Here is a 71,648-nt window from a genome sequence, read left to right on the forward strand (position 1 = left end):
AAAAGTGACAAGAAGTGAACTTTCCTAAGCATCAGTATCACCTCATGACTGGTTTTGGAAAAGCCCTCTCCCCTGCCCATCCACCTTCATTAGTATCCGTTTATGAACAATAAGGCCCAAACTAGGCCTCAGCTCTCAGTGAACTCAATAAACCTGTTTGGGCTGTACCTAGGGTTGCCAACCTCCAGGTGGTGGCTGGAGTTCTCCCGCTATTACAACGGATCTCCAGGCAACAGAGATCAGTTCCCCTGGAGTCAGTGGCCCCTTTGGAAGGTGGACTCTATGACATTATACCCTACTGAAGTCCCTCCCCAAACCCCACCCTCCTCAGGCTCCACCACCCAAATCTCCAGGGATTTCCCAACCCAGCTGGCAACCCTAGCTACACATCAGGCTGCTGGTGGGCATGTGCATAATTGATCCCTCTTCCATATAACCCCCTGCCCCCTCTGCATACAGCAAACTATAGTGTTAAGGACTTCTCCCTGATATGCTAGTTTTCTATGTGAAAGTATTTCTGTTGTACAAAAATATAACATTGTGTTATGTGATTTCCCCCACCTGCAGTCTCAAGTGGTACAGCCCAGACACCAGGTTGACCACTGCAGTGAGAACAAGACCCCTCATGCGCTCCTGTCCTGTTGGCTGCTTGTGCCAGCGGTGATTCCGAGCCAAAGACCAGTACCTGCAATGGGATCTGGCATCAGCCATCATCCCTTGGTTGGACTTTCGCGCCATCATCCCTTTGTTGGACTTTCGCTTTTAGCGGCCAGGTACAGCACTCTGATTATTATTTCAAAACACTCCCCAATTGGTTCCTGTCAGGCTCGGCCATCTGCCCCTAGCACCCCAAAGCAAACTCATCCAGGCAATCAACTCTGAAGCAGTAAGACTTTATTAGGAGCAAAAAGGCAAATAAAAGACCTAACTGTCAAAAGACAGAGCAAGGCTGCTAATGACATGACATGGGTAGAATACATGGTTAAAAGCCGGAAAAAGTAAAACAAAGTGGAACAATTCCAAGATAACAGTTCCCAGGGCAAGGTAGACAACACAACAGCTGTGGATAGCAGGATGAGCGAACAACAGGATAACAGGACGAGAAACTATACACAGAGTTTATGACATGTGAACCAAGAACTTGACCTGAAGCCAGAGCCTGGCCTGGTCCTGCCAAGAGCCCTTCTTCAGGTGACTGTAGTCAGGACCTGGCAGTTCCTTTAGAACTGATGGAGGCTGGCATTGCATGTTCCTTGCCTAAAGAATCGCTCTCCCCTTCATGACCATCAGTTACACCCAACCTTGGGGAACCAGGAGATCCAAACTCAGCGGGTTGCAATCAGTATCATAACTGTGTGTGTGTGTGGGGGGGGGAGGGATACAGCACCTTCTCAAGGTTAATTCCAGCCAAGAGCAGAGAATGAACAAGACAGACGCAAGATATTGTAGAGGAAGACCAAAACCATGAAAAGCCTGGAGCATCTGCTCTTCAAATAAGTCCAAAGAGGCATTTCAATCTAGAAAAGATGCGGGGGAGATGGGGATACGAGGGTTTAAAATTTGGTTTGGAGAAAGCACGTAGAACGTTTTCTCCATTTCCCATAATACTAGAATTTGGGGGCATCCAATGAAGATCAGGATAATGAGGACCCTCCACATCCCATAGATCAGCAGTTCCCAACCTTTTCAGTATGGTGAGCCACAAGTCCAAATTTTCTTGATATGGTGACCCAACCAGGGCTGGCCCAAGGATTTTTTAGGTGCCCTGGGCAACCTATGACCTCAGCATCCTATTTTCTACACTGGCCAACCAGATGTTTTTGAGAAACCAACAAACATCGCACAGAGGGCACAGCTGCCTCCACTATGAACTCCAAGCAGGTGGCATTCTGACAGGCACGGTCTTTGCATACGGAGGTTACATTCCAGCCTTTGACCACCCTTCTCCATTACTCCCTCTAAACCAGGGGTGGGGAACCTTTTTTCTGCCAAGGGCCATTTGGATATTTATAACATCATTTGCGGGCCATACAAAATTATCAACTTAAAAATTAGCCTGCTATATTTGGTCAGACATTTAGCCAAGAGGCACGACCGGAGACGGCTCCGAGTGTCTGCCACATGGAGCTACTCACTTTTGAGCTCTGCTGGCCCCAGCTGGGCCCAAGAGATTCAGGCAGGCAGCATCCTTCTGAGCTAGAGATCTGCCAGGATTCATGAAGGGCCAGACCAAATGATTTTGCGGGCCTTATAAGGCCCCCGGGCCTGACGTTCCCCACCCCTGCTCTAAACCCCCCCCCCCAAAAAAAAAGATTCCAACCAAAGATTCTAAGAAACTCACTCTGGTAGCCATCAGGACACATTTTACTTGATCAACATGTACATGCAGTGAAGAAAATATACCAACGTATGGATGACATGGAAGATCAAGTTTCCAAAATACAAAAGAGAGCTGAGGAAAGGGGAGGGTGGCCATTAGGGGGAGTTGGCCCCTGATCCAGTTTCAGAGGCTCTGCAACCCACTTTTGGGTCCTGACCCACAGGTTGGGAAGCATTGCCCTAGAGAAGACCCTGGGGTTGGGGGTATAGAATCATTTGCTCATCCTGAACATGGGAATGGTTTATTACTGTAGGCCATGAGAAGGATGCTATGGAACCATTCTGCCAGGCCTGATGCCCTTACTAATCCTCTGAGCTGTTGAAAATACTGGGTCTTCAATGTGCAGGATTGTGCCATAATTTCCCCCTTAAATGTAGTATTACTTTGGTGAAGAAGTCAACCTGTTTTCATGAAACCTCTCATTTGGATTCATGGCGAAGTTTTAGACATCAGAGCTCCAGAAGAATGTCGACGAAACAGGTGGAAATGTTGAAACATCCTCTTCTCCCCCCGCACGAGACATTTTGCTGGTTGTGTCAAAATACTTTTCATCCTTCCCTGGCAATGTCCAAGAAAGTTTTGTCTGGACAGGAACCAAATTGGCCTTAAATGTTGGCTTCAGGCAATGGGATTAAAATCCAGAGGTCCTCATGGTGAGCGAACCAGAAGGCCCAGGGCTGTTGGAGACTCACTGGAGATACCCAAGGAAACAGGACACAAAATCTTCAGAAGGGTTTCTTGCAATCTCAGTGGGTAGCCGTGTTAGTCTGTCTGCACTAGTAGAAAAGAGCAAGAGTCCAGTAGCACCTTAAAGACTAACAAAAATATTTTCTGGCAGGGTATGAGCTTTCGTGAGCCACAGCTGAAGAAGTGAGCTATGGCTCACGAAAGCTCATACCCTGCCAGAAAATATTTTTGTTAGTCTTTAAGGTGCTACTGGACTCTTGCTCTTTTCTACTATTGCAATCTCAGCTGGGCTTGCCATAAACCATTTTGGGGCTCACGAGTAGGATAACCAGAGCCAGCCTGGTGTAATAGTTCAAGAGCAGTGGTTTGGAGCGGTGGACTCTGATCTGGAGAACCAGGTTCAATTCCCCACCCCTCCACATGAGCAGCAGAGGCTACTCTGGTGAACGGGGTTGGTTTCCCCACTCCTACACATGAAGCCTGCTGGGTGACCTTGGGCTACTCACAGCTCTTAGAGCTCTTTCAGCCCCACCTACCTCACAGGGTGTCTGTTGCGGGGAAAGGAAGGTGAATGTAAGCCGGTTTGATTCTTCCTTAAGTGGTAGAGAAAGTCGGCATATAAAAACCAACTCTTCTTCTTCATAACATAATGGTGGGCTGCTGGCATGCATGATCAGGAGGGGGCACGATTCAATCCAGGGTGATATTCTGGATGAATGCGAACTATAAAGGTGTAGTTGTGTTATGATGACCCAAGAGACTGGGGGGTAGGGGAATGCCACAATTGTTTTCTTGGGCAGCAATGATACAATAAAGTGAAGCTTTAGTCTAAGTTGTTTTATTTACTTTATTTCTCCTCTGCTTTTCTTGCTGATATTCAAGGTAGATTATAGAGTTGTAAAAAAAAAAAAAAACAATGCACAAGGCAGTAAAACTCGATTACACAAATTACAGAGCAATGAAACAAAAACATTGCAATTCGCTCTAGGATCTTCATTGAGCCCAGATCGCTCCCTTCCTTGACCCAGCTGATCTGTCCAAGTGAAGCCATACGATAGTAACTTCAAGGCTAGACGACTCTAATGCACTCCATGTGGGTGTGCCCTAGAAGACTATCTATAAACTCCACACTCCAGCTGGTACAGAACACTGCAGCTTGATTACTTTGGGGAGCTAGACGGAGGACATATTACTCAATTAGAGATTACTGTAATGTGATCTACATAGGGTTGCCAGCTCTAGGTTGGGAAATACCTGGAGATTTTGGGGGTGGAGCCTGAAGAAGATGGGGTTTGGAGAGGGGAGGGACTTCAATACCATAGAGTCCAATTGCCAAAGCAGCCATTTTCTCCAGGGGAACTGATCTCTGTTGCCTGGAGATCACTTGTAATAGCAGTTCTCCAGCCACCACCTGGAGGTTGGAGCAACCCAAAACAGCACTATAACACTATAAAGCAAATAAGTGAATTTTATAAAGTGCAAAGTGAATAAATATATACAGCATATACAAAGATAGTACAAACAGATACAAAATTTACAATAACAATCCAATAAACATGACTTATCAAGAGGATGCCAAAGATCCTGATTCAACAGGTAAGTTCAAGTAATCAACCAATTAAGTTCAAGTAATCAACCAATTAAGGTATCACTTTGCGGTCCCTATGAGACAACACCTACTAAGGCAATGTATAAGTGCCTTAGTAGGTGTTGTCTCATAGGGACCGCAAAGATTTCTGTCCTTTTGGAGACCTGGATACAAATCTTTGCGGTCCCTATGAGACAACACCTACTAAGGCACTTATACATTATTTATTATTGATACAGGTCACCGAAGAAGCCATATGTGAAACGTGGTCCCGATCTAGACAACACGTCTGACATCTTTTTTCCTGTGGCTTTGTTCCAATAACTGCAACCTAAAAAGAATTTGAAAGATTCAAAAAAATTCTAATATCAAATGATACCTTAATTGGTTGATTACTTGAACTTACCTGTTGAATCAGGATCGTTGGCATCCTCTTGATAAGTCATGTTTATTGGATTGTTATTGTAAATTTTGTATCTGTTGGTACTATCTTTGTATATGCTGTATATATTTATTCACTTTGCACTTTATAAAATTCACTTATTTGCTTTATAGTGTTATAGTGCTGTTTTGGGTTGCTCCAATTATCCTTACAGCACTGAGCCTTCTTTTCTTGTGGTGGACCACCTGGAGGTTAGCAACCCTAGCTCTACATGAGGCTGCCTTTGAAAATGGTGCAGAAACTTTGATTAGTCCAAAATGTGGCAGCCAGGCTACTGTCAGAGGTTGGTTACAGGGATCATATCACTTGTGCGGAAAGATCTGCGCTGGCTACCCATATTTTCCCAGGTACAATTCCAAGAGTTCATTCTTACCTTTAAGGCCCAAAATGGCTTGGGGCCAGAATCCCTATTCGACCATCTCCTTCCATACTATCCAGCCGCTAGTTAAGATCTACCTCTGAAGCCTGGTGCCCGCACCTTCAGAGGTGGCAACCAGAGACAGGGCATTTCTGTGGTGGCACCTCCCCTTTAGAATTCCCTCCCCCTAGAAACTTGCCTGGTGCCTACTCTACTTTTTTTATGTGCCAGACAGAAACACGTCTTTTTAACCAGGCTTTTTGTCTTACCAGCTTTTTAATGGTCTGCTGCCGTTTATGGATGGTTTTTATGCGACTTATGTTCAGTGGCTTGTTTTTTTAATAGTTTGGGTTTTTATACTGTGGTTTTTAATTGCAATTTATTTTTATTTTTTATTATTTCCACTTACTACCCTGCTCTCCCTGGCCAAGAACCAGGCTCAGAGCGGCTTAAAAGCATATAGACATCCTATTAAATCAGTAAAAGCATTAAAACATTTAAAATAGCCCTGTGAAATCATATAAACATTATCCTAGTTTACCTAAGGCACCTCTAGAATGTAAAGCACAAAAGTGGCCTCAAGTAGGATTCTGAAGAAATGGCACAGAAATATTCTACATAAATAACATTTCCTCTGCAGGTGCTCTACCAGTTACCAATTAGCTATGGGCTCACTTCAAAATATTGACTATCCCCTACAAAGCACTCCATGGCCTATGGCCCACATATCTATAGGGTGCCACCTCTCCTGATATGCCCCACTACACTCACCTGAGCAACATCTGCCGAAGGTGCCGTCCTGCAGGGTCAGCAGCTGTCCAGACCTGAGCATTTGTGGTTGGGGACCCCACCTTGTGGGACAGCTGGCCTGAAGCGGTCAGGAAGGCTCCCACGCTTCTCCCATTGTGCAGAATGTGCAAAACAGAATTGTTCAGGGGGGCATTTTTATAAAGGGAGTAGGGACAAGGGCTGTAGTTTATGGCACTGTGCTGTAGTGGGAGCCAGTGTGGTGTAGTGGCTAAGAGCGGTGGTTTGGAGTAGTGGACTCTAATCTGGAGAGCCGGGGTTGATTCCCCACTCCTCTACGTGAAGCCAGCTGGGTGACCTTGGGCTAGTCACAGCACTCTTAGAGCGCTCAACCCCACCTACCTCACAGGGTGTCTGTTGTGGGGAGGGGAAGGTGATGATAAGCAGGTCTGATTCTTCCTTCAGTGGTAGAGAAAGTCGGCATATAAAAACCAACTCTTCTTCTTTCTGTATGCCTCACCTTGTTACTGCATTATCTAATTTCTGTAATCCGTTTTTTTGCATGTCTTGTATGTCCCGTCTGCAGGGCGAGCTGGGGCCAGTCACAGCTCTCTCAGAACTCTCTCAGCCCACGCGGAGGCAGGCCATGGCAAACCACCTCCCAACATCTCTTGCCTTGAAAACCCTACGGGGTCACCATAAGTCAGCTGTGACCTGACGGCACTTTCCACCATGTCTTGAAACTGTTTTACTGCACTGCTTTCTGACTTTGATATCCAGCCCCATTACAGAGTTTTACATGTTTCACACTGTTCCTTCTGTACTGTTTTAAATTTTGTAATCCGTCTTGAGTTTCAGCGAGAAAGGCAGACTATAAATAAAAAAAAGGATTCTACACTTAAAGAACAGTGAAGTACAGACAGTATAATGTATCCAAAAAACAACGAGGGGCAAAAGTTATATAGTACAGAGAGCTGGGAGGCAGGTGGCATTTAAAAAAAATTCGTGTGGCTTGACTTGATTATGCTGTGACCTGGATAGCCCAGGCTAGCCTGATCTCACCAGATCTTGGAAGCTAAGCAGGGTTGGCTCTGGTTAGGACTTTGCTGGAAGACCACCAAGGAAGGCCAGGGTCGCTATGCGGAGGCAGGCAGTGGCAAACCATCTCTGAACATCTCTTGCCTTGAAAATCCTACCAGGTCACCATAAGTCAGCTGCGACTCAACGGCACTTTTCACCCCCAGCTTGATTATGCATCGCCCACAGAGAGAACTCCAGTGGGCGCTGTGGCATCCGTGCTCTTACCAACCACAGCTGAGCACATTTGGAAGAAGTCATCCTTGAAAAGTTACTCCCGTTTTACTGAGCACTTAAAATTGTTCTAAACTGCACATACTTTGCTCATGCACAGTCAAGCAGTATTTCCCTGCAGCTGTCCTTAACCTGCCACCTATCTGCCCAGCCCATCTGACAGAAAAATACTAACTTTTTAAAAAAGGGTTTTTTCTTCTTTGCTTCCATCCTACCTGTGGGAAAAACACAGCTGGACTCTCTCATCTGCCAGCCTTGGCCATTTGCCCAGCCCCTGCCGACTCCAAAAAGCCCAGCATGATTGTGTTTATAGTGCGCTGTAAACTAGACTGCAAATCCTCTGTCTGTTCTCACACTGCCATCTGGGAAATGTAGTTTGATCGGGGCAGTTCCCAGCATGAACGCCACCAACTGTGCAACACAAAAACAACGCATACACTTGAAATGTAGCTGATTTTAAAGGATGCATAAACTGGCCATGAGGCACAGGGCAACCCAACAAACCATGAACCTGAGCCAGCACAGGCGACCCAGATGAACTCTGCAAACACAGCCTTGCAAAATATTGCTCTGAATTGCCCGTCAGTATGGCTTTGCGCACTGGCATGTCATGTGCAAGCAAGCTGAGTTTTGATAATCTTCTTTGCAAACATTGAAGCATCGCTGACTACGGAGAGAGGCATTATAAACATAAAGAACATAAGAAAGGCCATGTTGGATCAGACCCAGGCCCATCAAGTCCAGCAGTCTGTTCACACAGTGGCCAACCAGGTGCCTCTAGGAAGCCCACAAGCAAGACGACTGCAGCAGCACCAACCTGCCTGTGTTCCACAGCACCTAAGATAATAGGCATTCTCCTCTGATCCTGGAGAGAATAGGTATGCATCATGACTAGTAACCATTTTGACTAGTAGCCATGAATACCCCTCTCCTCCATGCACATGTCCACTCCCCTCTTAAAGCCTTCCAAGTTGGCAGCCATCCCCACATCCTGGGGCAGGGAGTTCCACGACTGAACTATGCATTGTGTGAAGAAACACTTCCTTTCATCTGTTTTGATTCTCTCACCATCCAGCTTCGGCAGATGACCCCGTGTTCTGGTATTAAAATTGGCTCTTCCAAAAATCTGGGTTGGCTAGTCAATCACCTGGAAGGGAAATCTTATGAAAACCTCAGCAGTGGGAAAGAAATGGTTCACAGAGACCTGCATTAAGCAGGGGGTTGGGCAAGATGGCCCGTATGGCCCCTTCCAACTCTAGAGTCTGTGGCCGACAAAACCTAACTGCCCCTTTCCCAAAGTCGTTTTAATTCCACTTAGGGTGTAATCCTAAAAACTCGTCCCCCCATACTAAAGAAAACGGGGCTTACTCCCAAGTAGACTGGCTGGGATCACACCAGTAGACTATCAGGCAGTTCTTAGCAAAGCAGGGACAAGCTGGCTGTTTCTTGGGAAGCCAAACCAACCCCCGTGATTGCTTTCCCAGGCAGTTGGCCGCGCGTCTTTGCAGACCCCCGCCCCAGAACAAGTCCCAGTGGGGATCAAGGGCGATCTCCGTCTGAGTAAGCACGCACTGGATCAGGCCCCGAGCGCTCTTGGGCTCGCTCAGAAGCCGGCCCCGCCGTGTTCCGCAACCTTACTCTCGAGTAAAGCACGCGCGGCCTCTGCATCGTGGCCCTGCAGCCTCCCCCCCCCCCACTTCAGAAGAGTAAGTCAGCATGTTCATCCGGTGGGGCTTGTTGCAAAGGTCCAGCGAGGCTTACTTCCGAGTAAACACGCCCCGGGACCGAACTCCGTCCCGTCGAACGCCAAGGGACGACTTAGGCAGCGGATCGAGCGACAAGGGAGGCCTCCCTTCCCCCCCCCGGCGAGCCTTACTCGGGAGTAAGTCGCACTGCATTAAGCGGGACTGAGCTGGACTCCGCCTTCCAAGGTCGGTGAAACGAGGACCCGGCTTGCTGCGGGGGGGGGGGCTGGGAAACCCGCCCCGCAAACACGGGGTGTGACGTCACCCCATGGGTCAATCAATCAGCCTTCATTTAAGGGTCATTTGACCGAAAATAGAACACAACTGATCAAGAGTAACGTAAGTTTGTAATAAAACAGCAGCAGTCAAACGAAAAGGCCACACAATAAAATGTCTCCATAAAATCCCGTATCTAATAATTCACAGTGGGTCGCCGTGTTGGTCTGTCTGCAGTAGTACAAAAGGGCCAGAATCCAGGAGCACCTTCAAGATTAACAAAAATATATTTTCTGGCAGGGTAGGAGCTTTCGTGAGCCACAGCTCACTTCTTCAGATACAGCTAGAATGTGAATCCATCTGCCTTTAAGTAAAGGAGAGTGAATTCAGACATGCATTAGTATGTAAATATGAATAGCAGGCGTGATGGGATTGGGTGTGGTCTGCAGAAGAGCCTGTGATGTCCAGGGGAGAGATGGGTGTGGAGAAATCAGCATTGGTCATGGGCCATGAATGCAAGGTCTTTATTCAGCCCAGGTCAATGCATTGACTTTAGTTTGAATATCAACTGTAATTCAGCAGTTTCTCTTTCCAGTCTCCCTTTGCAATTCCTTTGTAAGAGAACTGCTACTCTTAAATCTGCAACAGGATGTCCTGGAAGGCGGAAATGTTCTTCAGATCTGGAGAAGTGAGCTGTGGCTCAGGAAAGCTCCTACCCTGCCAGAAAACATTCTTAAAGGGCCAGAGTCCAGCAGCACCTCAAAAACTAACAAAAATATTTTCTGGCAGGGTGTGAGCTGTCGTGAGCCACAGCTCACTTCTTCAGATACAGCTAGACAGATGGATTCCCATTCTAGCTGTATCTGAAGAAGTGAGCTGTGGCTCACAAAAGCTCACACCCTGCCAGAAAATATTTGTGTTAGTCTTTAAGGTGCTGCTGGACTCTGGCCCTTTTTGACTACTGCAAACAGGCTAACCCGGCGACCCACTGTGAATTATCTTCACAGAAAATATTCGTGTTAGTCTTTAAGGGGCTGCTGGACTCTCGTATCGAATCGGGTCAGCCAGGCAGCTTCTGCAACAATGTATCCAATTGTATTTATTTGTACATCGCATCCTTCCGGGCCTCCTATGTAGCAGCACCACCCCCCCCCCTCCCAGGGGTCAGGAATGGCCCGGCGCTGGCCCAGGGGGCTGCCCCCCACCCCCCCACCCACGGAGCCAGGCCACAGGCTGGGGGCTGCGAGCCCGAGCGCGATCCCGGCGCGCCCGAGACACGCCTCGGGCCGGCCTGCAAGACGCGGGTCCCGGCGTCACGTGCGGATGCGCACGGTGGACCCCGAGACGCGCGTCCGCCGCTCTCCCCCCTGCAACCGCGTGGCCTCTGCTCCGGGACAATGGCGTGCCGGGGCGGAGCCTCCTCCTCCTCCTCCTCCGCCCAATGCGCAGCGCAGCGGAGGCCGGACCCGGAGCTGGCGCGGGGGGCGGAGGCTCCCCGGGCCGGAGGGGGCGAGAGGAGGCCGCCCAGCCCCCCCCCCAGGTGGGACACGTTGCTGCGAGGAGCCCCCGCCGCCCTCGGAGGTGAGTGCGCACGAGCCAAGGAGCCAAAGCGGAGTCACTCTGAATTCACCGGGGGGGGGGAGGAGAGAGAGGGTGGGAGCAGCTGAGAACCACGTGCTGCAAGGAGGTGATGGACATGCGGGAGGGGGGGTCGCTCCCTAGGGCCAGGTGCCCCCCCCAACCTGACCGTTCCTTCTTCCGAGTTTTGTGATCCCCCCCCCCAGTCATTCCTGCACCCATATCATGCACAGAGAGCCCTTTGCCTAAGCTGTTCCCGGGCTTTGGCTGTATCATCCTTCTCGTTATGCACAGAGAGCCTCGCATCAATGTTGCTTCCCTTCTCCCCCCCCCCATCCCCCCAAGACATTTAAGCCGACCAGAGACGTGGGCAGTAATAACTGAGTGGAGTGTACGTCTGAGCATGTGCAGAGCGGTCCTCCCTGGGTGCAGCCGCTGGCCCTGGGGTGTTTGGGATAAAGAGGGCGAGTCCTTTTTCTCTCAAGTCAGGAGAGAATGCCTCTTCTCAGAGATCGGCAATTGACATCCTCTGGTAGAGCACCCCCCCCCCCCGCTAGGGTTGCCAACCTCCAGGCAGTGGCGGCACGGAGGCTCAACAATTAAATAGAAAACCACACTGAATAACTCAAGATTATATGTAATATAAATATATAAGCATTACATCATGCAATGAAAACGTCAAATAATATGTAGTCCAACCCGATGTTGGACTACATATTATTTGACGTTTTCATTGCATGATGTAATGCTTATATATTTATATTACATATAATCTTGAGTTATTCAGTGTGGTTTTCTATTTAATTGTTGAGCCTCCGTGCCGCCATTTTCTATAACGTAGTTATTTCAGGCACAGGTGTTTCCTATTATTGTAACCTCCAGGTAGTAGCAGGAGATCTCCTGCCTAATCTCCAGCCAATAGAGATTAGTTCCCCTGGAGAACATGGCCGCCTTTGGCAATTGGGCTCTATGGCATTGAAGTCTCTCCCCTCCCAAACTCCGCCCTCCTCAGGCTCTGCCCCAAAAACCTCCTGCTGGTGGCAAAGAGGGACCTGGCAATCCTACCCCCAACAAGGGGCAGCCATCATGAGTCGGCAGCAACTTGACGGCACAACACCCAAGGATGTTGACCAAAGTTATATAGGAATAATAAAATATAACAATGGCAAAAAAGTAGCCAATGCATGGCATTTCAGTTGGTTTATTCATTCATTTAAACGTTTACTGCTTTCATCGATACCCTACCATTCTTCCCAACGGGGACCCCAAGTGGCTTGTGTCATTTTCCTCGACTCCGTTTTATCCTCACAACAACCCTTTAAAGTAGGTTAGGCTGAGCGTGAGTGACTGGGTCAAGGTCACCCAGCAGGCTTCCATGGCAGAGCAGGGATTTGAACCTGGGTCTCCCAAATCCTAGTCTGAAAATGTGACCACTACACCATACTGGATCTGTGACTATGCATTGATTTGCACATGGAAAAAAAAAGTTTTTAATGAGAAAAGATAATTTTAGATGTGCACAGAAATTGTGTGGTGGAGGCATACTGTCTGGGATGTGAGAGAGAAGTTGGAATGCATCTTCCAGCATTCCACAGGAAACTACTAGGAGAGGGATGCCTCTTCTGTGATGCCTCCTCATCTACAGTTTTTTTTAATTTATTTTTGCCCGTCAGATCACAGCTGACTTATGGCAACCTCGTAGGGTTTTCAAGGCAAGAGACGCTCAGAGCTCATTTGCCATGGCTTGCCTCCGTGTCACAGCAACATTACAAGCTCGGCTGGCCAATGAATCAAGTGCATGTTGTTAGTCATTTGAAATGTAATCAGTTTAATCTGACTCGGATGGGAGACCATCAGCCCAGGGTCATTGTGCCGAGAGAGGCAATGGCAAACCACCCTTGTTCGTCTCTTGCCTTGAAAACCCTACAGGGTTGCCATAAGTCAGCTGTGACAGGAGGGCAGAAATCCTCCAAAACTCATATGTCCTGACCTGGATAGCCCAGGCTGGGCCAGTCTTGTCAGATCTAGTAAGCTAAGCAGGATTTGGATGGGGGACCACTAAGGAATGCCAGGGGTGCTATGCAGAGGCAGGCAATAGCCAAACCACCTCTGTTCTTCTCTTGCCTTGAAAACCCTACTGGGTTGCCGTAAGTCGGCTGTGCCTTGACGGCACTTTGCATACATGTTAATTTAATCAGTGTATGTACTGTTTGTCTCCAGGTCATCTTGAGAGACGTGATGTGGAAATTCTGTGCTGATTTGGGTCAGGACCGGGGCGTGTGCAGAAAGAGGGATTAAGCATCCCTGCAGTATTTCCCTAACTTGAAGCAGCCCCAGAGAGACAGTTTGTCCCAATGGGCACCTTTTACTTTGGCTGGTGTGTTGGGTGCGTCCCTCTTTGGAATGGAGTGACTGCTTCCGTCTTCCATGCTCTGCCCACATACCTCAATGTACTCTGTGCAAGGCCTGCATTTGAAGTTCTCTTGGGAACTGCTGTTGGCCCAGAATGGTTGTGAGGAGATTGGTGGTGGGTGAAATGTGTAATCCTTGACCTGCAAGAGCCATAGCGACTTTCTGTTTGCAGTTTGAAACACTGATTTATTTATTTTTTTCTACCTACAAGCCATAAACCATCGCCTGCTCCTGTATGAATCTCCCTGGACCACCTCAGATGCTTCTGTGAGTTTCTCTGCTGTCTGTAGCACAGTGCATGATGACCAGGAACAGTGACTTTCTGGTGGCGGCCACAAACCTTTGGAACAATGTGCCCCAGACAGCTTGCCTGGTGCCTTCACAAACACAGGCACCAAGCCAAAAAAATCTCTTTATTTTGTCCAGCAAGTTGGTTGACTTTGATTCTGCTCTGGTTTGTTTGGGTTTAAATCAGTTAGATTTTTTTTCTTTTGCCATCGACTTGCACTTTGGGGGGAATTTCAGTTTTGGTTGTTTCGCGAGATATCTCAGTGGAACCCTTAGCCTCTATGAGTACCTTTCATTTAGAAAAGGAGGGCTGGAATGATTTGAATAAATGAAATACTCTGTTTTGGCTGAAGAACCTGCAGCCCTGTTTTCCAGGGGCAGTCTTTGCATATTGTGACCAGCCTCTGTTTATTTGTGATGGCTTGTTCTTGGGGGTGACACCTTCCTTCCCTTCTGTGCAAGAACACAGTTGGATGCTTCCAGCATGGCAGAAGAGTCGCCCTCCAGTTTGCTGCCATAGGAAGTAGCAATGGACTACTGGGTTAGATAAGTTTAAAAGGAAGTTGGAAAAAATCTGTGGCAAAGAGGTTTGTCGGTGGCTGTTAGCCACTAGCTGAATAGAGCCTCCATGATCGGAGGCAGTTACTTCTGAATAAAAGATACTTGGGAAGTTCACTGTCCCGGCAGGGTGGGAGCCTCGTATCGTGTGCTCCCAGGATGCATCTGGCTGGCTTTTGTTAGGACAGGAAGCTGGACTTGATGGATTTTGGCGTAATGCAGCAGGGCTGTTGTTTAGATACTTCAGTTGATTGCTCAGGCTGGATTGAGAGCCAGCGTGGTGCAGTTGAGAGCCAGCATGGTGGTGTGGTTAAGAGCGGTGGTTTGGAGCAGTGGACTCTGATCCGGAGAACCTGGTTTGATTCCCCACTCCTCCACATGAGTGGCAGAGTCTAATCTGGTGAACTGGATTTGTTTCCCCACTCCTACACATGAAGCCAGCTGGGTGATTTTGGGCCAATCACACTCTCTCAGTCCCACCTACCTCACAGGGTGTCTGTTGTGGGAAGGGAAGGTGAACGTAAGCAGTTTGATTCTTCCTTAAGTGGTAGAGAAAGCTGGCATATAAAAACCAACTCTTCTTCTTAATTGTTTAACTACATGGGGAGACATATGTCTCTCACCATAGACTGGTACTTGAGCCCATGTCAATGAAGCTGTTCTGAGCAAGGAAACTTGGCCAGCTGTGTCTCCCAATTCCATGTTTGGAATCAAGAAGGCACACCCTCGTAAACAATGTATATTTAGCTCCTATGCTAATCATGCGCAGTTGCACATACTTCTGGGCTTAGCACACTGGCTGCTTCTCCTAAATCCCTTGTCTCCTTCCTGCCTCTGTATGTGTTTAGTGCAAACCATGTGAGAAGCTTTGGACACACCGACCACGTGCAAGAATGCTCCTTTTTACTTTAGGTATAAACAGTGTATTTCCTGGTGGAGCTCCAGAGCCAGCAACTGGAGCAGGGGGCTGGTGTTTTTCTCATCAAATGCAACATCCCCTTTGGTTTGCGATGTCACTCTCTGTTCATGTTTGAACTGGTATATCCCTGCTTGCTTCCTTGGTGGCATTTTCATAAACTCTTACAAGGAATGTGTCTTTTTTTTTATTATTGAATTTTACAATACAAAAAGAACAAAAAAAGAACAAAAAAAAGATACAATAATATTGATAAGAAAAAAATATGAAAGGGTATTCGCATAGCATAATCAATACATTTCAGTTTTTAATACATTCATCAAAAAGTACCCTTTCCCCCCACCCACCAGAATAAACAAGTGACCCATCACCAAGACTTCCGAAGAAGTGTCCGGTAGTTTTATTTATTAGTTATCTAAAATTTGATTTTACTTAGAACATAATTTTCTATAACTCACTAAATAACAAAGTAAAATCCATTTTTGCCATCTTGTCCCAATATGAGGTGGCCTTAGACCATGTTTGTTTAAACTCTTCCAAATCATTTCCATGCAGAAATTCCGTTAATCTGGCCATCCTCATATATACCCACAATATACCCACAAGCAATGTGTCTTGACCTGTATTACCTATTCCATGTTGTAGAAGAGAGATGCCATCTTGCGTGAGAGACAGGGGAGGGGGAATGCCTCTTCTAAGATAGCTCATGCCATTTTGCAGTTTTTTTAAGCTGTTGTTTTTTAAAAAAACAAACCACTAGCTGACCGGTTAATCAAGGGCACATTGCTTATTGATCAAAATATTGAATCTGTTTCCAGTGCAATCCTGTACAATCAGACTTAGACTGGAGTAACTCTGTATACACATGAACACATGAAGCTGCCTTATACTAAATCAGACCCCTGGTCCATCTAAGTCAGTATTGTCTGCTCAGACCACCAGTGGCTCTCCAGGGTCTCAGGCTGAGGTCTTTCACATCACCTACTTGCCTATTCCCTTAAACTGGATATGCCGGGGATTGAACCTGGGACCTTCTGCATGCCAAGCAGATGCTCTACCACTGAGCCACAGCCCCTCCCCTATATATGTGTGTGTGTAGGATTGCACAGTTCATCTAGCTGATTAAATGGCTGATATGTGCATAATGATTTTTAAGTTTACAAAATCTTTTGCCCAGGTCATATTTGAAGGGAAGTGAGCGGGTGGGTGGGGCCTTGGCACAAAGTTTATAGGCTCTGTGTCCAGGTGAGCTGATTGTAGAGATGCAAAAGGAAGCACACTTGATTCTGTTTCTCCTTGCATGTGTTACCGCAGTATGCACGTGTCATGTCTATATGGCTATAGGATTACCAGGCAGCAGTGGAAGTCAGGGTTACTTTTCACCAGCTTCGGCTGGTGAACCAGCTGCAGTCCTTCCTTGCTGGAAAGATCTTGCCACTGTGGTGCATACCGGTAACACTGACATTAGATTACTGCCATGTGCTGTACGTGGAGCTGCCCTTGAGGACTGTCCAGAAGTTACAGTAGGTACAGAATGCAGCAGCCAGAAATTTGACTGTAGGGACCATATCACTCCAGTCTTGTTATGTCTACACTGGGTCCTAATTTGCTTCCAGGCTCAATTCAAGGTTCTGGTATTGACCTTTAAAACTCTATGGCTTGTGGGGCCAGCCTACCCAAAGAATGGCCTTCTCCTATATGAACCACTGTCCATTCCAGTCATCTTTGCAGGCCCTGCTTTGGGTGCCCCTATTATCTGAACTAGACCGGTGACAACCCAAGAAAGGGCCTTCTTGGATGTGGCACCAAAATTTGCAATTCTCTCCCCAGGGAGATTCATCTGTCTCCCTCTATTGTTGCCTTCTGACAGCAGGTGAAGACAGCAGACGATAATTTGAGAGGCTCACTGCGGTTTTTAAAGGAGACTTTTCTTTTTTCCGCCTTTTTTCTTCAGTGTTTTTTTTTTGCCCTTTTTTTTTCCGTGTCCCAGAACGTTGCAATATAGCTATTTTGATATATGCGTGGCCTCTCTCTCCCCTTGCCTTCTAGCCGCTCTGCAATCCTGGCTGCGATTTCTTTGTACATCTTCCCTTCAGAAAATTGTCATTCATTGAATGGCTGCAGTTTGTCTATTTAACTGGTATAGTCCTCTTAAAATTGGGTCACCCTCCCCCCCAGGTGCATGGGTTTGGTTTCTTTTAACCAAGTGGAAGTGTGCAGGGCACCCAGGCCCAAAAAACCCGAAACAAAACATGGAGTGGAAACTTGCTATGTACAATACTGGTACAGCAGAAAAGCGTTAGCAAAACCAACAAAAAGGCTTGGGGGAGTGCAGAAAAATGGGGACTCTTTCTGAAAAGACAGGGTTTTAAGGGTGCTTCACAAGCAGATTTCACTGCTACCTGAAAAGAAACATTCCCACTTGGCTTAAAGAACAGGCAGTGCGGAAACAGAAAAACCGGGGTAAAGTCACCGTGGGAAAGGCATCCCGGACTGTGATTAGGCCCAAAATCAAAATGGCGTAGTAGCTGTCGCAGTGTATTTTTTTTGGTGCCACACACCTGCCAGAAGCCTGCTGGTCCAGTTCTGTCTGTTGCAGCAGTCAGAGCGACAGACGAGGCTCTCGAGATCCAGGTTCGAATCCCTGCTCTGCCATGAAAGCTTGCTGCGGGGCATACGCCTGCTCTCAGCCTGACCTACCACTCAGGGTTGTGCGGACAAAATGGAAGAGAGGAGGAGCCACTTTTGGTTCCCGTTGAGGAGAAAGGCAGGGTGTAAGTGAGGTCAATAAATGCACAAACCATAAACCCTGGCTCTTTGGTACAGTTGGCTGTTTGCCCTAAGACTGTGGAGCCTCTGAGGCAGAAGTCGACTTATTTTTGTTTTCCTTCAGCGCCTGCTAAGAACCAAGAAAAGGGCAGGTTGCATGCCCAGTGACGGCTGGGATCTTCTAAGGCTTGGGAGAAGACTACTGCCAGGGCTTGAGGCGATGACTGGTATGCAAAGGGGGGAAAGGTGGCCAGGAGAGAGGCCAGCCTGAAATTATGGGAGAGGAGAGTGGCCCCAGTATCCTTTCTGTTTTACTGTGCTGACCGCCTGGCATTTTCTTCCCTTGGGTTTTACTGACCACTGGAAGCGGCCTTATAGATCCAGTGGGGTGTAGTGGTGAGTGCCACACTGGGAGATGCAGGCTGGCACCCTCCCCCGCACTCTGCCATGGACGCTTGCTGGGTGACCTCGGTCCACTCATGCATTCTCAGCCCAGCCTACCGCACAGGGTTGCTGTGAGGATAAAATGGAGGAGAGGCCAAAGCTGTAAGCTGTTTTGGGACCCAGGAAGGCAGGGTATAAATGAAGTCAACAAATAAAATACAGAGTCAGACCATTGCTCCGTCATACCTGGGATTGCTTGTTCTGACTAATTGCTCCATCATACCTGGGATTGCTTGTTCTGACTAATTGCAGCTCTCCAGCATCCCAGGTAGAGAGAGTGGACTTTATTATATTAAATGCAGATACTGGGAGGGTCTGCTTGTCAAACCCCTGCTCTGTCGAGAAGTTAGGGTCCTTTCCACAAACGTGCCATGAGCCTGTCTAGCTCCGACTTGTCTGGTCTGTCGGCTGGGTCTCTGCAGAGAAAGCCGGCATCTGCGACCCAAGATCCTTTTTAACAGCAGGTGCCAGGGATCGAACCCAAGAACTTCTGCATGCAAAGCAGGCGCTGTGCCACTGATCCACAATCCCCTTCTTCAGTCACGATTTCTGCCGCTTCCCTTCCCCCAAGATATGAGATCGTCTTAACTGTCTCATGTCTGGTTCCCCCCCACACACACATCTGCTATTGTATTGTGAAGACTCCCCCCCCCCAACCATTCAGGAGCTGAAAAACTGAGACTTGGCAAGGATATGAATATTTCAACTAAACAAATGAAATAAATTTAAGTGATTGCACAATACTGCTATTAAAAATTTCAGAGTGTAGCTGTGTTGGGGATGGACTGTGGCTCAGTGGTAGAGCATCTGCTTGGCATGGAGAAGGTCCCAGGTTCAATCCCCGGCATCTCCAGCTAAAGGGACCAGGCAAGTAGGTGATGTGAAAGACCTCAGCCTGAGACCCTGGAGAGCCGCTGCCCTTCTGAGTAGACAATACTGCGCTGCCCGTCTGAGTAGACAATACTGACTTTGATGGACCAAAGGGGGTCTGATTCAGTAGAAGGCAGCTTCATGTGTTCATGTGGTCTGCAATAGTCCAGCAGCACCTTAGTGACCAACATGATTTTCGGGGTATAAGCTTTTGAGAGTCAAGCTCCCTTTGTCAGATACAAATAGGAATGGAGATCCCTGAGGCCTTATATCCCAGTCTGACGAAGGGAACTTTGACTCTCAAAAGCATCTACCCCAAAAATCGTTTTGGTCTCAAAAGTGTTGCTGGGCTATTAATAATGGCATTCTTCACTAGTCCAGTCAGTGGGTATGACACTTTTTACAGAAAGAGATGAAAAATAGAAAGCGGCCCTGCCTCAAGTTGCCAGCAGTTTAAATTTTAGCAATTCAAAATACAAGCACCAGCTAATGTTATGCAATTAAGATGACAACATTGCTATTGCTATTAGAAGAATTTATATTCAAAAGTAGTTCTAATAAGCACAACCCAAGTTGAGCAGTTTAAATTTAGCAGACTTTTTGTCCTATTGTAAGAGGGCTGCCAGGCCATTCCGGAGGCGGCCCCTCATGTTCCCGGAAGTCCTTGTGTGAAGAGGCAGCAGAGAGGCTGAATGGGAGGACCTTGGAGTGCATGAGGGATGTGAGACGAGCTGATGAATCCTGCAGCCGTGCTGGTCATTGTCTTCCGTTTATTCAAATGCATCCGTGGGGAAAGGCAGGTCACAGCATAAAGCACATGAGCAAAAGTTGAGTTTCACATTGGAAATGCCGTAGCCTTCTGCATTTCCCTGCTCGCGCACCCCTGGACTGCTGATAAGGGTGGGGAAGGAACATAGGGCATTGTGATGTCACAACCCAAGGGATTCCACAATGACACGCGCACCGGCCCAAGTCAGTCGCCAGGGATGGGGAGTGGACGCAGGGAGGTGCTGTAGTCTATGATCTCACAAAGAAGAATTCTGCTGGATGTTATCAGGAGAGAGCCCTGCACACCTGGCTGCCAATTTGAGCAGCCACCATGTGACCACCGTTAACACCTTGTGCGGCCCCAAGTTAGAAGTTCCTGTGTGTGAGTGTGTGTGTGTCATTATTTTAGGACTGAGCTATGTAGATCCTTGGGCTGACAGCCCTGTGTTGTCCCCTCCTTGTCACCCTGTCTTCTCCCCGCCACCTCCCCTCTCAGAAAAAGGCGCAGCCTTGAACCTGGATTACTTTGCCCAAGGAGGACAGCCATCATGACCAGCAAAGTGGTGGAGGATGAACTGGAATTCTACTCCAAGGCCGAGAAGTACTGGAAGGACATCCCTGCCACAGTGGATGGCATGTTGGGGGGCTACGGGCACATCTCCAACATCGACATCAACAGCTCCAGAAAGTTCTTGCTCCGGTTCATACGGGTAAGCGAAAACCCCGGAACACTTGAAGGACCACCTGTCCCTCTAGGAACATGTCTGGATAGTTAAGATGTTCCTCAGAGGCCTTGCTTTGTGTACCACCATATTTGGCCGTTGGCCTCCAGAGACGCTCCATCCTCTGTTGCAGTGCCTCAGGGGAGAGCCGGAAGGTCCGCATACTCTTTCCTCAGGGGCGATCTTCAGCGTGGTGCAGTGGTTAAGAGCAGTGGTTTGGAGCGGTGGACTCTGATCTGGAGAACTGGGTTCGATTCCTCACTCCTGCACGTGAGCAGCGGAGGCTAATCTGGTAACTGGATTTGTTTCCCCACTCCTGCACACAAAGCCAGCTGGGTGACCTTGGGCTAGTCACACTTTCTCAGCCCCACCTACCTCACAGGGTGTCTGTTGTGGGGAGGGGAAGGGAAGGTGATTGTATGCCAGTTTGATTCTTCCTTAAGTGGTAGAGAAAGTCAGCATATAAAAACCAACTCTTCTTCTTCACTGAGCATCTGTTGAAAATGTCTTTGTTTACCTGGGCTTTGAGGAACACACAGAGTTGTGTCACATGGGTCTGTTCCACTAGTGGGGGTGTTTTTCTCAAGGGGTTGGTGCCTCCTGCTCTGACCTGGATGGCCCAGCCTAGCCTGATCTCAGAAGCAAAGCAGATCAGCCCTGGTTAGTACTTGGAAGGGAGACCACCAAGAAAGTTCAGGATCATTATGCAGAGGCAAGCAATTGTAAACCACCTCTGTTGGTCTCTTGCCTTGAAAACCCTGCATGGTTGCTATATGCCAGCTGCCACTTGATGGCATTTCCCCTGGTGCAAGTCTTTCTGAGCATCAGAGGAAGGTTCAGCTTTGTGCCAGAAAAGCAGGAATGGATCCGGTCCATCCTGTCATGGGACGCCCATGTAAAAGCATAGTGAGGCCATTGTTTTTTAAATAGATCCAGTAACGCCACAGACAACGAAAGCTGTATTTGGAGGTCTCTTCAAGGTTCTGTCCCTCACTGATCGTTTCTGCTTCAGGATGGCCCTACCAAGACCGGGACTGCCCATGCCTTGGACTGCGGGGCTGGCATCGGCAGGATCACCAAGAGACTCCTGTTGCCTCTTTTCAAAACGGTGGACATGGTGGACGTAACCGAAGACTTCCTGAACAAGGCAAAGACCTACCTTGGCGAGGAGGGACGGCGCGTGAGGAACTACTTCTGCTGCGGCTTGCAAGACTTTAGTCCGGAGCCCGGTGCTTACGATGTCATCTGGATCCAGTGGGTCATAGGTGAGCTCTGTCACTTGGGGGAACTGAGATTTGGGGTACTGATTTGGTCCCACAAACAAAGTTTGTTTGTTTGTTTGTTTGTTTTTTGCTAAGGAGGGCTAAGCTGACTGTGGTTAATTTGGCAGTAAAACCTGGAAGGCTGACCCATCAGCTGACAAAATGAAGGATGCCACTTTGTGTCATCCTTCCTGGGTGGCCTTGAGTCAGTCACTCTTTCTCAGCCAACAGGGTGGTTGTAAGGATAAAACAGAGGAAAAGAGAACAATGTTGTACGTTTCTTTGGGCCTCCGCTGGAGAGAAAAGTAGAGTATAAATTATCTAAATAAACAGGTTGAGCCTGGAGTTCAGGGTGAAAAGAGCTGTTCAGAGACTCATCCACAATTGTCGAAACTTTACTTAATTTTGTCCAAAGCAATAGCAATTCACTGTGTTTAAAAACACACACACACACACTCTCATTGGTTCACAGTATCAATTAACTTATTCAGTTCTGTAACTGTAACAAGTATCAAACCCATTGATGGTAGAAGTACCTGCTGTAGTTCTAATCGAAGGAAAGTTTTTTTAAAGTATTCTCAGCATCTGACTGCATTTGGGTAGTCAGTCGACCAGCGTGCCAATCCTACCTCATTGTATTTAGGCAGAGTGTACCAATATACAGGAAGGACTTGGGCTGTGGCTCAATTTGTAGAGCATCTTCTTGGCATGCAGGAGGTCCCAGGTTCAATCCCCGGCATCTCCAATTAAAGGACTAGGCGAGTAGGTGATGTGAAAGACTTCAGCCTGAGACCCTGGAGAGCTGCTGCCGGTCTGAGTAGATGATACTGACTTTGATGGACTAAGGGTCTGATTCAGTGTAAGGCAACTTCATATGTTGATGTGTTCAAGGACTGCCTTCTCCCATATGAACCTACACATCCATTCTGGTCACCTTCAGAGGCCCTGCTTCAGTTGCCCCTGCCATATAAAGCTAATTCACAGTGGGTAGCCGTGTTAGTCTGTCTGCAGTAGTAGAAAAGGGCAAGAGGCTAGTAGCACCTTAAAGACTAACAAAAATATTTTCTGGTAGGGTATGAGCTTTCGTGAGCCACAGCTCACTTCTTCAGATACAGCTAGAATGTGAATCCATCTGTCTTTAAGTAGAGGAGAGTGAATGCAGACAAGCATTAGTATGTAAATGTTAACTGTATGTAAATGTGAATAGCAGGCGTGATGGGATTGGGTGTGGTATGCAGAAGAGTCTGTGATGTCCAGGGGAGAGATGGGTGTGGAGAAATCAGCATTGGTAATGAGCCATGAATGCAAGGTCTTTATTCAGCCCAGGTAAATGCATTGACTTTAGCATTGAAAACAGCAACGCTGCGCCAACAAAAAGCTGGAAGGGGTGAGGAAGCTGACAAAAGTCTGCTCCGCCCCGGGAATGCCCCCCTATGCCGGCGCCACAGTTCTATTCTGGGATTTAGGTCCTGGAGAGGCTGCGGTGGCGGCGGAGCTCCATGCAGCTCCGCGGTGCCCTGACGGTGATGGAAATGCCCCCTGCACCAGCGTAAGTGCCCCTTATTCAGTTATAAGAGGGCACTTATGCTGGCGCAGGTGTCACGCTGCCTCCACACCACTGTCAGCCCCAAGATCAGGAATGGGCTGTTAGTGAATTAATTTATAATTTTAAACGTTCTTTTTAATTGTTCACGTATTTTAATGGTTTTTATGTTCACCACCCTGGAGACCCTGATCGGGTGGAAAGACAGCATAGAAATGTTTTAAAATAAATAATAAATATAGAATATAATCACACTAAAGCCGACTGAAGAAATCAAAATGAATTTAATATTGCAAACAGCAAATATATGGAAATATTCAGTGAAAACTCTTTAGGTAGCAGGTTAAAAGCTAGCATTGAAAAGCACCAAATTGAGGCTTCTGGGCCTGGTCCACACAAGGAGATTTAAATGGTGCGGTTCATTCTCACTTCAGGGAGAGAGGATCACCTTTCAGAATGTTCTTCCATGTCAAAAATGAAAAAGAATGCCGGAAATAGAAAGCCAGCACGGCAAGCAGTTGTCTCTAACCTTCAATCTTTCTCTCTGTTCTGCTACTTTTCTACTTGTGGGGGATTTTTGTTGTGGTGGTAAACACTCAAAAGCTAGAACCTGTTGCCTGCACCCTGAAGTGGTGGCATCTTTTTCTCTTGTATGTGTGAACCAACCCTTAAAAGCCTAACCTTCCTGTAAACGGGGAGTCTCCAGCCTTTTCTAATGTCCAGGCAGCAACATGGGGCTCCCCAGACCGCAAACACGTAAGAGGCCACGGCGCATGACGGGGAGAAGAGGCACCAGAGCTGTGGGAATGCAGTGCTGTAAGCACGCATGGAGCATCGATGGGCCCTGGGGTTAGCTGTGCTGGGTTGAGCTGGGAGGAAGAGGGAGAAGGCGAGGAAGAACTTTTTGAGGGGCGGTCGGTCTCTGAACCCCCCCTGTGCTGAAAAGAATCCTCTCCTCTGCAGTGGCGCCTCGCCTCACCATCCTAGGCACTGTTCTCATTCTGCATGTGTGCATGCCGAGAGAGGCGTGGCATGCTAGCAGAATGGACCTTCTGGAAAACAGCAATAAAGAAGTGGCTCGATAGGATCTTGTGACCCACCCGACGGCCGTGCGTGACCCGTGGCTTGAAGAGTGCTGCCTTAAAAATCAGTAGGGCAGCATGTGATGCGTGGTAGGGATGGCAGCACCCCGACCTCAATGGCCTGGGCTAGCCTGATCTCATCAGATCTTGGAAGCTCAGCAGGGCTGGTGGTACAGGTGTATATCTGACAAGGGCTGGAAGTAGGGTTACCAACCTCCAATTGATAGCTGGAGATCTCCAGCTATTACAACTCATCGCCAGGCAACAGAGATCAATTCGCCTGGAGAAAATGGCTGCTTTGGAAGGTGGACTCTGTGGCATTATATTCCATTGAAGCCCCTCCCCTCCTCAAACCCTGCCCTTCTCAGGCTTCACCCTCAAAATCTCCTGGAATTGGCAACCCTAGTTGGAGCCCATGGTTGCTACACAGAAGTAGGCAATGGCAAACCCATGAACGTCTGTTGCGGGCAACTTGACAGTATGTAAAGCACACACACACAGAGAGGGTTGGCAGTAACTGCTTCCATGGGAGGTTCCCAGAGGCCTGTGACGGACCAGGAAGTTGGTCTCCTGGGTCTGACCCGCCAGGGCTTTCCTTACCACCTCTGTTCCTCCTCCCAACTAGGACACCTGACAGACGACGACCTCTCCAGCTTCCTGAAGAGGTGTCGGCTTGGCTTGCAGCCCAACGGCCTCATCGTCATTAAGGACAACATGGCCCAGGAAGGCGTCATCATGGACGACGTGGACAGCAGCGTCTGCCGCGACCTGGACGTTGTCTGCAAGATCATCCGCCGGGCCGGGCTCAACCTCTTGGCCCAAGAAAAGCAGGAGAACTTCCCCGATGAAATCTACCACGTCTATACTTTGGCCATGAGATGAGGGCTCTGGAGGCCGGGAGAGAACTCTTTCCCAGAAGCCCCACGGGGCCACGGCTGAGTGAGGAACCTCCTCCAGAGAGCCCCTTAAGGATGGGCAGGGGGCTGAGACCACCAACCCTAGGAGCCGGTCCAAACATCTCGGGGTGCGTCTTGACTGTTTGCCGAGACTGGTTTTGGTGGGGAAGAATTCGAGCCTCTTGTCCTCCAGTAAAGCAGCGGCTTGGAAGAAAATATATTTGTGCTCTTGGCAGCTTTTTGTTGTCTTGTGGATTGTGGGTGGTTGAGGGGTAAGCGTGTCCTTTTCCTTACCAACCTGACCCAGGATAGGAGAGTTCTGTCACGGTTTTGATACCTCAGGAACCTGGGCTGTCTTACATAAAGCCAAATCACTTTATACGGTCAGCTGACCTTGCTCAGACATGCAAAATTTAATAAATCAAAATGCCTTCAACAGCCAGGATCTAAAGCCCTAGTAGGCTGATGTACATGGCTCAGAACATCAGAAGAGCCCTGCTGGATCAGACCAGTGGTCCGTCTAGTCCACCATCCTGTCTCACACAGCAGCCAACCAGTTCCTCTGGAGGGCCATCAATAGGGCATAGAGGCCGAGGCCTTCCTCTGATGTCGCTGCCTTGGCATTGGTATCCAGAGGTTGACTGCATCGGAATGTGGAGGTTCCCTTTAATCACCATGGCTAGTAGCCAATGATAGTCCTATATGCATCTGTCTGATCCCCTTTTAAGGCTGTGCCTGTGGCCGTCACTATATCCCCCTGGCAGCAAACTCCACATTTTAATCACTTGTCCACTTTGTCCTCTCAGCAGCTGTGAGGTAAGAGGCAGAGGGAGCCACTGGGTTTTACTGGCAGGGGGCAGATCTGAACCCTCCTGTCTTGAGAGAGCTTCAACTATCCAGGTTTGCCTTTCTTTGTTGGCTTTCTGAGGCTACAGCAGATGGACCACTGCTTCAACCTAGCCCCCCCACCTCAAAAAAAAACCTTTCATGCTGTAATACAATATCTCTGTCAATTCCAGTAGTTGCTGGAGGAGCGGGGGAAGCAAACTGAAAAGCACAGCAAACACCACACATGTAACCTTTGGCAGGAGAGGCAGTGTGGTGTAGTGGTTAAGAGCAGTGGACTCGGATCTGGCGAATGGGGTTTGTTTCCCCACTCCTCCACATGAGCAGCGGATACTAATCTGGTGAACCTGGTTGGTTTCCCCACTCCTACACATGAAGCCTACTGGGTGACCTTGGGCTAGTCACAGTTCTCTCCAAATTCTCAGCCCCACCTACCTCACAAGGTGTCTGTTGTAGGGAGAGGGAAGATTTTAAGCCGCTTTGATTTTTCCTTAAATGATAAAGTTGGCATATAAAAACCAACTCTTCTTCTTTATCTGGCCTTAGACAGACTGAATGCTAACCCAGTACAGCTGCATCACAGGTGTCTCAGTTTCCCACCACTGGTACGGGGGGGTTGACACTGAATTATGAATGTGCAGATGAGACAATTCAAAGTGCCCCGGCATAATTTTTTTGCTGAATTAAATTGTGGTGCGTTCTTCTATCTAGCAAGGGTTGTTAATAGGCTTTGTGTCTCACACACACCGTGCTTCTTTGAGTCAGCATTCTGTGCTTGGAAGGAAGCTGGTCCAGAGCTGTGCCTCAGACGGAAACATCTGGCACCATCAACTCAAAATAGATAAAAGGAAGTATTTCTTCACACAACGCATTGTTAAACTGTGGAACTCCCTGCCCCAGGATGTAGTGAGGGCTGCCAACTTGGAAGGCTTTAAGAAGGGAGTGGATATGTTCATGGAAGATAGGGCCATCCATGGCTACTAGTCAAAATGAATACTAGTCATGATGCATACCTATTCTCTCCAGGATCAGAGGACCATGCCTATTATATTAGGTGCTGTGGAAGACAGGCAGGATAATGCTGCTGCAGTCTTATTTGTGGGCTTCCTAGAGGCACCCAGTTGGCCACTGTGAACAGACCTCTGGACTTGATGGGCCTTGGTCTGATCCAGCAAGACTTTTCTTGTGCTTTTATGTTCATCTGCTGAGGACAGGAAACAGCTGAGATCCTATACTGAACACAATATCACTTCTGCGAAGAATCCTCCCCTTACAACGGCCAGGCCAGGGACATCAGGGTGTTGCAGGGAGCACCCCTCCCTGTGCCCTTCATTTTGTCTGTAAGAACTACCGAGAAGGCGGTTGGCATATGTAGTTTACAACAGTCTTCAGAAAATCCTCCTTTCCATTGTGGGAAGGCCACACAAGGCTATTGCTGAGAAATCTTTACAGAGCTGCTAAATTTAGCAGTGATAAAATGGAACCTTGGATACTGACTGTGAGGGTTCCTTCTGCTCTGAGAGAAGGAGGGCATCTTGGGTGATTGCCACTGGCTGTTTGGGGAGGCAGGACTAATTTTATCACTTCCTGTCTCCCAGGTGAGAATCTCCTAAACTCAGTTTAAGTACTTTCTAAACTAAGAAAAAGGACAGGAAGGAATATAAATAAACAGAACATTCACAACAGGTGAAAAAACCCTGTCATATTGCAAAGAGTGTTAGAAAAGCAGAAAAGGAGCTGGTTTTGAGGAAGGGTAAATGGTTGGCCACTGCATGAACAGACTACTGGACTTGATGAGCCTTGGTCTGATCCAGCAGGGCTTTTCTTATGAGCAAAAATATTATTAGGTGCACTGGAACACGTGCAGGATGCTGCTGCAGTTGCCCTGCTTGTGGGCTTCCAGGTTGTATTGATGGCTGCCAGTGTGCAAGGCTTTAAGAGGGGAGTGGACATGTTCATGTAGGAGAGGGCTATCTATGGCTAGTAGTAAAAAGGAACACTAGACATGATGCATACTCATTCTCTGCAGTATCAGAGGAGCATGCCTGTTATATGAGGTGCTTTGGGACACAGACAGGAAAATGCTGCTGCAGTTGCCCTGCTTGTGGGCTTCCTAGAGGCACCTGGTTGGCCACTGTGTGAACAGACTGCTGGACTTGATGGGCCTTGGTCTGATCCAGCGTGGCTTTTCTTATGTTAGAGCCTTCTTCCTGTGGTGCTTAGGTACTTAATTATTCGCAGTCCTGAGCATACTCTTGGCAGAGATCTTATCCATTTCTTCCCTCTCACTCTTTTTTGGGGGTGTAGGGGGTAGGCAAGATGCCCTTCTTAGCTCAGCAGAAGGGAGCCTTCAAGGTTCCATTCTCGTTCTGAGGAGGAAGGCACATGAAGCTGCCTTATACTGAATCAGAACTTCGGTCCATCAAAGTCAGTATTGTCTACTCAGACTGGCAGCGGCTCTCCAGGGTCTCAGGCAGGGGTCTTTCACATCACCTACTTGCCTGGTCCCTTTAACTGGAGATGCCGGGGACTGAACCTGGGACCTTTTGCATGCCAAGCAGATGCTCTGCCTCTGAGCCATGGCCCCTCACGCAAGATTGTATGACGATTTTGTTTAAGCAGGAGCAGACGTTGTTGAAAAGACTCAGATGGGAGACCCAGAGTGGCTGCCATAGAACTGGGCCGTATCTCTGCTAGGCTTGTCCCCCACCCCAAGGTTTCTTCATTTACACATCCTCACGAGAACCAGAAACTGGTGCAGATGCATAATTTTAATGGCCAAGTGGAACGCTGAATGTTCTCATTTGTCAAAACCTCAGACTGGGCACAGGAAAGGATTTTCAGGCTGAGTTCCATCCCATGAAGGCTGCTTTGAGTTCTCGTCAGTCAAGTCAAGAGATCCCCCTGACAAGGCAGATCTCTCTTCCCTCAACTAGCCAGTGATACAGGGTTTAGGACCTGATTCTCTTCCATCAGAGAACAAGGGAACAAAGGCCAGATGTTCACAGAAGGCTGGTCACCAGATGTGACAAGTTATGAACCTTGTGGAGACCAGCCAGCTGGGCAGGCAGTGGACCTAGGGATGAAGATGTTCAGCATGCTGTCACACCCCAACACTAATTTTTGTGTGTGTGACGATGTGTCGAGGTCCACGCTCTGCCCCGCTAGGTCACACGTCCTGTTCCGTGGAACTGCTGTGGTCTATGAGGAGGTACCACTTTAGCCTGTCAGGCAGAGGGAGAGCTTTGATCTTGACGTCCACTGGCCAGGGCCTCATGCTCTGGCGAATGTGAACTCGGCAGAGGTGTTTCAAAGTGGGCGGGGAGCGCTCCAGCTGCTTCAGGGAGCGGAAGAGGGCCTCGATCTTCTCCTTGTGAAAGCGGCAGCTGCTCAGGTTGACCTCAAAGTTGCTTGGCAGCTTCACAGATGGAGAGCTGGCCGTCATGAGCTCCAGTGCCGTCTCGGCCTTCTGCAGGAGGTCAATGGAGAAGCGGTCCTCTTCGGATTCGCTGATGTGGGAACACAGCCTCTCAAAGACGATGTCGAAGCCCGACCAGCACGAGGGCCCGTGGAGGGAGCAGTTGTAGGAAGCCCCCGACTCCAGGAGGAAACGCAGGAGCGGGAAGTGGAGGCGGAAGCTCTTCAGGCAGAGGTGGGTGAGGGATTCGTAGGAGGGGCACTCGCTGGGGTCGGCACCATGGGCCATCAGCAGCCGCGTGACCTGGAAGCAGAAGCGGCTGATCTTCTGGGCCTCCTCCTTGTCTCCTCCCACCATCTCTCCCAGGAGGAAGTTGATGAAGGTGAAGACCGTGTCGCCATCTTTGGTGGTGGCCTTGACATCTGCGCCTGAGGAGAGGGAGGACAACAAAGGGCCTCTTAAAGATATATGATGCCAAACTTTATCCGAGGAGCTCCGAGTGATGTATGTCATTCTCCCTAACAACCCTGAGAGGTAGGTAAGGCTGAAGCAACCGGCCCAACACTGCCCAGTGAGCTTTACATACGAATGAAAATTTGAACCCTGGTCTTGAACACATGAAGCTGCCTTATACTGAATCAGACCCTTGGTCCATCAAAGTCAGTACTGTCTACTCAGACCAGCAGTGGCTCTCCAGGGTCTCGGGCAGAGGTCTTTCACATCACCTACTTGCCTAGTCCTTTTAACTGGAGATGCCGGGATTGAACCTGGGACCTTCTGCATGCCAAGCAGATGCTCTGCCACAGTCCAACCACTGCACCACACAGGCTCTCTGCCTTCTAGTACCATCTTATAAGCAGCCTTGTCCATAAATCCTCGAAAGTTACTACTCCATCTGCCTGTCTATGTTAACCGTGTAGGTGACCTGCAAATGGTGGCAATTCTCAACTCACCCCAGCTGTGCCGGTGAGAGTCTGTTTATAAGCCTACCTGATAGTCCAATGAATGGATTCTTGGTGTTTAAATATATAATGAAAATACACAGTAAATACACAACCCACAGCTATGTGAAACCACAAACATGATCCCAATCAACCCAGCCACATACTTCTGTGGAGTCTCCTTGGAAGAAGTACATATGGGAGGAAAGGGCCCTTAATGGAACCCGTGGCCATGACCCTGTGTACAGTAAAAGGCTGAAGTTTTCACAGATTGGTAATTCACCAATGTCTTTTCCCCCCAATGTGATCCCTGACTCCCAGATCACTAGAACATCCTTATAGGTTCATCCTTTGATTTGTATAAACCACAGATTTGTCAAGAAGACAAAAGTGATTACTACCAAGGAATTACACAGGTTTAAGCTTGACGATGAAGAATTTGAATTTGTTCGAGATTTTCTATTCCATGGCTCAATCATCAACTGAAAGGGAGACTCCAACCAGGAAATCAGAAGGAGATTGAGACTGGGAAGGAGCTAGAAAAGATCCTTAAGTGTAAGGATGTGTCACTGGCAACGAAGATCAAGTTAGTTCACGCCACAGTATTCCCCATTATTATGTATAGGTGTGAAAATTGGACAACAAGGAAAGCTGATGGAAAGTCGATTCACTTGAAATGTGGCACTGGAGGACAGTTTTACAGACAGATAAGTGGGTTCTAGACCAATCCTGAACTCTTCCGAGAAGCTATGACCAAACTGAGGCTATTGTACTTTGTTCACATTATGAGAAGAGTCACTGGAAAAGACAATGCTAGGAAAAGTTGAAGGTAGGAGGAAAAGAAGAGAACCAGCGTAGTGTAGTGGTTAAGAGTGGTGGACTCTAATCTAGAGAGGCGGGTTTGATTCCCCGCTCCTCCATATGAAGCCTGCTGGGTGACCTTGGGCCAGTCACAGTTCTCTCAGAACTCTCTCAGCCCTCCTGGAGGCAGGCAATGGCAAACCACCTCTGAACTTCTCTTGCCTTGAAAACCCTATGGGGTTGCCATAAGTCAGTTGTGACTTGAAAGCATGCATGTGCACACATACACACACACAGTAGGACAAGAGAAAGACCCAGCATGAGATGGACTGAGTCAATCAAGGAAGCCACAGCCCTGCGTTCACAAGACTGTTAACAAGAAGATGTTTTGGAGGTCATTAATGCACAGGGTCGCCATATGGTGGAAGCAACTTGGTGGCACTTAACACACACAGACAGACACACAGATTTACTGGCAGAAGTGACTTCAAAGTGTGTTGGGGCTGAAGCTGGAAGCAAAATCTCTTAGGCCAAGTGCTGAATTCCACAAGCCCTGTGCACGTGACAATGTGAACATAAGGCAATGTGTATTGGGAGAGGGGGTGCAGGATGGAGCATCCTGTTCCCACCTCCCACTTCCTGCATGCAAACTGTACCAGCATCAGTACCATCCCATGGTCAGGAATATTTGCAAAGCCTCATTCCCGAGCACAGGGATGGAGCCTCCGTGCATTCAGTTGATGAGTTTGAAGAGGGCCAGACATCACACGAAGCGACTGTGGGCCAAACTTGATGTGACAGTATCCACAGGTCTGAGCCATCATGTCTAGTTTGGTCCTGTGGGGGGGGCAGGGGGGCAGCGCATTCAGAAACGTTCCCCCTGTCACCACATGGTGCAGTGGTTAGGAGTGGTGGACTCGAATCTGGAGAACTGGGTTCAATTCCCTGCTCCTCCATGTGAAGAAGAAGAGTTGGTTTTTCTATGCCGACTTTCTCTACCACTTAAGGGAGAATCAAACCAGCTTACAGTCGCCTTCCCTTCCTCTCCCCACAACAGACACCCTGTGAGGTAGGTGGGGCTGAGAGAGATCTAAGAGAGCTGTGACTTGCCCAAGGTCACCCAGCTGTGGAGGAGTGGGGAATCGAACCTGGTTCACCAGATTGGCCTCCGCCACTCGTGTAGAGGAGTGGGGAATCAAACCCAGTTCTCCAGATCAGAGTCCACCGCTCCAAACCACGGCTCTTAACCACTATACCATGCTGGCTCTCCTGAAGCCATCTGGGTGACCTTGGGCTACTCACAGTTCTCTCCGAACTCCCTCAGCCCCACCTACCTCACAAGGTGCCTGTTGTGGGGGGAGGTAAGGAGACTGTAAGCCAGTTTGATTCTCCTTAAAAGGTAGAGAAAATTGGCATATAAAAACCAACTCTTCTTCCTTGCTCTGACCCTGCAACCACATGGAATTATTTATATCAACCATGGCTGTGCATTAGGTCTGAATCAAGCCATGGTTTCAAGTTTTGGGATAAAATATTACAAACAATTTTTTAGTGTGTGCACTGGGACAAACCCTATGTGTGAGCTGCCTGTGTCCATCGAATGATCCGTGCGACAGGCTGCGGCCCTTTCAGGACACTGAGGATGGCCATGGAAAGTGGCCCATGAAAGCAATGAAAAGCCTCTGAGTGCAAAAATCTGGAACAGACCTCTGTACATAAGACAGCCAGATCCCAGGTGTGTGTGTGTGAGAATCACAGTTGGAAGGGACCACCAGGGTCATCTAGTCCAACCCCCTGCACAATGCAGGAAATTCGTAACTGCTTTCCCCCCCCCACACACACACAGTGACCCCTACTCCATGCCCAGAAAATGGCCAAGATGCCCTCCCTCTCGTGTATGTATCCACAAGAGGGATTAAACAGTTGCAACAGTCTGGGTTTAACACCGGGGGTGGGGCATCTCCTGCAAGACGATGCTCACAAAGTCTTAGTTCCATAGGGGTGCATCTCAGTGGCATCACTGGGGATGAGGAGGTGTGTAGCATGATAAAATATTTCTGCATAACCCCTCCACACACACACAAAACAGGAGAAAAGCTGTGACCTAGATGTCTCTGACATGCTGGTTTTTTACATGAAAGGAGTGTTTGATATGGAAGGTTGCTCAGTCATGAGCCGCCCCACCCCACCCACCCCCCACCAGCGGTTTGTGCTGGCGCAGCCTAAAGACAAGTCTGACTATCTTCTGTGAGAACTACATCATTTCAGGCACAAACATGATAACTCAGGGGTGTCAAACTCATTTGTTACAAGGGCCAGATATGACATGGGAAAGGGCTGTGGCTCAGTAGCAGAGCATCTGCTTGGCATGCAGAAGGTCCCAGGTTCAATCCCTGGCATCTCCAATTAAAGGGACTAGGCAATTAGGTGATGTGAAAGACCTCTGCCTGAGACCCTGGAGAGCCGCTGCCAGACTGAGTAGACAATACTGACTTTGATGGACTAAGGGTCTGATTCAGTAGAAGGCAGCTTTATGTGTGTCCATGTGACATAAATATCACTTGGTCGGGCCGGGCCATGCCTTGCCAGCCCAGAATGAGAATGGAGTGTGTGGCTGCCTCAGCTGGCTTGTGGGCCGGATAAGAGCACTCAAGGGGCGGGATCTGGCCCCCGGGCTGTATGTTTGACACCCCTGTGATAACGGGTACAGAATCTGGGCTCCCAAGAAAAGTAATGCAGGGTTTGGAGAGAGGGGAGGAAAGGGATGTGTGAAAGCTTACCTCCTTCCAGCAAGAGGCGAATATTTTCTGTGTTGTGGATCTGAACCCCGTCGCTGCTGGCCAGAGCGTGCAGCAAAGCTGTCTTTCCTGGTGGGGAGGGAAGAGACAGAAACAGCCCATCACAAATCACAAAATCACACAAGATTGGAAGAGACCACAAGGGCCATCCAGTCCAACCCCTTGCCATGCAGGATCCTACAATCAAAGCACTCCCGACAGATGGCCATCCAACCTCTGCTTAAAGACCTCCAAAAACGGGGACTCCACCCACACACACCCCGGAAGGCATTCCACTGTTGAACCGCCCTCACTGTCAGAAAGTTCTTCCTAGTTCTTCAAAGACAGACAAGGCCACAATTCCAAACCAGGGTGGTGTAAGACAGGCCCCCTGCAGCGTACGTTCCTGGACATCACATCAACAGAAGCCATGACAAATCCCCCTCCCTGCATCAAGCAAGAATGCGTATGCACAGCCCGTATACCCAACACCGCAGGTACGGGGCCACACACGGCAAAGGGGAGCTAGACTGAGCACGCTGGCTCCATCCCACATGGGCATATTCATCCTAAAATTGTGTGTGGAGGGGAGAGGCAGGAGAGAAGAGAGAAAGGTAGAGCAAGAAGGCACTGACCATGTTTGTCAGATGCATTGACATCGGCACCAAGTTCAAGGAGACGTTGCAGACAGGGCAGGCGTTCTGGCTCTTCGCTAGCGAGGTCCAGCGGGCTGCTCTCGTGAATCTAATGAGAGAAGTTGAGAGAAGGAATGGCTCGGTGGCAGGACGGAAGCTCCTTAATCGAGGGTTGTCCACAAGGTTGCTCTTAAAAAGTTTGTCCAGCCAAAGGACTTCAAGTGCTGAATTGTTTTCTGTTCCTCCAGAAGGTCGGACCAGAACCAACGGGTTGAAATTAAATCAAAAGAGTTTCCATGTAGACATTAGGAAGAATTTTCTAACAGTTAGAGCGGTTCCTCAGTGGAACAGGCTTCCTCGGGAGGTGGTGAGCTCTCCTTCCCTGGAGGTTTTAAAGAAGAGGTTAGATGGCCATCTGTCAGCAATGCTGAATCTATGACCTTAGGCAGATGATGAGAGGGAGGGCATCTTGGCCATCTTCTGGGCATGGAGTACGGGTCACTGGGAGGGGGAGGTAGTTGTGAATTTCCTGCATTGTGTAGGGGGTTGGACTAGATGACCCTAGTGGTCCCTTCCAACTCTATGATTCTATGACAGGTTGGTGAAGTTCAAATCCACACATTAAATTTGGCCTCCGACCACCTCCTCTGAGTCTACCTTTCCTCAGGCCTCCTTCAGGGGACCTGTTTCTCAGTCCATCTGTTCGCCGCTCTTCTTTCAGCATTCGGGGTTCCCTGCCCCATACGTTTCCCTGCCCTCAAGAGCAGTCTTGTCACTCTATCATCGATCTTTAAGTGGCTTACATTCTCAGCCCCCGTGCCAAGCAGGAAAGCGGCAAAACTGGGCCAAGTGACAGACAAGCCAGGTGTCTTCACCTACCTTTATGGGGCGGCTAAATTGTTTTTATCTTTATATTGTGATTTAAGTGTATTTTACTGCTTTTTAAGTATTAAGTTTCATGTTGTTCGTCACCCTGAGCCCGGCCTTGGCTGGGGATTGAGGGTGGGATAAAAATCTAAATAAATAAATAAAATAAAATACTCAGGCGGAAAAAAGAAGAGTTGTTTTTTTTATTCTGACTTTCTCTACCACTTAAGGAAGAATCAAACCGGCTTACAATCACCTTCCCTTCCCCTCCCCACAACAGACACCCTGTGAGGTAGGTGGGGCTGAGAGACCACTAAGAGAGCTGTGACTAGCCCAAGGTCACCCAGCTGGCTTCATGTGGAGGAGTGAGGAAACCAACCCGGTTCACCAGATTAGCATCCGCCGCTCATGTGGAGAAGTGGGGAATCAAACCCGGATTTCCAGATTAGAGTCCACCGCTCTTAACCACTACACCACGCTGGCTCTGACTTTGAAAATTAAACAAAGCCAAAAACAAAAATTAGGCTGGTGAGGATAGAGCCTGCATGATCCAGGATGCATGGGACACAAAGGAAAATAGCTCGGTCAAGCCTCTGAGGACTTAATGGAATCATAGAGTTGGAAGGTACCACCAGGGTCATCTAGTCCAACCCCCTGCAAAATGCAGGAAATTCACAACTACCTCCCCCTCACATCCCCAGTGACCCCTGCTCCATTCCCAGAAGATGGCAAAAAATCTCCAAGATCCCTAGGCCAATCTGGCCTGGAGAAAAATTGGTTCCTGACCCCAAAGTGGCAATGGGTATTACCCCGGTCATGTAAGAAAGGGCCACGAGAGCCAAGCACTGATGCAACTCTTCCTGCATTCCCTCTCATCATCTGCTTAAGGTCATAGATTCAGCATTGCTGACAGATGGCCATCTAGCCTCTTCTTAAAAACCTCCAAAGAAGGAGAACCCACCACTTACCATGGAAGCCTGTTCCACTGAGGAACCGCTCTAAGAGGAAGTTCTTCCCAAAGTTTAGCCGGAAACTCTTTTAATTTAACTTCAACCCATTGCTTCTGGTCTGACCTTCTGGGGTGCAAGAAAACAACTTTGCACCATCCTCTATATGACAGCCCTTCAAGTACTTGAAGATGGTTATCATATCATCGCTCAGTCCATAAGGCCTTTGAGAGGTTTTTAACCTCAGCCAAACTTCCCTTTCACTCACAGAAACTAGTCTGACACTCTGCATCCCATTGGTTCTCCTATACCTCCCTTCCCCTCCAACACAAAAATTAAGGCCTTTTCAGCACTGGCATGGGAATGGCATATCTCCAACTCTAGGGCTGTCACAAGGGCATTTATTTATTTAAAAGGTTTATATCATTAGATCATACCGCTGGGACAGAAGAAGGGTCCACCCAGACTGGCAAACTCTTCCCCACAATGGCCAACCAGATATCCCCAGAAGGGCTACAAGCAGAGGCATGCAGCCAAAGCCTCTCCCTGCTGGCACCTCTCAACAACCGGTACTCAGTGTATACCACTCCTGAATAGAGGTTCCATTTAGCCATCAGTTAATGGTTCTCTACTAAGTCTTACTCTCCTACGGATTTGTCCTTTTTAAAGCCATTCAGGGTTGTGTTCCTTGTACCTTGTGGCAGTGAGTTCCACAGGTGAATGATGCACTGCACGAAGAAGTGCTTCCTTTTGTCTGCCATGAATCTACAGTCTACCCCTGGGCTCCTGAATGAGAGGGGGGAAACCAGGACTGTGTCCATGATTCCAAAAACGCCGCATCACAGTCACATACCTGGGCCTTAGAACACTGGCCAGAGACTATTTGTGACCCTCAGCCTGCAAAGTCACTGCCCCCCTCCCCAGCCCTGGCACACCACCTACCCTGTCCCTCCGATTAATGTCCGCCCCTCGCTGCACCAGGAGTTCCACCATGTTGGGCTGGTTCCGGAGCACCGCAATATGTAGGGCCGTGTAATAGGTGACTGGATCTTAAATTTAAAAAGAAAGAGAGAAAGCATTAAAAGTCTGTTTTAGACAGAATGCAGCAATGCACTTAAGAGCATGCCTCTCCCTGGGTGAAAAGCCTAGAGCTGGCACCAGAGAGAACTGTTCTCACAAAAAGTTGGAGGGGCTGTGGCTCAGTGGAAGAGCATCTGCTTGGCAGGCAGACGGTCCCAGGTTCAATCCCCAGCATCTCCAGTTAAAGGGACTAGGCAAGTAGGTGATGTGAAAGACCTCTGCCTGAGACCCTGGAGAGCTGCTGCCGGTCTGAGTAGACAATACTAACTTTGATGGACCAAAGGGGGTCTGATTCAGTATAAGGCAGCTTCATGTGTTCAACAGTACAAAGATACTCAGTTTGATCAAATATAGCAAGGTAGCCGCGGCAGCTTTACTAAGAAACAAAATTACTGCACCACTGCAAAATTACTGCAGCCTTTCATGAGTCAGAGTCCACTTCGTCAGTTGCATTCTTACGCTCAGAGGGCAGAGATATAGAGGAACATGGGTACAGATTAGAGGAGGAGGAGAGGGTGTTATTAGGCACCAAAAGGCTCGACAATCCAAGATGCTGGTGACTGTATTTTTTTCTTTTTTTCCAGTCAAGTCACAGCTGACCTATGGAGACTCTGTAGAGTTTTCAAGGCAAGAGACATTTGGAGGTGGTTTGCCATTGCCTGCCTCCGCATCACGTCCTTGGTATTCTTGGAGGTCTCCAATCCAAATGCTTGCCAGGGTCGAGGCTGAGTCGAGGCCCAATTCACCCAGCAAGCTTCCATGGCACAAGTGGGGATTTGAACCTGGGCTTCCCAGGTCCGAGTCCGGCACCTTAACCACTACACCAGGCTGGCTCTCTGTATGACTGCATACGGAGGTCATATTATTGATAGCCAGTGAGATTAGATTTCTGTATATTGTGTGAATTTGGGAACAGACTGCCCAAGGTGTGTATTTTTAAGAGGTAAGTACTAGCTGGTTAGGAGCTATTCTAATTACTATTAAATAGCTGCCAGGGTGCAGGAAGCACAATTCAGATCAGGGCCAGATCAGGCAGTTAACTCTTTCCTCAAGCATTTATGGATTTGAATTTATTTATTTATTTATATCCTGCTTTTCTCCCGCATTGGGATTCAGAGCAGTTTAGAACATCATTCTCCACTATTTTCCCCTATCCTGTGGAGTAGGCCAGGTTGAGAGTTTGTGACGGGTCCAACGTCATCCAGTGAGCTTCCACAGCAGAAGTGGGGATTTGAACCTGGGTCTGACCCCATCCAATGCTTCTATATAGTGCAGGGCAATCAGTGAGTCAGGAGGGAGGCAAATGGGGTTGGAAAAATAGAAGCGGGGAGTATTAACCCCCCTCCTCATTCCTTGTGAGCTCAATCCTAAATCTCCCCCCAGTGGCTGCTTTAAAAAAAAGAAAAGAAACCACAACGTGGCCATCCACAGATCTCTTAGCATCATGTCAAGCTCGACTATCAACCCAATACGGAGTGTCTGTGTTGCATTTTTAGTTTGTAGGGACTTTATTCGGTAGGTGGAAAGACAGGAGATCCCTTACCACTGGACACGTCTTCCCTGCAATAGGGAAACCAGCAGTGGAGGAAGGATTCCACCCAGTTCCTCCCCGTCCGGCAGTCCAAGGCCCTCACCCGCGCCATCAAGCCTGCCTCGCCTGGAGGCGGCCATGTTGCTACAGAGACTGTCTGTAAGGAACTCAGGTGTGACGTCACTGGACTCTGGAGTGCCCGGCCAAGGCAGAACCCACCGCCACCGCCCTCTCTTAAAGAGCAAGGGCCGGAGGATGGCGCCAAAACGCTCAGATGGCGCCGTGCATACACTGCACACCACGGTAAGTCTGAACGGGGGAGTGAACAAACCAAATCTACCACGTTCACTAAACAGTCTATGTAACTGTAGCTTTCCAATGGTCATACTTTAAGATTTGGGGCAGTGACAAAGAAACGGGGGGGGGGGGGTGTTTGGGACTCCCCAGGTGTGGTCCAACATTGTAACCACTAAGCCACATTGTCTCTTGCGGTTGTGGCCGCCACAGTCCAGTCCACCAAGGCTCCAAGCAGACTTAGTCTTGCCTAGGTGGAGGAAAGTCACAACTATAGATTGAACATAAACATTACAGCGAAAAGGGGAAGGGGGGGAATCGTCCACCCAATTTTTAAGTGGGGGAATCGTCCACCCAATTTTTATGGTCAAAGACCGTAACAATAATAAAAGTAAAGTCTATCCAATTTAAATTTTTAAAATCTGTTTTTAATTTTTTTAAAATCATTGATTTATATCCACCCTGTTTCAAAGGGAAGTCATCAATATTTGTTCTCAAACCTAGACTGGGGTTTTCCATTTTGTTTTTTCTCCCCCACCCCCATGCCCAACAACACATGCTATGTCAAGTCACCCTAAAGCTTTTGGTTACCATTAAAAAATAAAAAAGGAGGATCTATGGGCCCCACGGGAAACGCAACTCCTTCTTCTCCTACCTTCAAAGACGATGTCTGCTCCGTTGCGCAAGAGGGTTTCAGCCGCGTGAGTCAGCCCGAGCTCGGCCACTTTTAGCAGAGCGTAGCTCACGCCTTCCTGGTAGAACGGGGAATGGGCCTCCCTCTCCAGAAGCGCCTGGAGGACCAGCAGTCGGCCGGCATCTTCAGCCACGTGGCCGGGACTGGGAAAAGAGAGAAGGATCACAGAAGGTAAAAGCAGCCAATGCACTGAGGGAATCGCATGGCTAGACAATTTCCCTCAGACTGATGAAGGGCAAAAGGACCTCTGCTCGACCACAAACCACTCACGTCTCTCACATTTTTGCATCCCTTTCAAACACACAAAATGTTGTAAAATGTGCACATATGCACACAAATGTACACACTTCCCACACAGGGGCAGAAGTAACCTGCTACGGAGGTAGAGTTGCCATTTGCCCTCTCTTATAGCGAACAAACCCCTGCCAGCACTCCCCATCCTCCACTAAGACTTGATGGAGTGGCGGGGGGGATGGGGGGAGGCATCACATGATGCCGTGACATTACTTCCATCTGGAACCTGGATGTGACATCGCCATGTTGCAGCAACACTCTAGGAATTTTCCCAATCTTTATGGTTTTTACCAAAGAAACCAGAGGAAATTCTAGTGTCACTGCAACAAGATTCCTAGCTGAAAGCAATGTCATATTTTACAATGCTGTTTTGAAAAACAAAACAAAACCCAATGCTCCTGCTACAAATCAGAGCTAGGCTGGCAACCTTATTTGAAGTATGGCTCCCACCAGAACTTCGCTTCCGTATAAATGACGCTTCCCCATGCTCTTCCTCTGCATCACTTCCTCTGGAGTTGATAGAAATTGTAGTTTTAACCTGAACACCGAGAGAACTACAATTTCCGTCAAGCCCAGCAAACTGTCACATTCTGGGCATGTACCAGGTCGCTGGCTGGCTGCCTATATAGTGGGGAATGCCACTGACCTCACAGATGCAAGGACACTCAAAATATCGCTCGTTTTAAATTGTGGGCAAACCATCCAGGCAAATGTACAGACAACTCTGCAAACAGGCGTTGCAAGGTGGGCAAGTGCTGGCGCAAGCCAAGCCAAGCAGTCCCTAGCCCTTGGGTGAGCCTATGCCCTTTGTCATCGTCACTGTGGCCTAGGTCTGAGTCAGACAGACCCTGCGGCACTGCCAGCACCTCCAGGACCGTTTGGCAGAACCTGCGGTCCTCCAGGGTGGCAGATAGCAGGAACTGTCTTGTTATGTTAAAGGTCCAGCACGCTTCTGAACATCTTCTAAGAAGAGCAGCATACAAATGCAATGAATAGCGCTAGACCTTCCAAGCCCATTACCTCTCGAGAGTTTCTTGCCGTTCAGGATCCTGCAACCCCAAACACCCCAAGATCTCATCTACTAATGGCTGGTACTCAAAGATGATTCTACGGAAGCCGTGCAGAAAGGGCATTGTCCCCTCCTGGTCGAAGGTCATCCAGGAATTGCTCCTAGTCTCTCAGCAAAGCAGACGGTTCCCTGCTTGGCTTATCTAAAAAACAAAACAATCATCTCTAAATAAATAGAGTTCTCTTACAAAGGAATTTCAAAGGGAGATTGGAAAAAGAAACTGCTGAATTACAGTTGATATTCAAACTAAAGACAATGCACTTACCTGGGCTGAATAAAGACCTTGCATTCATGGCTCATTACCAATGCTGATTTCTCCACACCCATCTCTCCCCTGGACATCACAGACTCTTCTGCATACCACACCCAATCCCATCATGCCTGCTATTCACATTTACATACTAATGCTTGTCTGAATTCACTCTCCTCTACTTAAAGGCAGATGGATTCACATTCTAGCTGTATCTGAAGAAGTGAGCTGTGGCTCACGAAAGCTCATACCCTACCAGAAAATATTTTTGTTAGTCTTTAAGGTGCTACTAGCCTCTTGCTCTTTTCTATCTCTAAATAAAGAGTTTGAAATGGACAATGGTTAGCAATTTGTTAATGCCCATATATTCAAAATAGGTACGTGTTCCAGTGGAGGCATTCAGACATCAAGGTAAGGTGTGATGAAACCGAGAACGGGCAAGAACGCAGCTTGTTGTCTTGCAGGCAAACTCCTTACATTCTTCCCCTGGAGCTTGAGTGAAAACTTCCTTATCCAATCAAGCTCTAACTCACTGTGACCTTTGAATGTAGGTTCCTACGGGAATGAAGTTGGTTTACTCCCCACAGACTCCCCATTTAGAGTCCCAATACAGCTGAATGTCACGGCAAGAGGGAGCTTGATCAGATCAGGAAGGGAGCACAGCACAGCAACAAGCTGCGCTCGTGCCTGGCTGCAACTTAACCACAGGCTGTTGTGATGTCTGAATGCAGCTGTACTCAGAAAATCAGAATGTTGATGCCTTTTCTACGACACCCGAGGAGGCTGGTGGTAAGTGCCCAGCAAATTCTGACATTTGCTGGGAAATCTCAAGACCAGCCAATTTCTTCAGTCAAAGATCATTTTTCACTTTAATTTCCATCCTTTGTCAGCAACAGTAGACACTGATTTTATTTGAAGTATTTCTATACTGTTTCTCAAGAAAAAAAACTGTTCAAAGCAAGTCACAGAACATAATAAAGAAAACAACAGAAGCAAGAAGGTTACAATATGAATAATATGTCAAAGAGTCATAATCTGGAGGATGTTTCTTTATAGAAATGTGGAAAGAGAGATTTCTCCATCTTTACTATAATTGACAGATCTCTCAATGACAGAAGTTACATAGAGACCTGAGAGGCTGTCTTTCTTATTCCTCTCCCTCTGCCGGAAACACACTGGCAAATATCCAAAACAAGCGCGTGACAAAATCATTTCTCAGATCTAGTGGTAAATCTCAAGACCGACCAGGAATGTTTGGCTAATGACCAAATCCCACCCTTGTTTACTTTCTGGCATGTGTTAGCTCAGCCTGGAAAATGCCCCAAAATGTAAAAAAAAAAAAAAATTGCATTTTTTTAAAGCACATATTGCAATTTCTTGGAAGTGGCAGAGGTCTACAACTGCAGTTATTTTTGCCATTAAGCGGTCATCAAATTCTAACCCACATTGCCAAGGTTAATAGCGGTTCCATCGGGAAAGGCAAGAACCAAAAAGAAACACCCCACCCCGTACTCCTTGCCCCATATCAAGACGGCCACCTGCTCCCATCTGCAGGGCAGGGAGGGTCTGTATTTCAGAGCCAGAGAACCACCCAACGGTTCTGGATCTCCGGTTCCAAGAGGCCTGCTGCAAAGGCAAACCCCGCACGGCTCCTAAGGAATGATTCTACTCGGCACTGCGAAGTATCACAGGCCAAAGCAAAAAGCCCTGGATAGTTACATCAAAACACAACAGTCTCTTAATTTCACTTCGAAGGGATCGGCAATGGTACTCGATAAACAGAGGCCAGTTAAAAATAAATTTATTTTTTATTTTATTTATGTTATTTATAGTCTGCCTTTTTCACTGGGGCTCAAGGCAGATTTCACAGGGTCAGGGCCTATTCAGATTACTGTTCTAAACCAGATGTCATCCGATGTTGACCCGTTTTGGAATAAAGTGATACAAAGACGGGTGTTCATACATCTCATTTCAATCCATCTATGAGCCATCTCTAAAGCGCTCTGGCTGGTTCAAACAGCCCCGCGATTGTTTTCTTGTCTTTTTGCTGGTGTGTTCTTTTCCGGCTTTTTTTTTTAATGTTCCGATATTTGCGCTATAGCGCTATAATGCAAATCTCAGAATGTAAAAAAAAAAAAAGCTGGAGAAGAACACAACAGCAAAAAATGCAGGAAAAGAATCGTGGTCCTTCCCAAAGTGCTCCAGGCAGTTCAAACAGCACGCTTTGAAGCAATTCAGAGGTGCAAGGAAGAACCGAAAACGGTTGAATGCAGTTGGTTCCGACTTCCAGCATGATACTGCAGGACGCTCAAGGACATGCTCCGTTAATGATTTTATTTTTCCTTGTTTTAGCTTTTAATTAGGGCTCCTATTTGTTTCTCCTTATCTCCCATTGGCTATTTTACATTTATTTTAAGTTTATCCAAGCTCTTAACTTTGTTTTGTTGTATTTTTGGCTCTATTTCCGAGTGTGAGATTGCAGACACTAAAGGCTTTGTTCTACCTTCAGCGTTTTTTAACTTTATTTTATTTTACTTCTACTTTTCCCCCTTTCTCCCTTTTATTATTTTCCCATTTTAATGTTTTAAATATTTTAAATGTTTTTAATCCTTGAATGCAGTTTTCATACAAACCGGCTCAGCCTCGCTTTGCAAATGGCACACAAGTAGACTTTGTCTGAAGAGGTGAACAAAAATCCGTTAGCAGCCAGGAGCCAAACCGGTTGTGTCTAAACTGACACAAAAAATCCATTAGCAACCTTCTGCTTAAACGGATTATAAAGGCAGTTTGAATAGGCCCTCAGTCACCACGATCCACACAGGATGGAGCATTCGATAACCAATGCAATAGGATTAGGGTTGTAGAAGTCTGGAACCAACCAGAACACCCCCACACACACACAAAAAGGACAAGCAAGCATAAATATTAATGGGACACATTAAATAATACATAATTTATTGTATAACAATATTGTCGAAGGCTTTCACGGTCAGAGTTCATTGGTTCTTGTAGGTTATCCGGGCTGTGTGACCGTGCTATCAAACGGCTATTCCAGAAATGAAATCAGAAGGGCCATGATTAGCACATTACCTTTGATACTTTGCAGGACAATGATTCAGCTCAAACCCAACCCCTTTCTGACTATATATTACTCTTCCTACACCCTTGACACTGAGAGACACTGTCCTTCAGTGTTACTCCTCTGAAGATGCCGGCCACAGCTGCTGGCGAAACGTCAGGAAAGAAAATACCAAGACCACGGTCACACAGCCCGGATAACCTACAAGAACCAATTATTGTATCATATTTATTGTACAATAAAATTACTGCAGAACAAAAATGCCCATTTTGTCCAGATCAAATAGACTCCCTAGCCCACATTGTTTTAGAAAGTCCACAAAATACTATTGCACGAAATAAATATATCACTCCCTAGATAAAACAGCTAAAGACACTTTCTGAGAAGCAGATACTGCGTTATCCGCTGTCAAATAGATTGGTCAATTGCATGAGAGATGTGGCAACTTTTCTCTTTATAGTGTCAAGGAAAAATTAAATTTCATTTCCCCTTTTTAAAGTGTTAAGTGGTTGATGGATAGCCAGTGGCTCTTAAATCTAGGGAAAGGAAAGATGGTTGTCCCAAAGCCCTTTGATTGGATCAAAATGTCCAGAATACAAAATTTCATAATAGGATCCTACTTACAGCAAGCTATATAAAGCAGTATAGACCGGAGTCCCTAATAATTTACCCAAGTAATTTTGTAAATCCTTTTGTACAGTGTGAGCCTGGTACCTACATAGAAAAACCCTCTTGAATAATTTAGTTTTGCATGGTTTGCAGAAAGCCAAGTAAGTGGGGCACCTTCCTGACCTCCTCAGGAATGCCATTCCATAAGGTGGGAGCCACAACCAAGAAAACACAAATTGACTCTGCCCATTTTCCGGTTTGCACGTGCAGAAATCTGGTCCCTGCCCAAGTAATATATAATCTAAACTTCTGTTGTGCCCCAAAACGTATTGAAAGTTCCTGTACCAGATGACCAACAGGACAAATTATGGTTCAACCACGGCAAAAGAAAAGAAACTTTTTAAGAAGTCTTTTTGTTTCTTTCTGATTCTGGCAAAGGAGAGAGGCAGAGCTGTGCTCAGTTGCATTTCTGTCCTCCCAAGGATTTCAGGGGATTCTGATTCAGAGAGGTTCTCCTCGCCTCTATTTTATCCTCACAACAACCCTGCAAGGTAAGGTAGGCAGAGAGAGGATGGATAGCCTAAGATCACTCAATAAGCTTCATGGCCCAGTGGGGATTTGAACCCAGGCCTTCTGGTTCTTAATCGGCAACCCTGACCACTACACCACGCTGCCTCTCTTGTCCTGAAGCAGCCAGGGCAAAGCTAGAAGAGCAAAGCTTCTGTTTGCTGGAAGAATTTGGCCTGCTGCCTATTTAGCACAAATGCCTTTTTAAAAGCTGAATTTCCATTCTTAATAGATGCTGTTACTTTGTTTTATTTCTCCCTTAATTCTACTTGTTTGTTTACTTGTTTGTTTTTTAACTTGTTTACTTGTTTGTTTTTCTAACTGGAGGCTGCCCCTGGTGATCCAAGATAAAAGGCAAGGAAAAGAACCACTCAGTGAATCATTCGTGTTATAGCAATGTTATTTAAATGTTATTAAACATTGTAACTGTTTCTTCCTTTTTTCCCAAAGAAATTTAATTTCATTGTTCCACGATAACAATAATTTGTTTCTGTAATTAGCATAAGTATCAAACTGGCTGGTGATTACAGCATTTCTTTTTTTCTTTTGGCCATTCAAATCAAGTGAATGCTTTAAAAATGTACTTACTTGGTCAATTGACCAAATCTGTTTTGCCCGGTCAAAATGGTCAACCCTACAGGAGAGAGGTTCTTGTAGGTTATCCGGGCTGTGTAACCGTGGTCTTGGAATTTTCTTTCCTGACGTTTCGCCAGCAACTGTGGCAGGCATCTTCAGAGGAGTAACACTGAAGGACAGTGTCTCTCAGTGTCAAGGGTGTAGGAAGAGTAATATATAGTCAGAAAGGGGTTGGGTTTGAGCTGAGTATTGTCCTGCAAAAGTATTGTCCTGTAAGTATCAAGATAATGTGCTAATGAGGGTATGGTATGTTAATATGGAACCATTGTATCCTGAAGGGATCTGTTAATGTGTGTAATCCAAAGCTAATCTGTATGGCTATTGTTGAATGTTGTCTTTGTCTGGAGGTTTTTCAGGGCAGGAAGCCAAGCCTTATTCATTCTTAAACTCTCCTCTTTTCTGTTAAAGTTGTGCTGATGTTTATGAATTTCAATGGCTTCTCTGTGCAATCTGACAAACTAGTTGGTAGAATTGTCCAGTCTTTCAGTGGCTTGGAATAAGACCCTGTGTCCTGTTTGTGTCAGTCCATGTTCAGCCACTGCTGATTTCTCAGGTTGGCCAAGTCTGCAGTATCTTTCATGTTCTTTTATCCTTGTTTGTATGCTGCGTTTTGTGGTCCCGATGTAAACTTCTCCACAGCTGCAAAACATCAGCAGTGGCTGAACATGGACTGACACAAACAGGACACAGGGTCTTATTCCAAGACACTGAAAGACTGGACAATTCTACCAACTATTTTGTCAGATTGCACAGAGAAGCCATTGAAATTCATAAACATCAGCACAACTTTAACAGAAAAGAGGAGAGTTTAAGAATGAATAAGGCTTGGCTTCCTGCCCTGAAAAACCTCCAGACAAAGACAACATTCAACAATAGCCATACAGATTAGTTTTGGATTACACACATTAACAGATCACTTCAGGATACAATGGTTCCATATTAACATACCATACCCTCATTAGCACATTATCTTGATACTTACAGGACAATACTTTTGCAGGACAATACTCAGCTCAAACCCAACCCCTTTCTGACTATATATTACTCTTTCTACACCCTTGACACTGAGAGACACTGTCCTTCAGTGTTACTACTCTGAAGATGCCTGCCACAGTTGCTGGCGAAACGTCAGGAAAGAAAATTCCAAGACCACGGTTACACAGCCCGGATAACCTACAAGAACCAATGAACTCTGACCGTGAAAGCCTTCGACAATATTTCTACAGGAGAGAGATTTTTCTATAGACCTACTACACCTCATACACATGAACATAAGAACCGCCCTGCAGAAGAGGCTGCCTGCTACATCTCTGTATCATTCTCTGGCCTGGCCTTAACTTGTTCCAACTGTCCTCTGGCCTGGGTAATTCCAGTCTGTCAGCATTGTATGGGGTTGAACTGCTCTGTTTATTCCCATAAGAACACCCCTGCTTAACCAGACTAATTTGACATCCTATTTCCCACAGCGGCCAACTAGATGCCCCTCAAAGACCCCCAAGCAGGGGCACAGAGATCAAAATCTCCTCCTGTCTTTGTTCTCAGGCATGTGGTATTCAGAGGTACACTGCCTCGGTACATGGAGGTTCCATTTAGCCATTCTAGTCATTGATTGGCTTATGCTCCGTGAATTAGTCAGATCTCATTTTAAAAACCATCTAAGTTAGTAACCATCACTACATCTTGAGGCAGTGAGTTCCACAAATTACTCTGTGCAAAGAAGTATGTTCTTTCCTCTGCCCTAAGTCCACTTTCCATCAACTTCATTGGATGCCCCTGATTTCTACTATTTTGGCAAAGAGAGAAAAAGCTCTTTGTGGTCATTTATGCATGGGAGTTTTACCTGAGTTCCGTTGCTCGCTGGACCCACACCTTCCTGTTGGGAATCTAAGCACCAGCAGTCTCCAAGCTCAAATCAAGTCCCCATCCCTTTACATGCTGCTTTGCAATTGGCTTACTTGTAGTGCTTACTGTAAGAGAAAATCCCCCCCCAAAAAACCAATTGCCACATAAAAAAGCATTTTAAGCACAACAAAAAAGGAGCAATCTGAAAGGGGTGAGAGGAATCCAAGCCTCAGTTTTAAAAAGCTTTTCTTCTGCTCAGAAAGAGCTCTGAGGAAGCAGGAAGTAATTGAATCCCCACCTCTGGACATGCTGCTTTGTGATTGGCTGTGAGAGAAACCAAGCTTCTGTGTCCCACACTTTGCATTCTGCATGGGGATTTCACCCGGGCTTTGCTCAGGGAAGATGGAAGAATCGGGTTAACAGAGGAACGGGAAGACCCGGACATTGCGAGGGCTGGGCGAGAGGTCATCTCTAATGGACAGAAAACTCATGCATAACAACCAAGACAGACTGGGGCGAATGTGAGCATAAACGACTTATGCCTTCCTTTTCTAATTTGATGCACATCTATTGTGCCTTCACCCAGTTAGCTTTTCCTCTTAACCTCAAGCACTGAGCTAACCAGCCCAAATCACCTCATGCAGTTCAAGCAAACACATGGTACAAAGGAAAAAATACTGAGTTCATCATCAGTTCCTGGTCCTTGTCTTGTTCTCTCCCTCCCTTGCCCCCCTTTCCCAGGCAGAGACTGAACAGACAGATCTAACTAGATGGTACATTGGGAAGAAGGTTGTCTGAAGAATGCAACCGGTACGCAAGAATCTGTTCGGGAGTCATGGTCCGAAAGGCATGGGGGACCCTGGCCAAGAAAGCCTCGGAAGTTAGGAACCAGAACTCTGAACTGGGCCCAGAAGCAAACAGGTATTAGACTCTCTATATGGCAAACCCTAAACAACAGTCAGGTTGCCCTATTTTGTACCAACTGAAACATCCAGTCTTCAAGAGCAGCCCCACACAGAGAGTATTACAGTAGTCCATCCTGGATGGATGGATCAGCAGAGTCTAACTGATGCAGTGGTTAAGAGCAGTGGTTTGGAGTGGTGGACTCTGATCTGGAGAACCGGGTTTGATTCCCCGCTCCTCCACATGAGCGGCGGAGGCTAATCTGGTGAACTGGATCTGTTTCCAGCTGGGTGAACTTGGGCCAGTCACAGCACTCTAAGAGCTCTCTCAGCCCCACCTACCTCACAGGGTGTCTGTTGTGGGGAGGGGAAGGAAGGTGATTGTAAAGCCCGTTTGATTCTCCCTTAAGTGGTAGAGAAAGTCGGCATATAAAAACCAACTCTCCTTCTTCTTCTAACTTACAAGTATCATGTCACTGAAAAAGGCATTCCTATAAATAGGAAAAGCTTGCTTTTACATTCAAGCTCTGCCCTCTCCCCCTGGGGGCAACCCCACACTTACCCTACCTACCAAAGTATATATACCCTTCTCTCCCTCCCCCACCCCATTCAATCCTTTTCTATTCTTAGCTGAATATTTTCTGCAATTGTGTCCCCGCCTCTTAAATCCGGGGGTGTGTGTCTTACTATTATTACCCCCCCCCCATTTTTGTATAAGGATGCATATAGGAAGCAGGCACAAAGTAATCAGCACTTATAAGCGGTAAACTATAGGGCACCCTGACCTGGCAAACCCTAAACAACCTGACCTGGATGGCCCAGGCTAGCCTGATCTCATCAGATCTCAGAAGCTAAGCAGGGTCAGCCCTGGTTAGTCTTTGGATGGGAGACCACCAAGGAAGTCCAGGGTTGCTGTGCAGAGGAAGGCACTGGCAAACCACCTCTGCTAGTCTCTTGCCATGAAAACCCCATAAGAGGTCGCCATAAGTCGGCTGCAACTTGAAGGCACTTTACACACACACATAGGGCACTAATCCACAAGAACAATCATTAAAGTTAAAAATCAATAAAAAATATTTATATATATATAAAAAAAGAACAATCATTAAAAAAAATATTACTCTTTATAAGGCCAACTGCGGCAACACGGGGAAGACTAGCACAGGCCTACCTCGCAAGCTTGTCGGAAGGATGACCGAGATCTCATCCAAACGGTTTGATCCCACTAAAGCACTGGTTCCCAACCAGGGGTCCGTGGACCCCCAGGGGTCCGCGAGAAATAAATTAAGGTCCGCGAAACAAAGTTATAAACCCATACTAAATTAATGTTTTCAATTAAAAGTTCTCTATTGTAAAAACATATATTCAAATATTATTCTAAGTTTAATGTATAACTAACAGTTATGATTAAAGTTTATTTTCAAATTCTCGGAATTTTTATTTTGAACCTTGGGGTCCCTGCACCGAATAAAAAAAGTCCTAGTGGTCCCTGGTCAAAAAAAAGGTTGGGAACCACTGCACTAAAGCCTTAGAGGAAAGCCACTAATACCCCCCAAAGAGTTGGCAAGCAAGGAAGCCGCCCACCCTGCAACAGCTTTTCTGCATCCGAATCCGAAGCGGGCGTTTTCCGAACTGGTCACCTAAGCTCACATTCAAAACATCAACCGTTTGCAGCGACAAGCCATCCTTTGCATGCACAAAATTCCCCCCGTCCCTTTTTTGCTAAAGAAGCACACTTCTGCAGCAGATCTGGGCATTTTTGTGCCCCCTCTCGCTTCTCCCCGGCTCACCTTTCCACCTAACAGCATTGGGTCGCTCCTGGCAGAATGCAGGAAGCGGAAGGGAGCAGCTTCAGTTGGTCGCGACATTCAAATTTGCAGGTGGGGGAAAAAAAACCCTGCAAATGTGCCCATATTCCCTCTCTTGCAAGTGCCCTCTTCTGGCTGGAGGAGTCGCTCGGCTGCGGCGGACAGCGCTTTCACCGATCCACCTGCAGGGGGCAGGCTGGCCCAGAGGGAAAGGGGAGAGAGAGCCGGAGATGCATTATTCCCCCCCACAAAATCATTTAATTTTTTTTAAATAAAAAAAAATAAACATTAACAACATCAGGGCAATGATAGATATTGTCAACAAGAGATAATTATAAGCATAGGTTAGGATGCAAATGTCAGTAAGCCGAACTGTGCAAGCATCAAATATTTGTTATGAGAATCCTGTTGTCTCTAGTATCAGAGGAACATGCCTATTATCTTAGGTGCTGTGAAACACAGGCAGGATGGTGCTGCTGCAGTCGTCTTGTTTGTGGCTTCCTGGAGGCACCTGGATGGCCACTTTGTGAACAGACTGCTGGACTTGATGGGCCTTCTGGGTCTGATCCAGCAGGGCTTTCCTTATGTTCTTATGGAGGATGGGGCTATCAGTGGCTACTAGTCAAAATGGATACTAGTCATGAGGCATACCTATTCTCTCCAGGATCAGAGGAGCATGCCTATTATTTTGGGTGCAGTGGAACACAGGCAGGATGGTGCTGCTGCAGTTGTCTTGTTTGTGGGCTTCCTGGAGGCACCTGGTTGGCCACTGTGTGAACAGACTGCTGGACTTGATGGGCCTGGGTCTGATCCAGCAGGGCTTTTCCTATGTTCTTATGGAGGATGGGGCTATCAGTGGCTACTAGTCAAAATGGATACCTATTCTCTCCAGGATCAGAGGAGCATGCATATTATATTGGGTGCGGTGGAACACAGGCAGGATGGTGCTGCTGCAGTCCTCTTGTCTGTGGGCTTCCTGGAGGCACCTGGCTGGCCACTGTGTGGACAGACTGCTGGGCTTGATGGGCCTGGGTCTGATCCAGCAGGGCCTTTCTTATGTTCTTAGAATCGCACAGGGGCAAAATCAAATGTTCAAAAACTATTTCACAAAATTACTAGGATGGGGCTCCATGAGCTAGCCTTATTTGGATAAGAGTTAAATATCCTTCAAACACAAAGAAAAAGTTACCTTTAAATGTTCTTTAAACATCAATAAAGTCACCAGTGTGTAGGGTTGCCAACCTCCAGGTTGTTGAGAAAACCAGTACAGGAGCAATGCTGCTAACAATGCCAATATATTATAGCTACATATACACTTTACAGTATGTGGTAATGAAACCACCAACAACACATACATTCAGTACTACAGGTTGTGGCTGGAGATCTCCTGCTATTACAACTGATCTCCAGTCAACAGAGATCAGCTGCCCTGGAGAAAATGGCTGCTTTGGCCATTGGACTATGGCATTGAAGTCCCTCCCCCTCCAAACCCCGCCCTCCTCAGGCTCCACCCACAAAATCTCCAGGTATTTCCCAACCCAGACCTGGCAACCCTATCAGTGTGTGAGCCAGCCAGCCAGACAATTTAGCATGAGGGTCCACACAAATGTTCGGTGCACTGTGGCACAACCCTCCTGGTTGTGCTGTGTGCTTCACAGGGATCTGCTGAAACTGTCGGCCTTAGCCACAAGCCCTCTAAACTGCAGCATTGTAAATGTAATGGAGTTGTAGAGTTACGGAGGCTCAGTTGGTCCCAGATAGCTAGGGTTGCCAACCTCCAGATACTTTGCAATAAAAGAGGGCTTGGATTGCAATATTAGTTATTCAAAATACAAACAATCTCTATGGCTATATGAGATACAATTAATCCAATGACAATATAATAATAATCAAAAAATGTTTTCCGTCCTAAATACTGTGACCTTTTTGGTACCATATGCTTTTGTGAAGAAACAAAAGATATAAACATTTTTTGATTATTATTATATTGTCATTGGATTAATTGTATCTCATATAGCCATAGAGATTGTTTGTATTTTGAATAACCTCCAGGTTCTAGCTGAAGATCTCCCACTATTACAACTGATCTCCAGCCGATAGAGATCAGTTCCCCTGGAGAAAATGGCCGCTTTGGCCATTGGACTCTATGGCATTGAAGTCCCTCCCCTCCCCAAACCCCACCCTCCTCAGGCTCCACCCCAAAAGCCTCCCGCCGGTGGCAAAGAGGGACCTGGCAACCCTAAGTACAGGGAGCTGTCCATTTGAGGATGACTTTGGCACTTTGCCATTCGTAGCCAAACTGGTGCTGGGCCAAGGTTGTACACACAGGGGATCAGTTTCCTGTCCTGCATACATCGATCTGTCCTAAGTTCAGTCACCACAAGACCATAGTCTGTATGTGGGGCAAAATGGATCCACTAATCCTGGGGTTGTCAGTTCCCCCCCCCCCAGACACCAGTGGTGGAAGGGGGGATAGGGTTGCCAGATCCAGGTTAGGGCCTGGGGAGGACAAGGACCTCGGTGGGGTACAATGCCTTAGAGTCCAAAGCTTCCATTTTCTCCAGGGGACCTGATCTCTGTAGTCTGGAGACGAGCTGTAATCCGGGGAATCCCCAGTTCCCACCTGGAGGCCGGCATACCATCGAGATAGGGTTGCCAGCCTCAGGTTGGGAAATACCTGGAGATTTTTGGGGTGGAGCCTGAGGATGGCAGGGTTTGGGGAAGGGAGGGGCTTCAATGCCATAGAGTCCATTGCCAAAGCAGCCATTTTCTCCAGGTGAACTGATCTTTAGCGGCTGGAGATCAGTTGTAATAGCAGGTGATCTCCAGCTAGTACCAGGAGGTTGGCAACCCTACATCCAGACCTATTCAGAGATGAACTGTGTCTCCATTTGGGGTCTGGGTACGAAACCTGGAAAATGGCGACTCTTGCAACTCCCACTAGTTGGGAAAGGTATCTCCCTAAAGCTGAAAATGGAACAAAGTCTGTTTTACCAGGGACAGGAAGAGACCAAAAAATCCGGACAGCCCCTAGCAGCCCACATGACCCCAGACATGGCTTGGAAACTGGCGCTCTTTTACTGACAACAGAAATGATTGAGAATGTGGCCGCTTACCTTTGGAGAGCGCCAATAAAAAAGAAGTTTTATACCCCATTCGGCTTAACAGTTTGGACTCTTATCTTCAGAAATTAATCTGCCCTTTGACATTTCCTCTATTCGTTTTTTTAAAGGCCTCCATTATTATTGAGCCCCATCTGTTTGCAATTTATAATACATCTCTTCTAGTTCCATTTGACTTTATTAGCTTTCCTCTTCCACGCCCACATTTCACCAACCTAGTTCCATGCATGGGTTCTCCTAATTTTTTTAAGAGTTGCAATCTAAGGGAGTTGAATTATATTTTTATAATGGGTAGAATCAAAGACTTCCCAAATCCAGACAGCATAATTTGCATTTCATGCAAATTGTTTGCTAATTTTGCTGGCCAAATACCTTTACTAAAGCTTGCCTGCCAATTGCATTGTGGGTACTCCTGGCAATTGTCCCCCAAAGCCAAGGAAGAATGAGAGGGTGCATCTTCTTTGCCAAGCATTTGCTCCGGTTCTCTTCCCAGGTCAAAACAGGAGAAGGAGAAGGAGAAGGAGAAGAAGAAGAAGAAGAGTTGGTTTTTATATGATGACTTTCTCTACCACTTAAGGCAGAATCAAACCGGCTTACAGTCACCTTCCCTTCCCCTCCCCACAAAACCCCCCATGAGGTAGGTGAGGCTGAGAGAGTGTGACTTGCCCAAGGTCACCCAGCTGGCTTCATGTGGAGGAGTGGGGAATCAAACCCGCCCCGTGAACGCACTAGAAACTTACCTTGCAATTTACTTGCGTCCAGTACAAAAGAATCCAATACGACTTTAAATTTCTGTTCCCACCGCGCTGCCTTTCTCCGCTGCATTTGAAAAGCCCAGACCGGCACGCTCCCACGCATGCCCAGTCGGCGCTCCAAGCAAGGACGGCGATTGGTCCAGCGTTAGTAAGGGAGGCGGGGGGAGTGCAGGGGTTGGCTGGCAGCAGGAAGTGGATCGAACACGCATTGCATGTTCCCACTTTCAGGCACCGGGTGTGGAGGACGTGTTATTTTTTTTAATTCGCCGTATAAGCGGATGCGCTTAACGCGGCGAAATTGCGCTCTGGAGACGTCCTCGGAATCCTTCGGGTAAGTTGAAGTGGGAACTACAAGGAAAGCCCGCAGAATTCAGAGCCGCAAACGCGCAGTGCGGTCATGGCCCCGGTCCTCCAAATTAGAGTCCACCGCTCCAAGCCACCGCTCTTAACCACTATACATGCTGGCTCTGTCCTGCCTGAGGCAGAGCACAAAATGGAGGTCCAACTCCTGCCATCCATGCCCCAACTGCTCAGGCACCATCAGCGCACGCACACACACACACACACACGCACATACACACACACATTGCTGCTATCCCTTTCTGCCCTGGAGCTCATTTTCTTCTCTCTCCCCCAGCCCTCTGTAAAAACAGTATAGCAAGCTGCGCATGCGCAATAGGGTTCCCTGAACCCTCTTGCGATTCCTTTCTCTTGTGAGATCTGGCCCATCATTTTGGCTGCCCTGGCAACTTGGCCAGCTACTGTTGTTGCTTAGGCAACCAAAATAATGGGCCAACTCTAGGGCTGCCAACCTCCAGGTAGTCAAACCAAACAACAGCACAACGGCTCTATTTACACAAACACTTTATTATACTAACAGTAAATCCTACAGTAATCATCTAATAATATCATAAACTGATCCCCACTGTACCAGTGCAGTACAGAATTGTACATCGAAAACACACTGAAGAATAAATGATAAAAGTCTCTCAAACGGAAGTAGTGAGAACGTTGAAAAGAAAAGAAAAATTTCACCACTGACATGCAGCAAGAGTGGCACTGGAGACGGATACAATTCACAGATGATACAGTGAATCAAGTTCGGAGCTAATCCCGTCTCCCAAGGAGAGAAGGTGGTATATCAAACCGCAAAGGCGGAGCCCAACCCGGACGCCAACTCTAGATCAGTGTGCGTTTCGCCAGCTTCATCAGCTGGTTGGTCTCCTCTACAAGAATGTTTTTTTCTGGCAAATTGCCCAAATTTGCAACAAAGTATCCCAGGTGAAATCACCTCACAACATCAAAGGACATAGGACCCCGAGGGTTCCCTTCGGTTCTGCGAGAGGTTTGGTAGTAGCTGGAGATCTCCTGCTATTGCAACTGATCTCCAGCCGATAGAGATCAGTTCACCTGAAGAAAATGGCTGCTTTGGCAATTGGACTCTATGGCATTGAAGTCCCTCCCCTCCCCAAACTCCGCCCTCCTCAGGCTCTGCCCCCAAAACCTCCCGCCAGTGGCAAAGAGGGACCTGGCAACCCTGGCAAGGTGGCAGGTGGGCAGGATGAGAAATTGCCAGCCTCCCCTCAAAAAACCACCACCTGAGGGGACCGGCCACAGTTTGCCTCGTGGCAGAACCACCCAGTCAAATAACATTAGATATTGGGTGACCCATGAATGGATCTCCTGAGCAAACTCGGGTGGAAATTTTTAAACTAATTAGGCTCATTAAACTAAAAGAATTTTTTGGTGGTTCTACTCATGAACAAACCTTACCTTCTTTCAGAATAAAATCCACATTTATTCCTCCTAATCCAAGTCACCTCATTTCAACTTTTCAAACAGTAGTTCTTAAAGAGATAGAAAAGGCTGAGAGAAACCACAGGCGCTCAACATTGTCTAACTTTACACCACGTGATTGGGAGATTGTGCATAATTTGGCAAATGATCCCGATATCGTTATCAAACAGGCAGATAAGGGAGGTGCGACGGTTATTATGAATAAAAAAAACATATTTGGAAGAGGCTCAGCGTTTGTTAAGTGATACGGACTCATATAAAAGGCTAGAGGGAGATCCTACTACAGAAACCATGCGAGTCATTCGCACAGTGGTTTATGACGTACTAGCACAAGATTTAATTACAAAGAAATAACTGATCACCTTATAAATATCCCCGTGTTCCCTTTTTTTATTGTTTACTGAAAGTACACAAGAATATTTTTCCTCCACCAGGACGCCCTATAGTTTCCGCTTCCGCTTCCATATTAGAACCAATAGCTCAATATTTGGAAAGTTTTTTGCACCCGTTTTCCATTAAAGCTCAATCCTATATACAGGATACCAAACACTTTATACAGAAAATAGAAAGAATGCAGGTCCCCAAAGGTTATATGCTGGCATCCATTGATGTCAATGCTTTATACACGAGCATACCTTTGGAAGAAGTACGTGTAGTTATTGCAGAACTATTATCCACAAGAGAAATTAATGAACCACCCACTCATCTTCTAATGGATTTTTTGGATCTGATTTTCTGAGAGAAATTATTTTAGATTTGATCAACAATATTATTTACAAATTAGAGGAGTGTCAATGGGCTCATCATGTGCCCCTTCAATAGCCAATATTTTTATGATTTATTTTGAAAAATTGTTTATTTACAGCAATGCCATTTTCATACAACACATACACACATTTCTTAGGTACATTGATGACATTTTTATTGTTATTCAGGATCAGGAATCATATGTACAATTTTTGCAGAGTTTAAATACAAGTCATAATACTAATAAATTTACAGGTAATATTTCCCCAGTCATGGTTCCATTTTTGGACACGGAGGTGTTTATTAATGCAGAATCTAAAATAGCAGTGCGCCCATTCAAGAAAAATACAGATAAAAATTCACTTTTGCATTATTGTTCTTTTCACCCCTCCCACCTGAAGAATAGTCTCCCTTACGGTCAATTTATACGTTTAAAAAGAAATTCTACACGTGAACAGGATTTCATAATAGTTGCAAAAGAACTGAGAACATCTTTAGTTAATAGAGGCTATCCAATACATACAGTGGACAAGCATTTGATAGGGCCAAGAATATCAATAGGGAACAATTATTGCAAAATAAGAAAATAAATTATAATAAATCCCTATGTTTTTCTTTACCCTATACACATTTGGCTCCTGCTATTAAGGCCATCATATATAAGAATTGGAACATAGTTAGTGATATTCCTGGTTGTAATTTTTTACCTAAAATAGGTCTTAAGAAGACACAGGCAATTAGAGATAAACTTATTAGATCAGACATTAGTATAGGAAGACAAGTACAACCTATAGTAAAGGGTCATTATTCCTGTGGACGGTGTGTCCAATGTCATTTATCTTTACCAGTTGATCATCCTTATATGGTTCAATGGTGGGAATGTGAGGAGGTTGTTCAGGAGTAGATTGTTGAAGCTGTGAGGTCTGTTCCTGTGTATTCTGTTCTGTATTGTGGTAGAAATATTCCTTCAAACGTAAACGGCGAAAAAATGCTTCCAGGTCTCCACAGAGTTGTACTGTCTCTGTGGACTTGGTGGGGCAGAAGGATAGCCCTCTTGAAAAGACAGATTCCTCTGCCAAGCTGAGGGTATGTTGGGAAAGGTTGACAATATTGTTGATGGAGTTGTTGTGTCCAGAAATGACTTGTAAAAGGTTGGAGAGTTTCTTATCTTTCTGTTTTTGTAGAGAAGTCAGTTGCAATTTGTAGGTGTCCCTTCTTCTGTTATGAAAGGATTCTGAAACAGGAACAGATGATATAAGGATGATCAATTGGCTCCCACCCAACACAATAAAAAGAAGAACTCCATGTGGACTCCACCTGAAGGCCGCAACACTACACTGGACATGTATATTGAATGTTTTCGCCGCCGAACCCAAGCTGAAATAATCAACAGAAAACACCACTCAAGATCCAATCTCAGCTGTACATAGAAGAATGCCATAAGCAGCCTGAGAAACAATCCAACTATTATAATAAAACAAGCTGACAAGGGAGGAGCCATTGTCATAATGGACAAAACTAAATATATACAAGAAGCTGAACGACAGCTCTCAAACACCAGTTTCTACAGGCTGCTATCCACAGACCCCACTCAGGAATACCAGTGAGAACTCAACAAAATCATGAAGAAATTACCAAAACATATACAGGAACAAATTGATATGGATTCACCTCAGGAACCTCGAGCAGGCACTTTCTACCTCCTGCCTAAGATATATAAACCTGGCAACCCTGGACGCCCCATTGTTTCGAGCATTGGAACCATCACCGTAGGAGTATCAGGATATATAGACTCCCTTCTGAGACCATATGTCATTAATACCCCCAGCTATGTCCGAGACACCACAGACTTCCTAAGGAAACTGCAGTCCATCAACTGTCTCCCAGGAAACAGCATTCTAGTCACCATGGATGTGTAGTCTCTATACACCAACATCCCCCATGACGACGGGCTACAAGCCATTAGAAATACCATCCCTGACAACAACACTGCAGATCTGGCTACACAACTCTGCAGATTTGTTCTCACTCACAACTACTTCCAGTTTGGTAAGGACTTATACCTTCAAATCAATGGCACTGCCATGGGCACTCGCATGGCTCCACAATATGCCAACATTTTCATGGCAGATCTAGAACAACGTTTTCTGAACTCATACCCACTGGCACCTCTCCTTTACTTGAGATTCATTGATGACATTTTCTTTGTCTGGACTCATGGCAAAGAAGCCCTTGAAAGTTTTTACCAGGCTTTCAACGACTTCCACCCCACCATCAATCTAACTATGAATTATTCCGAACAAGAAATCAACTTCCTAGACACCACAGTACGGATCCATGGGGGACACACAAGCACCACATTGTACTGGAAACCGACAGATCGGCAAACGTATCTACATGCGTCCAGCCACCAGCCCAACCATATCAGACAATCCATTGTCTATAGCCAAGCCCTATGCTATAGTCGCATCTGCTCCAATCCTTCAGACAGAGATACACACTTGAGAGACCTACAGCAAACATTTTTGCAACTACAATATCCTGCAGATATGGTGCGAAAGATGATTGAGAAGGCCAGAATGATACCCAGGCACAACTTACTACAAGATAAGCCCAGAGAGAATGACAACAGAACACCTCTGGTTGTCACTTATAGCTCCCAACTAAAACCAGTCCAACGTATTATTAAGGACCTACAACCAATGCTGGATTGTGACACTTCCCTCGCTGAAGCACTGAGGGGGAGTCCCTTTCTTGCTTACAGACAGCCGGCTAACCTAAAACAACTTCTCACCCATGATGATAAACTACTTAACAAGAACATGGACTCTGGCACCAAGGCCTGCAACAAACCAAGGTGCCAACTTTGCCCTCATATAGATTCTAGGAACACCATCTCTGGACCCACCAATGTCAGCCATACTATCTCAGGTTCATATTCCTGCTCATCTTCTAATGTGATTTATGCCATCACATGCCAGCAATGCCCTTCCACAATCTACATTGGACAAACAGGTCAGTCTCTTAGACAAAGATTAAATGGACATAAGTCTGACATCAGAAACCACAATATTCAAAAACCAGTGGGTGAACATTTCAACCTTCCAGGACATTCTGTTGGAGATTTAAGAGTAGCAGTTCTCTTACAAAGGAATTTTAAAGGGAGATTGGAAAGAGAAACTGCTGAATTACAGTTGATATTCAAACTAAAGTCAATGCATTTACCTGGCTGAATAAAGACCTTGCATTCATGGCCCATTACCAATGCTGATTTCTCCACACCCATCTCTCCCCTGGACATCACAGACTCTTCTGCATATCACACCTAATCCCATCAAGCCTGCTGTTCACATTTACATACTGTTCCTCTACTTAAAGGCAGATGGATTCACATTCTAGCTGTATCTGAAGAAGTGAGTTGTGGCTCACGAAAGCTCATACCCTACCAGAAAATATTTTTGTTAATCTTTAAGGTGCTACTGGACTCTTGCCCTTTTTGACTATTGGAAGTTTTAATGGTTTAGTAATTCTAAGTTAGCACAGGATACTTACCTTGAAGTATAACAGGTTTCCTTAATGAGAACACCTGGAAGAAATAGATAAAAGATAAAAATTAGTTAGTATCACACATAGAATAAAGGACTAGGAGTCATTCTTATGAACTGCAATAATGCAGTCAGGTAAGAATAAATATTTTGAGTAAGGGGATGGGTTTCGTATATGGTATATAGAATAGTGTATTATTATGGTTGATTGATTTTTTAGAATACAATTGCACAGTCTGAGGAAGCAAGTTGTACTCAACGCGAAACAAGAGGCAACCGGGATCTTGTAACATCAGTGTGTGCCATATATGATTTATGCATGTTCATAACGTCCAATACTTCAGCTAACGTCCGCTTCAGCTAAAAAGTTATATCAGCAGTAACGAGTTTCAAGCATCATGATTGGATTACTCTAAGTCAGCTGACCGCAGAAGTGGTGCTGCAACCGGCACGGAGCTGTTTACAGCGATCCTCACAACATCGGCTACTTTTGAGTAAAGGATTTACTGCTGGCGTATGGACTTTTCCGGGGGGTGCTCATTATTGTTATAACGTTCTGATTAGTGTTTGATGTCAGATACTCCAACCACTATAGCATGCTGGTGTACACTTGAATCATTCAAAAATCCCAGTTTCTGAAATGGATGCTCCCCACTCCGGATGGAACCAGGGTAGAAGAAGAAAAAGAAGAAGAATTGGGTTTTATATGTTGACTTTCTCCACCACTTAAGGAAGAATCAAACCGGCTGAGATTTTTGGGGCACAACCGGAGGAAGGTGGGGTTTGGGAAGGGGAGGGACTTCAATGCCATAGAGTCCAATGGCCAAAGTGGCCATTTTCTCCAAGTGAACTGATCTCTGTCGGCTGGAGATCAGTTGTAATAGTAGGAGATCTCCAGCTATTACCTGGAGTTTGGCCACCCTAGTTCTGGGTGCACTGGGGCCTGGCTTGGCTGGCTGCAGTGACTGGAGGATGCAAGACTGTCTGAGCTGTGTGCCAGCTGTGCTGTAAGCCATGAGCATGTGTAAGTCAAGGGAGGGCATCACGTGCTCAGGGCAGTGTGTGCAGCCTCCGGCGGGCATCCCGAGTCTCTGGGTGAGCAGCCGCAGCCTCTCACCAGTGGCTGCTGCCGCACTGCCCCCTCTCTGCCGCTGCCCCCTAACCCCCCACCCCGATTCGGCCCTGTCTGCTTTGCATGCATAAGGTCCCAGGTTCGATCCCCAGCAACTCCAGTTAAAAGGATCAGGTATTAGGCAATGTGACAGTGCCTGAGACCCTGGAGAGCCGCTGCCAGTCTGAGTAGACAATACTGACCTTGATAGGCTGAGGCTCTAACTCAGTATAAGGCAGCTACCTGTGTTCATATGACATTGTATACAATTATGACATTATTATGATGTTTTTCTAACTGATCTTTAACTAGAAGAACAAAAAATATCTTGGCTTTAAATCATTGGAGGAGGACGCACTACTATAGAATAGATTACTACAGCATCCAACCGAGAAGAACCTTCAGCGATGCTTATTGTGTGTAATCTTTGGTGAGATAATAATGATAAATTAAGCATAACTCTGTTTTCCTCTGTGATGATATAGGATATGAGTTTCCACATTCAGGGCCCCCCGCCTCTGATGTGCCTTTCCATTCTCTTCCCACCACTTGGATCTATTCTGCAGTATAAAAGTGAGACCTCCTTGGCTCTTGGGCTAGTCACAGCTCTCTTAGACCTTGGGCTACTCACAGCTCTCTTAGAGCTCTCTCAGCCCCACCTACCTCACAGGGTGTCTGCTGTGGGGAGGGGGAGGGAAGGTGATTGTAAGCTGGTTTGATTCTTCCTTCAGTGGTAGAGAAAGTCGGCATATAAAAACCAACTCTTCTTCTTCTCTTCATACCGGTTCCTTTGAAGTGCATCAATATGGGGCTTGCACCAATTGCTTGCTTGCTTTCTGGTCCTCTCAGGGGCTGGGAGCAGTGAACTTTTTCTAACAAGTATTCTAATGGTACGTAGACCAGCTCACCAGCATAGCAACACGACACAATTCCTGTGCCTGCAATCAGAAAGGGAAACAAGTTGCGGGTATTTTTTAGTAACATGAACGTACACCTTAAGCCCAGAGGCCTCAATACTTCAGGAAGGAATCAATCACAGCCAAGCCACATTTCTCAGCCTTCCTCTCCTTTTCATCTTTGGAATACATTCCTGACAACCGGATAGCTTTCCGAGAAGTTTACTTAAGCCTCGGTCAGAAAAGTGCCAAGGGCACCACGGCTGGCTTTGCTCTTGTTCCTGGATACAACCCCAGGGAGAAAAAGCAAACCGTGGTAAAGCTCCTTCCCCCTCCCCACCCTGGATGGGTGGCTGCATTTGGAAGGAGGGAAGGGTCAGGTTCAGGAATCCATAGGTTGCCTGCTTCTCTTCCAGGCAGCCGTAATCAACAGCCGGCCACTGGGGAGAAGAAACACGGTCTCCCAGCCCGGAAAAGAGGGCACAAAACCCATCCCATCTCTCATCAGAATTTTTCATGGGAAAATTCTCTGGGCTGCCAAATTTGACAGGCCCAAAGAGAGGAATCAGGAAAGAGCCTAGCAATGCAAAGTAATGAACTGAAAATATGTCAACAGGGTATGGCCGGTCGCAGCTCGTTTTCTAAATAAACGTTAAGACGTTTGAGTGTGAGTGATTTCCCTCTTTCACTCCCAAGGGCGGTCCCGTTCCTAATTCCTCCGCATGTATTTATTTTTTCCTCATGCCATTCAAAAAATTCATCAGGCCCAAGGTAAATTGGGTGTGGGGTGGATTTGGGATTATTTCATCCCCGAGGTTTCCACCCGAGAATCTCCTCTTCGATCTTGCTTCTCCTGTGAGCAAACTGAACCTGCAGTTTCTAATTTCTGTGCCGTATCCCATTTCTTCTTATGAACTATCCCCCATAAAACACATGCATTACTCAATGTAATTTGTGTGCCATTACATTAATATTATACATTGTACATAAGCCAGTGGGAGAGCCATAAAGAAATTCAGGGGAAAGGAAAAAACCAGTTGCCCTTCTAATTTTTCTTCCCCCTCTTCATTGCTTCTCTCTCTTCCTGCATGCTATCATCTCCCCTTTCCTATCTTACCCCCCTGCCCCACCTCTTGCGCATTACCACCTTCTCCCTGTTTGCCACCTCCTCTAACACCTCTCCCTCTGGCCACCACCAGTAGGGATGCCAACCTCCAGGAACTGCCATAAATGTTTGTACATCATTAAATGATATTATTGAAATTATATCAAAACCACAAAAGTATAACAAAATGCACGGTTGCTTCACCCCTGACAAGTTCTTGGTCAGAATATAATACAAAGGAAAACCGGTGATTCGACAGCGTCCAATAAGTCAACTGAGATGTGTAAATTCCAGGTGCAAAGTCCAAAGAATCAAAACTAAGAAATACAAAACGTCACTTCCGGATAAGTAGGCGTTTCGCAATTATGATTGCTTCATCAGTTGTGAATGTCCAGATATCCTTACCCCAGTGGGGTTATCAAACTTGTAAGCGGGTACAACGACCTACACTGACCGCTTAGTAGCAGGTTCTGTGCTGAATGGAACAAAAATGAGAGAACTAGCTGGAGATCTCCTGCTGATCTCCAGACAATAGAGATCAGTTCACCTGTAGAAAATGGCAGCTTTGGCCATTGGACTCTATGGCATTGAAGTCCCTCCTCTCCCCAAACCCCACCCTCCTCAGGCTCTGCCCCAAAAACCTCCCACTGGTAATGGGGGTGGGGCCGGCTTACCACTACATTAATTACTTTTTGCAAAACTGGATTTTTAAACCCCGGTTTCTGCCTAGGGTTTTCATAGTCGTGGATAGCCCCATTTTGTTGATTTTGCTGTCCCCATGGGGCCAGTACTTTGCAGTTATAGTGATTCTACATATTAATTATGTACATTGTGTGTATAAATACCATATACATTATGCATTAAAACTGTATAATGTGTGCTACAGTACAAAGCAGGTCTACAAAAACCAAGAGCACAATTGGATAATTCAAATGAATATTAAAAGGTCTATTTTAAAAGCACGTAAAATAAAAGAATATAATAAAAAAATAAGGAAGAAATGGAAATAGTGAAAACTTGCTAATCCATGCTTCCATGTTCTCAACCCAGTCAAACTGCATGCTGTGACATCTTGTTGCGTACCAAGAAATGTTGCAATGTGCGATTAAAAAAACACCACACTGGGTTAGAGAAGGGTGGATTTCCCTCATTCCATTTCTTTATTCTTAAAGAATTTTGCTCTGTTCTTCATTTTGTTTCTCCCTAATTCTGTGCTCATTAGGAAAATTTCTAAAATTAGACCCAGAACAGAAGGTCTGCATAGTTTGCAGCAATTTTCAGTTCCTTCTGTTCACCGGTGACTTTCTCCCATTATGTCTAATCAATGCACATGAGCACATTGCTAACACACTGCAAAAAAAAGCAATCTGTGTATCAGTTTACATATGACTGCAGAGTTTTACTGAGGCATGCGCTCCTGTACACTGTTAAAAAACATCACACAACAAAGAATCTTAATATAACCATATTGGTATAGTTAACCTTTTGTATTCAAGGTTAATCTTTTGCATTTGTTTATTAATTTCCATGTGTGCATTGGTAATGTAGAAAGGACATAAAAGACACAAACTACCTGAAGGAAATCAAAGCCATGCTCAATCACACACAAGTACAAAAACAAACTTTTAAAAAAGTGAAAGATCCCTAGTGGATTAGTTCTCCTTCAGAATCAACATCAGGTAATTCAGTTTATATGGATAAGGAGAATTTCAGCAGAACCTCTATACTGGATGCATAGGGTTGCCAACCTCCAGGAACTAGGTGGAAATCTCCTGCTATTATAACTGATCTCCAGCCGGTAGAGATCAGTTCACCTGGAAAAGATGGCCGCTTTGGCCATTGGACTCTATGGCATTGAAGTCCCTCCCTCCCCAAACCCCACCCTCCTCAGTCTCCACCCCCAAACTCCCCACTGGTAGTGAAGAGGGGTCTGGCAACCTTATTAAAGGTAGAGAAAAGCAGGGTATAAAAACCAACTCTTCTCTTCTTCCTGGCTTTCATTTACATTAATAAATGGTTAGGTGAAAAGCTAAAACCTTATCTTGTGTCATTTCAAAATAATCCACATATTATTGTCTCACGTGGATTTTGCTTCATTTTTTGAAAGCTGCATCCCTTATATGCATCATGTACACACATGAGCACCAGCACCACCCAAAAATGGAAACAAAAAATTGCAGGGGAAAACCCCACCCGCAAGAGAGGTCCGCCTTACTAACTGAAATCAAAATTCAGCTTAAATGCTCACGTTCTGCTTGACTGCCTCACCACACAACACAAACATACACAAAGCAACAGTAAAGAAGAAAAGCTGAAGCCTGCAAACTCATCCGTGACTATTTTGTGCACCTTTAAAGCCCCATTAGTGCTGACCTGGCTAAAAGAAAGATTTGCTGTCAACCTCCCCCCACCCCCAACACTTCTCCTAGCATGAAACATAGATTGTCCTAGAGGTAGGGTTGCCAACCTTCAGGTGGTAGCTGGAGATCTCCCGCTATTACAACTAATCTCCAGGCGACAGAAATCGGTTCCCCTGGAGAAAGCAGCCACTTTGCCAGTTGGACTCTCCCCTCCCGCAATCCCACCCTGCTCAGTCTCCACCCCCAAAATCTCCAGGTATTTCCCAACCTGGAGCAGGCAACTTTACCTAGAGGCCCCTGCAACATCCCAAGGGTCTCTGAGAGAAGATCCCATACTTGGTAGGAGCAGATGGGCCTTTGCAGATTCCCCACCATACCAAACCTTGACACCGGCCCTCAGGAAGACAAATGGTTCCTTCATACTGATGGACTGAAATTTCATGGCCTGATTTTCCATCATGGAACTCGATACAACAGATTCCAGCCACAAACCTCTACAGCTGGAGGAAATAACTTTCCCCCTCCAACATCACTAACCAAATTACAAGCAACAATCCCAACATACAGAAAACATGGGTTGGTTTGTTTGTTTATCCTTTTGATTCCTACCCCACCCTTTCCCAACCAAGTCAGGCTCAGGGCGGCTTACAGCAAATGCCGACAACAATTAAAACACATCAATTATAATTTTAAAAATCCCCAGTATCTATCAACATTCCAGGGAACCAATCAGAGGGGGAAGAATAAGGGAAGGGAGGAACAACAGGGTACCTTCCATAAGGGAAGGGATGGGGAATAAAAAAAATAGGTAAAATATAGGTAAGCAGGTAAAGGGGAGGAGAGGGAGGCCATATGAAGCTGCCATATCTGGAGTCCAACGTTTGGTCAGTATTGTCTGCTCAGACTGGCAGCAGCTCTCCAGGATCTCAGATGGAGGTCTTTCACATCATCTACTATCTTCAGCAGGAGATGGTGGGGATTGAACTTGATGCCATCTTCATAAGAACATAAGGATCAGACCAAGTCCCATCGAGTCCAGCAGTCTGTTCACACAGTGGCCAACCAGGTGCCTCCAGGAAGCCCACAAACAAGACGACTGCAGCAGCACCATCCTGCCTGTGTTCCAATGCACCTAATATAACAGGCATGCTCCTCTGATCCTGGAGAAAAGCAGGTGTTCTACCACTGAGCCACAGCCCTGAGGAGATGCCTTTCCTCTGAGTAAAGACCCCAACCATTATCCTCTACATAGTGTGTGTGTGTGTGAGTGAACCTCCATCATTTCAGCATGCATGTCAAAGCAACCATGTGGTAAAACATTCTACTCACTTGCAAGCTGATCATCTGTACCAGTTGCTTTCAAGATCATTCCAGTGGACTTTCAGAACATAAAGTGGCAGAGCAGGAATTAATTAAAACATTCAGAATATAAAGACGTAAGAGCAGGGGTGTCAAACATGTGGCCCATGGGCTGGATCAGGTCCCGGAGGGCTTTTATCCGGCCCGCGGAGCCGAGGCAACTAGTCCCCCTTTCCCCCCTTCCCCGACCTTTTCTGGGCTTCCTGGGGCCCATGCGCGGCTGGGGAGGGAGTGGGGAAGGCTTCTGCCTGGTCGTGCCAGGCCACAGGTGCATGCGCGGCTGTGTGTGTGTGTGTGGGGAGGAAGGCTTCTGCCCCGTTGCGCAGGGCCGCTGTGTGTGTGTATGTGTGTGTGGAGGAAGGCTTCTGCCAGCCACCAGGCTCACCAAGGCTCTCTCCCCAGTCAATGGTGGTGAGCCCTGCATGGCTCTGGGCTGCTGAGCCCACTATGGCCTCTCTCCCCCACCATCAATGGCTGCAAGTATCGTGCGGCTCCCGGCCACCGGGCTTGCCAAGGCTTCCCCCACACTGTAAATGGCGGCAGTGGCGAGCCCTGCATGGCTCTCAGGCACCAGGGTCCACCGAGGTTTCTCTCCCCCAGTAATGATGCAGATGAGACCCACGGTGGCTCCCAGCCCCCAAAGGCTTCTCTCCCACCACCAGTGAATTTTAAAACCTTTTAGGATTTTTCTGCAAACCTGGGGAGCCCACCAAGTTTGCAGAAAAATCTGTTTAGCATCAGTGAGGCCCCAGTCTGTGGATTTAGGTATCCACATATTGGGGCCACATGTCACTATTAGATATATACTGTGATGCTGATCTCAGCCAGAACCCGAAAGAAGTCTATTATTTGCTAGTCCTTATTGGGGAGGGGACAACACCCCCACCCAGAAGGACTAGCAAGTAATAGACTTCTTTCAGGTTCTGGCTGAGTTCAGCATTCACAGTCAGGGTAGTATCCAGGCTTTGCAATTTGGACACTGAACACAGGGTACTCCCTCACTCCCCTGGAATCTGGCAGGCAGTATGGTGTAATGGTTACTATCAAATTAGGAGCAGCTTCTGCCATTAACTTTGCTGAGTGACCCCTTGGCCAGTTTCCCTCTGTCAGCCTGACCTGTTTCTCAGGGCTGTTATGAAGACAAAATGGAAGAGGGGACAGCCATGAACGTTGCCCTAAACTACTCCAAGGAAGCCAGGGTGGGGGGAAGAACTATGATAGAAAGTATTGGCCAATGACTTTAATTATGTTTGTTCTCTTTTGCTGGCAATCGCTGTATTAATAAACTGACGGACTGTCTTTAATTAACCCTTGTGTGTGTGCAAAGTGCCTTCAAGTCGCAGCCGACTTATGGCGACCCCCTTTTGGGGTTTTCATGGCAAGAGACTAACAGAGGTGGTTTGCCAGTGCCTTCCTCTGCACAGCAACCCTGCTATTCCTTGGTGGTCTCCCATCCAAATACTAACCAGGGCTGACCCTGCTTAGCTTCTGAGATCTGACGAGATCAGGCTAGCCTGGCCCATGGTTCAGAAGAAACCATAGAACGTGTCTGTCTGAATTTCTCCCTAGATTTTGCAATTGTATTTATCCCTCTCCCCGCCACCCATATTACTTATGTGCAAATGTGCATTGATAAAACATCACCTCAGAAAAAAAGCACTCCTGGTTATAATTATGATCACATTGTGATCGGTAAAACGCAACACAAAATGTAACCTTAAGATGGTTGTATGAACCATGTATCACGACCCCCCCCCTTTCCCTGTCCCATGCTGAAGGAGGAAGACAGAGACTGCTTGTTTGCCAGAATGTTTATTTGGAGTTTTAATTTCTTAGTCTCCTTTACTTATTTTACCTCAGTAGAAATGAGACACCAGAGGCTTTTTCAAGTTAACAACCAAGAAACAGAGATTTATTAAACACTGTGCAAGGGGTGGACTTGGAGGGAAAACTGTAGTTAGGAAAAGCATAGAGCCAGAGCTATTTTATAAGTTTCATTTCATAGAAGGCATAGATCTTAGATGGCTTAGTTGATACAGAATTACAGTTCTTAGATTCAGTTCACAAATTCAGTTCCCAGAACTTCTTATAGATGTTCCTATTCAGACTCTGCTGCCTAGCTATCAGGGAAGTTGGAGACCATATAATCTCTCTTCCCCAGAGAAACACGGAAGCATGAAGATTTCTCCTCAAATCTCTCTTCCAGTTCTCTCTAAAGATCTACTCTACTTTTGTGGCAGTAATCCCTAAACGACACCCTAAACGATTTGGAATATCTCCTTCCCAGAGCCTATTCCCTTCCAGTGACCGGAAAGGGGTCCCTTTCCTCCCAATCTCTGCCTGTCATTCTACAGGATTTCTTTTATACCAGCTTAGGTAAACCTGAACCCTCAGGTCCCCAGAGTCAAACACATAGTTTATCTAGATTTCAGTAAGGCTTTTGATAAGGTTCCCCATAATATTCTTGTTAACAAATTGGGAAAATGTGGTTTAGATCCTGTTACTGTTAGGTGGATCTGTAACTGGTTGACAGATCGCACCCAAAGAGTGCTAGTTAATGGTTCCTCATCCACTTGGAGAGGAGTGACTAGTGGAGTGCCTCAGGGATCTGTCCTGGGCCCTGTGTTGTTCAATATCTTTATAAATGATTTGGATGAAGGAATAGAGGGGATGCTTATTAAATTTGCAAATGATACTAAACTGGGAGGGGTAGCAAATACGGTAGAAGACAGAGCCAGGATACAGGATGATCTTGACAGGCTGGAGAAATGGGCTAGAACTAATAAAATGCACTTCAACAAAGACAAATGTAAAGTTCTGCATTTAGGTAGGAAAAATCAAATGCATAATTATAGGATTGGGGAGACTTGTTTGAGCAGTAGTGGGTGCAAAAAGGTCTGGGTAGCTTACTTCAAGAGCCTCTTCTCCTACTCTGTGGAAAACCAGGGTCTTATACCTGTAGCACCTTCTATTTTGCTGAATTCCTGGCCAGATGTGTCTTCTAAGGACATTAAACCGCTCATTGATCGCCTACGCTCAGGCAGAGCCCCAGGTCCTGATCTAATTCCCTACGAACTTTTTAAAGTCAACAGCGAATGGTGGGCCAACATTCTTGCTCCTGTATTCACACAAATTAATGCATCAGGAGCTATTCCAAAATCTTGGAGACACACCATTATCGTCCCAATCTTTAAAAAAGGTCAGCGCTCTGACCCAAGCTGTTATCGTCCAATCAGCCTTTTGTCTTGCTTAGGCAAATTGTATTCCTCCTACTTATTAAAGAGGCTGTTGGACTGGGTTGAGAGTAATGACATCCTTGGCTGGGAACAGATTGGCTTCAGAAGGGGTTGGTCTGTCATGGACCACTGTTTAGTGCTCTCCC

General features: G+C 46.7%; 2 protein-coding genes across 2 annotated transcripts; one reads left to right on the top strand and one right to left on the bottom strand.

Moving 5' to 3' along the window:
- The first annotated feature begins 20,592 nt into the window (after window positions 1–20,592).
- On the top strand, window positions 20,593–25,584 carry NTMT1 (N-terminal Xaa-Pro-Lys N-methyltransferase 1). Its single transcript, XM_056860576.1, has 3 exons — window positions 20,593–20,787; window positions 21,812–22,064; window positions 25,312–25,584. The coding sequence occupies exons 1-3, from the start codon at window positions 20,626–20,628 to the stop codon at window positions 25,566–25,568; spliced, it is 672 nt and encodes a 223-aa protein (XP_056716554.1). The 5' UTR covers window positions 20,593–20,625; the 3' UTR covers window positions 25,569–25,584.
- A 3,995-nt stretch (window positions 25,585–29,579) lies between these two features.
- Window positions 29,580–41,895, bottom strand: ASB6 (ankyrin repeat and SOCS box containing 6). Its single transcript, XM_056860534.1, has 6 exons — window positions 41,728–41,895; window positions 40,375–40,556; window positions 37,757–37,863; window positions 35,001–35,109; window positions 34,369–34,455; window positions 29,580–30,274 (listed from the first exon to the last, which is right to left on the bottom strand). The coding sequence occupies exons 1-6, from the start codon at window positions 41,862–41,864 to the stop codon at window positions 29,598–29,600; spliced, it is 1,299 nt and encodes a 432-aa protein (XP_056716512.1). The 5' UTR covers window positions 41,865–41,895; the 3' UTR covers window positions 29,580–29,597.
- Between the last annotated feature and the right edge of the window lie 29,753 nt (window positions 41,896–71,648).

The sequence above is a fragment of the Euleptes europaea genome, chromosome 14 (assembly GCF_029931775.1).
Source record: "Euleptes europaea isolate rEulEur1 chromosome 14, rEulEur1.hap1, whole genome shotgun sequence".
Classification (NCBI taxonomy): Eukaryota; Metazoa; Chordata; class Lepidosauria; order Squamata; family Sphaerodactylidae; genus Euleptes; species Euleptes europaea.

Bases quoted from the DNA above. Each gene is read 5' to 3' on its own strand.
- NTMT1 (XM_056860576.1), top strand. From the start codon at position 20,626: ATGACCAGCAAAGTGGTGGAGGATGAACTGGAATTCTACTCCAAGGCC. The intron at 20,788-21,811 runs GTAAGCGAAAAC...TTTCTGCTTCAG, and splicing joins TCTTGCTCCGGTTCATACGG to GATGGCCCTACCAAGACCGG. The intron at 22,065-25,311 runs GTGAGCTCTGTC...CCTCCCAACTAG, and splicing joins CTGGATCCAGTGGGTCATAG to GACACCTGACAGACGACGAC.
- ASB6 (XM_056860534.1), bottom strand. From the start codon at position 41,864: ATGACCTTCGACCAGGAGGGGACAATGCCCTTTCTGCACGGCTTCCGT. The intron at 37,864-40,374 runs GTAGGAGAAGAA...TTTAAATTTAAG, and splicing joins AGCAGACATCGTCTTTGAAG to ATCCAGTCACCTATTACACG. The intron at 30,275-34,368 runs GTAAGCTTTCAC...CCCTCTCCTCAG, and splicing joins TCGCCTCTTGCTGGAAGGAG to GCGCAGATGTCAAGGCCACC.